Genomic DNA, 56,621 nt, shown 5'->3' on the forward strand with positions numbered 1-56,621 from the left:
GGTGAAGAAAGCTGGGAAATTTTAGACAACCTCCATCACAGGAGCTGAAGTAAGTCCTTTGGGTCCTGACCGCAGGTTTTACACATTTGGCTTTATGAGCCTATGTAAGTATTTTATGGGCCAGTCGGACAAAAAAAGCCCACTGGAAAAGTGCCATGTGGATATTGAGATGTTTGATGTTTGAGCTGGCTTTGAACATTTCTAACACAGTGGCACTGAGCCGGTGCCAGCTGATTAGCTCATGAACAATACCACCATTGAACAGCTAGCAACCTCCTGTTTTGATATGAGACCCTGTTGCAAAGGGGACAAACTGGGAAAACTATAAAACCTATTAAAATTGCTTAGGGGATTTCTAACATAAAATATGCTGTTAAAAAAAGAGGTGAGACTAATTATAAATGTCATTTTATCAGGATTTTCAGCAGAAGTGTGAACAGACATGCAGCCAAAAAAAGGTTAAGAAAGGACATTTTGTAAAGTGAGACTTTGGAGCAGCTGTGAACCACAGCTTGGCTGTTTTAAAGCAGAAACCAGGCAAAAACAAGAGGTTTTTACACATTTTTTGGATCACGACATTTTCAGAACCACATGGGAACTAACACACACACTCCACATCCCAGCATCCATCATTGTCAGATGTTCCTTGAGGACATATTTATGACTTTAACAGTCAGTATTGAAATATAATATATAGTTACATTTAAGAAAGCCTGCACACCCAACAGATCACCTCCATTTGTGACAGAGACTCACTGAGGTCTTTGCCTAAACAAACCATGAACAAGTCTCTGCTGCCACCAACTGGTCATTTTTTTACCTATAAAATATAAGATTTATAGTGAAATTTATAGCTTGTTGATGTTAAATGACCTTATTAAAAATATTTTTGCTATAAACAGTAGTTCTATTTGGGGGGATTTGCTATGTTATGCTTGATTTGTCTACCTGTCACCTGTAAACCACTCCTGATGCTCGCACACTGCCTCCTTACACAAGGCCTCCTCGAGGTCATTACTTCTTATACCTTTCGATCTGGTTGTTGTGTTTTAAGTCCAGCATGTGTTGATTTTTCTACAGCATATTGCCTCATTCAGCTCCATTTAAATCAGTGCTGTGATTTGTTTTTTTCAAGTCACTTTTTGCTAGTTTTAAAGTAATATTTGTGAAAGTTGTCTTTTTTTGTTGCTACATAATTTCCTCAATGTGTAATGTTAAATGTTAATTATAAATCTAAATATTAAACAGAAATCTTACATCTAAATGTCAATGTGTGCTTGGTAATACTAAATAGAATAACGCTGCACCATCTCCTGCGTGGGATGCTGCAGGCTCTCTTGGCATTGCTTGCTTGCTAAAAGTTAAACACTGGTGTTTAAAGAATATTGTTCTGTCTACAGTGTGTTGAAATGAACCCTGACATTTGAGAGGTTGACTGTCCTGTAAATTTTTTAAATCACTTTGAGGAGATGAAAATTAGTTGTGTTGTTAACAGTATTGTTATTATATATTATATAAAAGCTCAGCTAGCTCATTTTAAGTGTAATTAGTAGAAGAATAAGTTTCAAATGACAACGTATATGTGCCCAGCATATGTAATAACATTCAGTATCTAACTGTAAATTTAAAAAAGGGGGGAAAAATCCATCTAAATAAGACATACAAGTAAGTTTAAAGACATATTCTATTGTTAATCAAATGTTAAGAGTGAAATTACAAGAGATTCACACATTGAAGGCAATTTTAATATTGTATTTCTAGTTACATTCATAATCTTCTGATTATCTGCATTTTATTAAGGTTATGTCAGAAGTTTTTTTTTCTATCAACTGCAAGATAGCTTTTACATGAATTACTGGACGTGTTTGCACCTTGGCTTGGTGGGTATTTTTTTTTAAATGTGTTTTGATATTATTGATAAATAAACTCAAGAATGTAACAAGCCCTAAATAGTTATTAGTTATGTGATGTTTAACCCCTCACTGCTTGAAGTGGACCGCGCAGAGCCATGCGCAAACCCGGAAAAACATTACCCCACGTGTTGTGGACATGTGGTGGTAGTTGCGTCAAGTTAACAGACAGAAACGATAAGCAACGGAGCGCCGACATGTTATTTCAAAATAAAATATAGTAATAAATAGATATATGATGTAAAATGTTCAAATGACACCGAGAAGTTTAGAACATTGATTTCGCGTCATTGTTATCACTGCGATATTTATATATCGCAGTGATAACAATGGCTTGCCTTGCCGTTCACATAACATGCTATCGTATGTTTACGGAGCAGGTTTTGTAGGTTCAGCGCCGAGGCTTGTATTTTGAAGGTACATAACGGAAGTAGTAGTAGTAGTGAGCTTTCTTGTTGAAAGCATTCTGCTACCGGTTCCGAGTTGCTGGAGTTATTCCGTGCGGACCTGTAGCTCCACAGTTAAACAGGTACTGCTTTCACATATTTCATATTTACTGTGTTGACTGAGTGTTATTTGTAAGATGCTTGGCAAATGTTTTTGGATATTTCTAAGTTTGCTACGTCGTTAGTTTAAAGTTAGCGCTGCTAGCCTCAATTGGTTGATTAGCAGTAGCATGCTAACTTGTAGGTGAACACAAACGTTGTACCTTGTTTTGCTTGATTTTAGCCTTAGTCCCGTACCTGTAGGTCCACTTTACAGGTGGTTTTGGTATTGTTCAGGAAAAACATTCAGGATCATCAAGTCTTACAGATTCTAAATGTTGGTTTGTAACCGAGCACGCGTATTAATTATTGGTTTTCTTTTACGCTGTAACGCAGGTTTTATCAACTTCTACAGGCAGTTTGTTTTATGACATTTCAAAGCTAAATATCACTGTTTTGACAGCATGTTTATAGACAATGTGTTTTTCAGACCCACACTTAAATGTAATCAAGCAGTGAAGCTTTAACATGTATATCATTTTCAGATGGATGAAAATCTGACAAAGGATCATGGACGATTGTTATCAACACAACAGGAGCAGGAAGATGATATAAAGATGGAGGTGGATAATATGATCACAATGCAACTGGAAAATGCTATTGAGAACCCCCAGAATCCAGATACACAATCGAACAGGCACCTAGAAAATGTTATTGTGACCCCACAAAATGCAAGCGCGCAGCTAGTAAATCAAAACGTGACCTCCAATAATGTTGACATACAATCACACACTCACCTAGAAAATGTTATTGTGACTCCGCAAAATGTAGACACACCGTTAAATAAACAGTTAGAACAATTCATTGTGACCCGCCAAAATGCAGAATGTTCATCAAACACGCACCCAGACGACCTCATCATGACCCTGCACAATGCAGACACACCATCACAGGTAGAAAATCACACTGCGGCCGTCGATAATGCAGACATGACATCAAACACATCGCAAGAAAATCTCATCCTGTCAGAGGATCATGGACAGCAGTTGTCAACACAAACGAAGCAGGAAGATGATGTCAAGATGGAGATGGCGGATATGATGACAACGCAGCTGGAAAATCTTATGACCTCCCATCCTGCAGAGACGCCATCAAACACCCAGATGGAAAATCTCATCATGACCCTGAATAATGGAGACACGTCACAAAACACACTGCTAGTGCCATCACAGCTAGAAAATCAAATCATGGCCTCTGCTAATGCAGACCTCTCCTCAAACACGCAGCAAGAAAATGTTATCATGTCAAAAGATCATGGACAGCAGTTCTCAACGCAAAAAATGTGGAAAGATGAGATCAAGATGGAGGTGGATGATACGATGACATTGCAGCTAGACAATTGCTCCGTGACCCCTGATAATGCAAACACACCATCAAACATGCAGCTACAACATCTCATCCTGTCAGAGAATAATGAACAGTTATCAACACAAAATGAGGGGGAAGACACGCCACCATCCATGCCATCGCATCAAGAAGAAACAAGAGACTTACAGACACACTCAACAGCAGGAACTCCTTCTGGGGACATCATGTGCAGGACAAAGGACGAGGAGGACACCGAAGACTCTGACAGGTACATACAAACACAAAACAATCTGGGTCCACCCTTAACTGTTATTGGGTTTGATTTAAAAAAAGTGATGAAGCAGTGTTCGGACTAAATAATTTTAGAAACATACTGGGTTTCCTCCCATGAGATGCTTGCCAGGCCTTTACCACAGCCACCTTTTGCTGCTGCTTGTTTGTGGCTTGTTCTGCCTTCAGTCTTCTCTTCAGTAAGTGAACATCAGCTCTGTTTGAAATCAGGTTAGTGACTTATCCAGTGAAGAATATCCCACTTCTTTGCCCTGAGCAACTCTTAGGTAGCTATGGCTGTATGTTTTGGGCCAATATCTATCTGTTATATTAAGCAGTGCCCTGAAAAATTTGCAGCGTTTGTCTGAATCTGAACAGAGTAAAGATCTAAACACTGCAGAATTCATCCTCATGCTTCTATTAGCAGTCACATCTAGTCTAATCTGGCCTTTCTGCATTAGTCTATGTCTGCCAATAGAGGTCACTGTTCCATTGTATTAAAGGCATACTATATGTGATTGGTGTATGGAAATGCTACATTCCTGAATGGTCAATGCAACACAATTAATTAAAGCAGAAAGTCTTGACTTTGCTCACATCTTTAATGTTTCATTTCAAATTCAGTGTGGTGGTATACAGAGGTCTAATAAACTTAACATTGTTCTAATATTTATCAACCCGACTGTAAACTCTGTGCTAACAGCAATGATAAGACAGATATCAAAATACATGGATTCAGGCTTACCATTCATTTGCAGGCATGTAATGTTAAACAACCTTATGCTTGTGCTGTGTGTTTGTACCTGTGGTGATCTTTGTACTGAAAACAGGAAGAGGTACAAGAAAGAAAGCTGATACTGATTATTCTTTTCCCATCCTTAGTGATAGCTCCACCTCTTCATCCTCTTCTTCCTCCTCTTCTTCTTCATCCTCCTCGTCTCCATCCGCCCCTGTGGTTGAGGAGGATGATGACGACGAAGGTTTCAGCCAACCACGCCCTGTCAGAACAAGAGATGAGCACTTCTTAGAGGTGAGGTGATCATATGCATCAGTGTATTTACAGTAAAAAGACAGAATCTTCAGAACATTCGGTGCTTGAATGCATCATGTTCCATTGGTTAGTTAAAATCCTTATCACAGCCACTTGATTCCAATTCACTTCATTCAGACATTATGTTAAACATCATTTTGTTTTAGGAGCTTCCACCTGTGGAGGACGTGTGTGTGATGTTACCAGAGGAAGCAGAAGTGCAGCCACTGGGGACAGTCTCCAGTATTTTACAGCACCTTGGTGAATATACGGAGGATTTACTGTCTAGTGTCCTCTCGTCTCCGTCAGTGAGGAGCACTGTTTTTGACCACTTATTTTCTTTGTGTATAGTTATTATCCAGTCTCTGAAAGACACACCCCCTCTGAATGACGACAGCATCATCTTCAGATCTGATAGACTGGCTCTGGGCAAGGTGAGGATCTCGCAGGAGCAGAATATCCGTGCTCATTATCTGTGTCCTATTGTTTTCGTAATAGTAATCGTATTCATTTGTGTTTTCAGGTGTTTGAGGTCTTTGGGCCCGTGTCTAGCCCACTGTATGTTCTGCGTTTTAACTCTATCAACCAGATAAACAACAAGGGATTGACAGAGGGAATGACTGTTTACTACGCACCTGCAATCAAGGAGTACACAGGATACATCCTTACACAGCAGCTGAAAGTGTAATACACACTAACACACACTTCCTGGGTAGGAGTTACATTTGATATGATGAACTGAATCTGGTTGTTTCTCCTCTAGTCTAAAGGGTTCTGATGCATCCTGGAAGAATGATGAAGAACCACCAGAAGAGGTATGCACAATGTAAACATGCTAGATGCAGACTGAAGGTTACAGCAGTTAAGATTAAGACGGGACTCCCTGCCCTATTAAAATATCAAGTTGTATAACATGTAAATAAATAAAAAATAAACTTTACAATTTATGCAATATTTATTCACTTATTCAATAACAAATTGGAATATTGTCAGAATATTTGACTGGTTTACAACAGCAATATTTAACAGCAATATGGTATATGTAAATACTTAAATATCTAAACGTAAAATAAGAGCTACAGTGTGTGCTGTCCTATGCTACCACAGTCTGTCTTTACTCTTTCTCCAGGCCTTAGATTACAGTGACGATGAACAAGAGCGGGAAGCAAAGAGGAAAATAAAAAATGGCAAGAAGAAGGACCGTAATAACACAGGTGACTATAGTCCCATATCTATAGCTATTTATATCGTATGTGATGAGTATCATCAGTCAACATTCATTGTTTTTTTCCCTCTATTACTGATAATCCAGATTCCAGGACTGCAGATAATCCTGCCCACATTACCCACAACACCTTGCAGCAGAAGCATGATGCGCGGGGTTTCCCACCAAGACACCCAAGGCCTCCGTTCAGGCACCACGACTCAAGAAACAACCCATTCAGACCTACACATGCAAATGTTCCTCCCATGTACCTCCCTCCTCCTCCTCCTCCCCTTCTTTCTCCTCACTGCCCTTACCCTGCACCTCCTCACCATTTCCCCCCACCCAGCTTCCCACCCTATACCCCTCCTCTTCCTCCTTCTTTCTATAATCCATCTTTCTCCTCTCCCCCCTGGCCTCCTAACACTGTCCCCTATTTCAACTTCCTCCATCCACCTCCACCTCCTCCTCCTCCTCCTCCTCCTCCACCTCAGTGATACACTGTACATAGACACTTACTGCAGTCACTGCTGGTGAGTCGTTATTATTATTTGTTTTTTTAGTTTATTTCCTTTTAAAAAAAAATATGTGTTTTCCGTCTGGAAAGATCTTGCTAATCTGCTTGTTAGCAATGTTTAATAGACTACTATCACAATTATAAAGTAATACATTGATTTATTCTAGCTGGTGGAACCGTGACCAAGCACATGCATTTTTTTCACAGCTACATCTGATCATTAACTGATGTACACAGTGTTTTTTTCCCATGTAATCACAGATGTGCTACGTTTTGAGACTACAGCTTAAAAGTGTCTCGAGAGCGCCCCGCATGAAACGGGAAGTAGACGGTCTCTGCACTGATCCATCCATTCATGTCCTCTCTCTTCATTGAATGTAATAACATTCCTTGTGAAGTTATGTGTTGTTTACAGCTGTGTGTGTGTAAATGTGTCGGGACTGTTCAAATTACTGCTCCCAGCAGCAGCAATAATAAACATTTTTAGGCTATGCACAGGATACTTTATCCTAGTTTCTGATATTAGAAGTTATGGTGTCAAATATCAGTATAGGTTATCAGCATACTCATCACACACAGTGGTTGGCATCAGTGAGAACCATAATAGCTGAAAATCCTATTGAGCTTGTTGTCTGGGACAGCTAGCAGGTTAGCTGTTAATTTCACTAGATTATTTCATTTTGAATATTTTAGGCTGTTATTAAAGTCAATTTATTACATTTATTTGTGTATTTGCCTTAAACAGGTACAGGTCTAATAATTCCAAATATTGACTGACTCCTGTGCTATGATATACAGACAACAATAATAATGGAAATGATCAAAAAGAACCTGGAGTGCAGCAGCTGTTGTGTATATGTACTGCAATGGCTTTGTGACCTGTTGAAAATAAAACTGTTCGGTCGTTGATGTGCGTTTCCAGCTAAGTACCGAGCGTGTTGAGATATCTTTGTACCCTTTGTAAATGTCAACATTTGGTTTCCAGTGGGAAGTAAACACCTTTACGTAAGACTTGAGTCTGTGGTTTTCTTCTGAAACACCATTATGCAAAGCTGCTGCTGTGTTTAATCTTTGGTCAACAGGAAATTCAAACAAGACCAAACGCTGACAAAACAACCTCACCTTGGCCAATAAGGCCAACGTTTTGCTTCAGGTCTGTATTTTTCTTTCTTAATTTAATTGATAACATTTTACTTTGTTCTTATTAAATACTTTTTATATTTGGATTCTGTGTTACTCTTGCTTCCTTCTGTGTGATTTACAGGTTGTATGTTGCTTCTTGGTTATGTTCATCCAACATTAAAGGTCATTAAACCACGACAGGACTAACTTGTCACAGTTTTAATCACATATGAAATGCAGTGTCAGAGTCACAGCCTAAAACATCATTGGCTGCCCTTTGCCTTTCCTAGAAGAGCTCTCCAGCTCCCAGTGCCTCAGGGGGACAGAGTTCATCCTGTCAGATTCCTCCTACCCAGCCCACCGCCTATTTGATCTGCTGCCCTTGGGAAGTTGCTATAGATCAATAATGACACAAATTTACTGACTCAGGAAAAGCTTCTTCATATAGGCCATAAGAACAGGTCCTTGTGACCTGTCAGTCATATTTCAGGTTTCCCTGGCAACTTTGACATACTTACATACACTGCTCAAAAAAGGTTCAAAAAGGGAACGCTTAAACAACACAATGTAACTCCAAGTCAGTCACTCTTCTGTGAAATCAGCCTGTCCAGTTAGGATCAACACTGACTCTGAATCAGTTTCAGCTGCTGTTGTGCAAATGGAACAGACAACAGGTGGAAATGAGAGGCAGTTATCAAGACAGCCCTATAAAGCAGAGGTTCTGCAGGAGCTGACCACAGACCATGTCTCTGCTCTCATCCTTTCTGCCTGATGCTCACTTTTACATTTTGTCAGTGCTCTCACCCCTAGAGGTAGCATTAGGCGGGGTAGGGAGGCATTTCTTTGGAGGGCCACACAGCCCTCCATGTGCTAGCCAGAGGTACCCTGACTGCTATTAGGTACCCGAATGAGATCCTCAGACCCATTGTGAGGCCATATGCTGGTGCAGTGGGCCCTGGGTTCCTTCTGATGATGACAATGCTAGGCCTCATGAAGTGTGTCAGCAGTTCCTGCATGATGAAGGCACTGATGCTATGGACTGGCCTGCCCGTTCCCCAGACCTGAATCCAATCGAGCACATCTGGGACATCATGTCTCGTTCCATCTACCAACGCACAACAGACTGTCCAGGAGTTGACTGATGCTTTAATCCAGGTCCCTCATGACAACATCCACCTCCTCATCAGGAGCATGCCCAGGCGTTGTAGGGAGGTCATACAGGCACGTGGAGGCCACACACACTACTGAGCCTCGTTTTGACTTGTCTTGAGGAACTTCCACTCAAGTTGAATCAGCCTGTAATGTGATCTCGTGCCAGCGCATGAGCTGGGACCAGAGCCGGCAGGACTGTTTGCAGAGAGACGCTGACCTGGTCATCATCATCAACAGGCAGGAACAGGTGCTGTTAATTTCTCCTTTGGGGGACTAATATAATCTATCTTATCAAACACTACTTAATGCTGACCACAGTGTTTATGCTTGAACCTGCTGGTTATGAAGATAATTCTCTATGACAGGCCTTCTTTATCGGGTTCACAGAAGTAGCCTGGGTCGGGATGACTGACAAGGAAAAGGAGGGAACTTGGATCTGGTTGGATGGAACACCAGACAACACAAATTCATGTATACAGTTGAAACCAGACGTTTGCCTGAATAACAGAGAAGAACATATATATATATATATATATATATATGTATATATGTATATGTATATATATATATACATATATATATGTATACATATATATATATATATATATATATATATATATGTATATATATATAGAGAGAGAGAGAGATAGATATAAATATATATAGAGCACCAGTCTCATCTTTGTTTTAATTAACAACACAACAAACACTGTGCCTAAGTGGGTTTCTCTCCCACATTCTAAAGACGTGCTTGTTAGGTCAATTGGTAACTTTAAACTGCCTGTAGGTGTGAATATGAACGGTTGTTTGTCTGTGTGTTGCCCTGCGATTGACTGGTGACCTCTCACCCGTAGTTGGCTAGGATAGGCTCCAGCCCCCTGTGACCCTGCACTGCAGGACGAAGCAGATCATGGATGGATATACACTACCAGGCCAGTTCTACAGCTTTTCTGATCAGAGTTCTGCTGTGCTAACATAATTTCACAGGAGTTTTCTAATCATCAATTAGCCTTTTTTACATGATTAGCTAACACAATGTACCATTAGTATGCCACTCTCTTCGGTCTCTGCTGCACCTGTCCGGGTCTCTGTTCAGTACCACTCTTAGTTCTCCCATCAGTATTCTGCATCTTCTCCAGTGTGACATATCAGACCTTTAAAGAAGCCAAAGATTTTTACTGATGTTAGCAACACTGCTGCTAGCTCAAGTGAGACTCCTCATGTGAGCTCAGAGGCCCCAGCTTGTCTTCAAGTTTTGAAAAGTCAAAATAAGGACTTTCTTTTTTAGAATTCTAAGATTAAAGCAGAAGTCTGATGTTTTTGAAGTTGCTGAAGTTAAGTCAGAATGTACGTTTTAAATTTTTTTTATACATTAAAATCCCAAAATTAAAATCTTAATTAGGACTTTTTTATATCTGAAGATATCTGATTACGGTCTCTTCTAACTTTTCGTTTTCCAAGATTGAAGTGAGAATTTTGCATAAAAATGAAACAAAACATCATAAGCCAACCTTATTTAGCTTCCTGTCTTCTTCTGTAGCAATTCCCTGGTACCTATAACTTTTTCACATCAGAGAGGCAAATGAAGTTATTGCAGAAAATCACCTTCACAGATCATAGATAGATCAGACAGAGCAAAGTTTAAGCTGAGCTCAGACACACACACGCATGGACACAGATGGAATTTCATGCCCAGGGTTTTGCATTTTTTTAGCCTGCGCTGAAATGGAAGCATCATCAGTCATATAAATCAACACCTGTCACTCACTTTGTGGTTTTCCGAGGACACACATAACCCAGCTGATAACCATTTATACAGCAATTTGGAAATTTTATTTAATTGCTCAGCCATTAGCACACATTGATGTGAGTGGGCCCCTTACATAAATCAGAAAAGCTAACTAACCTCCACAGCCACACAAATATTAATAAAACCAAAATATATTGATGTTTCTTCCTTTGTCTGAACGCTCATGACTGAGCACCAGTGTTAGCTAACGTTAGGTAATGCTAAAGAAATGCCAGCCATTAGTACAGCTCTATCTCCTTACATCATTCCAGTCCGTCTTCTCTCCCACTCCCCCTGAATCAGTCTGGTGTAACAGGACACCCTGAGGCCGTGACTTGTGACCCAGTAATTCCTACCATCCTGTAAAAGAGGGCTATCCCTGTATGCTGCCCTGACTCAAAGATACATTTGAACTAAATGCAATATGTTCAGTATCATAAGTAATTTTAGCCTGTGTGGTATGTATAAATCCAAAAAACATATTCATGTTAATCATTTCCGCATCATTTAGGAGCCACATATTTTTCTCGGTATGCATTTCTTGCAGTTAAGGAGGGTAATGAAAATTCCCCTCGCTAGTTCGCAGTGTGATACAAGGATTCATGGTAATGCTGTAAGTGTGTGCGTGTGTGTGTGTGTGAAATGCCAGAGCAGGAGGGAGGGCAAAAGAGAGAGAGCAATGTCACAACACTTCAAACTGTCCTGACTGCACACACAAGAGTGACCCTAACCCTAACACACAAGAATTCACACTTTATTTCCCCTGCAGCTACCCTGTGCTGTGTATGGTGGCGGCTGGACTGATGTTTTGGACTCAGGTCTTCCATCCTTCACCTCAAACTCATCTTTAAGGATCTTTAAGAGATCGTGAGATGCAGAAAACAAAAAGGAGGAAGCAAGCTCAGAGGGCCACTGCTAGCCTCACGAAAGCGGCTCATCGGTAAGTAGCTGGAGGCAACTGGGACAGAAGTTGTAGTACATAAAATTTGCAAAATTTCCCAGCTTGGGATGAATAAAGTATTTTCTATTCTATTCTATTCTAATCTTATTGCAAAACGCTTGAGAGGTGTATCTGGTCCTACTTTTAGCAGTAGCCTACTGTGAGGTACTTCTGAAATGATATTCTTGTGAATTTTATTTGGAAGTTACAAAAATGGCGGAGAAGTCATATGTGAGAATGGTTTTTGTCTGTATTTCCTGCAAATTCATGTTGACCTTCTGACCCAGAGCCACTGCTGCATGCCTTTATGCCTGCGTTGTGCATGACAAGTGACAATATGAATGACAAGTGATGTTTGGAGCTTTAACATGATGAATATGGTCAATTTAAAGTGATATTTAATCATCTTAATATTAATAACACAACATTATTTATAGTCAAATACTATGTTGAGAAACTAATGTGAAAGACTAATGTGAGGAAACTCAAAGCAACTCTGAGGAAGCAACAGACTAAATGTTTGTTGTCTTGGTGATAAGGTGTTCTTGACCTGTGTTATATACCTTGTCATTATCTTTTATTTTTACACGACCTACACCTAATTTTAGAAGGAAATAATACAAAATTCTTGTGTTTTTTTAACAATTTTGTCACAGCTTTAACATTCACTGTATCTGTCACATGGTCTTGTTCACAACCCCACCCGTTTAGCAGACATGGCAGCCCGAGTTGATTCCAATGGATGAAGTGAACATGACTTTAGATTCTTTCATCCCATAATTACCAACCAAAAGTACTGAACCCATGACACATGACATGACACACATCTTCAAACATTCTGACACCAACACCACATTAGCACTTAAATCTCTGGCCCAACACATCCTGGGATCACAGGAATAGGATGTGTGAATCAGCAGAATTGCATACAGAATATTTGCAAAAATATGAATAATCTCCATCCTTTAGGCTGTGATTCATATGCATTTGAGTGTGTGCAGAGAATCAGGTTTGTGTGTTTCCACTGTATCATTTACCCTTGTTTTTGGAGTGGAATCATTTTTCATTTGGTGTGGACAGCTGTAATGCTCAAGGCTTATCCCTGCTTGTCAGCATACTGCACACATGTAAAACAAACACACACACAGAGGCACATGCTTTAATGCTGTTTGTCAGCAGCAATTACACACATTTCTAAGAGGGGATAACAATGATAAGGGGATAACAATGATATATACACTATATTAGCAAAAGTATTCGCTCACCCATCCAAATGATCAGAATCAGGCGTCCTAATCACTTGGCCTGGCCACAGGTGTATAAAATCAAGCTTATCTTAGGCATGCAGACTGTTTTTACAAACATTTGTGAAAGAATGGGCCATTCTCAGTGAATTCCAGCGTGGAACTGTCATAGTAGCCACCTGTGCAACAAATCCAGTCTTGAAAATATCCTTGCTTCTAAATATTCCACAGTCAACTGTCAGCTCTATCATAATAAAATGGAAGAGTTTGGAAACGACAGCAACTCAGTCACGAAGTGGTAGACCACGTAAACTGACGGAGAGGGGTCAGCGGATGCTGAAGTGCACAGTGCAAAGAGGTCGCTGACTTTCTTCAGTCAATTGCTACAGAGCTCCAAACTTCATGTGACCTTCAGATTAGCCCAAGTACAGTACGCAGAGAGCTTCATGGAATGGGTTTCCATGGCCGAGCAGCTGCATCCAAGCCAAACATCACCAAGTGCAATGCAAAGCGTCGGATGCAGTGGTGTAAAGCACGCTGCCACTGGACTCTAGAGCAGTGGAGACGCGTTCTCTGGAGTGATAATTCACACTTTTCCATCTGGCAATCTGATGGACATTTCAGACTGCATTGTGCTGACTGAAATTTGGTGGAGGAGGAATTATGGTGTGGGGTTGTTTTTCAGGAGTTGGGCTTGGCCCCTTTCAGGAACTTTCCATGCTCCCAACCTTGTGGGAACAGTTTGGAGCGGGTCCCTTTCTCTTCCAACATGACTGTGCATCAGTTCACAGTCATGTCAGGTTTTGGAATGTTCTAGTTAAAGTCCAGACCTTAACACAATTAAAATACTGTGGTTGGAAGAGGACTGTGCATAAGAGAATGTCCAAAAACCTCAATGAACTGAAGAAATGTTGTAAAACAAAATTCCTACACAACACAGTGAGAGACTGATAAAGTCATACAGGAAATGATTACTTCATGTTACTGCTGCAAAAGGTGGATCTACAAGATACTGGATCAGGGGGAGTACTTAGCATTGCCCACATGTGTCAGAGGACTGTGTCTTTCAAACAGCATGATCCATTGATATTATGCCACTATCAACGTGATCTGATTGGTCCCACTCTACATGTTGGGTGACATCAGGGTAGGCGTGAAGTACTATAGGCAAGCTCTAAACATGCCAACATGGCTTCTGACATAGGTGTATGTAAATAAACTAAGAGCGAGTGTGGTATTTCTGGTCCTTAAAAGACGAGGGGTCCCATAATCACAGACAGTTTTACAATGAACAGCCGCTCAGAGGCCCGCTCTGCTCAGACGTTCTTATATATTAGTCATGAGATGGTGAATATTGCAGAATATAGCATTTCAATCTGACACAGATGGGGGAGACACACACACACACAGACTGGGGCATGTCCTCTCAGGGTTTCTTGGAAGGTCAAGAAACACTGAACAAGTCACGGAGTGGACGCACAGTGAAACAATCACCTATGATTGTCTGGCTTCCAGTTACACTTAACACATGCAGTTAAAGGTATAATTAGAATCAATTGCTATTTGTAAGCACAACATTCATACTTGGCTCCTTCACATTGGATTACTGAGAAAAAGATTGCAGTGGAGGTTGAGTAAAGAAAATGTGTTCTCACTGTCATGAAATTCAATGGTAGAACTGTGTATCTAAATGATCTTCTGGTACACGTAATTCATGGGCAGCTAGAAACCTATGATGGAATCCATTTGTCACTCAAAGTGGTCCTAATCTTCAAAAGAAAATATTTATTTCTCGCTGCTGCACATAACAGTCGATGCTAGAATTTAAGGCAGGTCAGTAACTGAGGAACCAGATCTAAAGGCTGTGGGGTGAACTGATATTTGCAACATTTTAGCTTTTTACTTGTGAGCCAAATTTAGTCTGGCATTAGGCACTAGGACCACTGTTGTTGCCAAAACTCTATGTTCGATCCAGATTTCATAGGATGGGACAGAGGGTTATTTCCAGCACAGGAGTAATTTGCGTCTAGCTAATAATATAAGGAAGGCTATTAAATCAAGACAAATGGACTCAAGGATTGTTTTTTGAAGACATTTTGCCACTCCCCCAAGTGGCTTCTTCAGTTCTGCTACTATTCTGGTTGGGAATCTGAGTTTTACGTGTTCAGGACCTCTGTGGGTGGATCTTGCAGGAACTTTAAGTTTTAGCATGGCCATCGTAAGCGGAAGTGGTTGGGTACAGGGATATACCCAGCACCTTTGATAAAATCTTGAAAACTTCAATCCAGTAGACATCGAGGGATGGACATGAGCAGAACATGTGAATCAGTGAACAAATTTACCTCATGAGCCCTCCTCTCTGAATTTATTGTTTAGATGACCCAGTGGCCTTGGACCTTCACAGAAGGATTAGTAGTAAAAAGGTCTATAAATCTTGAGGACAGGATTGGGGAGCCTGGGCTGGGCCTTTGGCACAGTTTGACCTTTAGAGGTGAAACGGTCATACAAGTATTTACAGTAGGGTCATGGTTTTGGCATCTGGCACTCGTGTGTTTCAGAAGTTTGTTCTAGTTATGATAGACCCTTAAAATAGTGGCACCAGACTGCATGTCAGCTGTTACTATAAAGTCAATGGAACCTCTACATATAGACACAACAATATAAAATGGAACACATTTAACATATTTAGCACCCCCCAATACTCAAAGTGTGTTGTGTTTGGTCATTCCAAACTTTAATTCAAACAGGCTTATTATAGAGAGAAAACTTAATCCCATTTGTGAACAGCATACTCAGAATATAAACACTCAACCTTTACCTAAATGAATGACAGCTAACCTAAAAATTAGTGATTAGAGGACTTTGGCTCTTTTATGGTTTCTGTGGATCGGCTCACTAAAGAGATGATTGTTTTCATTATCAATTGATTGTCCATGATTCGTACACTAGCAGTTCGAAATGTCCATTTAGTGACTAATAGTTGCAGTGTCAGAGCATATCATGAGAATTTACGTGATCATTTTGCTTGTTGGCTCCCTGTTTTATTGTGATTTAAGGACAAAAAAATGATCCTTATACTTTGGCGGCAGAACACACTGATTTCACACCCAGATAGCAAAATTGGTGTGACCAAAATCTGGCTTACAAAGAAAATAGCACACGCCTGTGGTAGAGGTTTATAGAATTTTATTTGGTATTGTCCTCAAATACAAGAGCATTAATTCTGTGCTTAGCAATAGGCATGAATTTCACATAAATGAGAAGCATTTAGAGATTAGTTAGCACAAGGGGACAATAAGCATACTCTGGCCTGGCATACTTGACATCAATAACTGTGAACTGAAGCATTCACGTGACCTTCAGGTACAAGATATATACTAGACGTAGAGAACAAGGGTACGTATGTCTGAGAAAAATGAACATGTGCTTGCTGATACCAGAGGAGTGTCACAGGATTGACACTCCATTAAGGCTGAATTGCGAGACAATAAATCACCTTTAGATTAAAACAAAAAAGTGCTATTGCTAATATGTTTTGGCTTTTAGGTGTAAGCTTCCTGTAGAATTATCCAGTACATCTGCTCTGGCCATACCTGATTACAGGTCAAGCATTGGTGTAACAAAAATCCTTTCTTGGCACTATGTTGATTCAGGCCTACACTTGATCCAGACCATCTAATAAACCCATCCATGACTCAACACTGAAATGTTATCCAAGTGTGTAACACATATCAAGTTGGGTGGGAACAAGCTGAGTGGAACCGTGAAAGCCAATTTACACCATGTTGTCCATCCTCTACACGATTTCATATGTTGAAGTATTCACAGTGTCTGTGAATCTAACGGCACAGAGTGGTGACCGGTGAGTACACCAAAAAACTTGAGCAGACCAACTGCACGCTGAATGGCTTCAATCGCTGATAGAAACTCAAACTTAGTCCCAACCTGACAAAAGACCCCAACATATCAACACAACAGTAAAAGCTCTGTCTCAGACACACACATGCACACACACTCACCCAGAGCTCAGTGACCAGTTGCTAATAAAGTTCAACCCCTGACATTCAGGTTAAGAGGGGCCAGTTTCACTGCAGAAACAGATGAGCACATTACAGCCATATGATTACATTCTGTCCTTCCCTACTCAGCTTTCTTTCTCACATAACACACATTACATAATGACACAAGATGGTTATTTTGATTCTGTATCATTGCCACCAGCATTTATCACACATGATTGAATGCAGTGTGTTATTGCCTGCAGGGTAAGATGGAACTCTAACTGTTGACCTTAGGATTCTGTTTTATTTCTGGTTTAGCGGTCTTTGTTAGCATGTTGCTAGATGATTAGGTAGTCTTTGAAAGGAAGACATCATCAAAGGTCAATAGTCTCCTCCATTGGCTGTTGTCATTACCAATGCCCAAATCATCCTATGGACAGTGATTTGTCTGAACCTGCGGTGGTTCAGCTGCAAATCTACAGCCTTTAGCCTGACAAGGCAGGTTTGGATAAATGTATTAATTAATTCACAATTTTAGATCCAATGATTAGACAAGTGTGGTTTATTGCAATCTATTTTTTTTAAATAATCCTCAAGTTGATGAACAGGCACACTGGGAAGCGTCACTACCACGTTTGTGAGCTATAACACTATGCAGTGTAGTTTAATAGCTCACAAACATGGCAAACACAACAACAACAACTGAGGCAAATTTAAACGTATGTTAACACCAGGAAGTCTGACTATTTGTCTAAGTGAATAGGGCCTTTCTCTGCTTCAAATCATTGACTGAAGGTTTCAGGTAGGGATGTCCAGATCTGATCACGTGATCGGAAATCGGGCCCGATTTGGTTTCAGACTCAATCGGAATCGGACGTTACCTCCCGATCAGGACTCGGCTATATATTTATTAGGGCTGTCAAAGTTAACGCATTATTTTCATTAATCATTAATTTGACGCATCTGCAGCACAGGATGACTCTCTGTTGTCTAGGGGGTATGATTGTTGCTTTGGGTGCGAGAGGTCCTGGGTTCTATACTCAGATGAGCCATTTCCTCTGTGATTATTTATATGAGATTCTGAGATTAATCGCAAATCATGGTGACATTGTAACATGATTGCTGCTATTAAAACCCTTCTTTGTCTGCCATTTTTTCTGTTGTTTGCTGTAAAAGATGGAGCAGTTGAATATGTTTATGGTATGTGAGGTCGCCTATCTGCAAAGTTGTTTTTAAGTATTTTATCTATTAATGATAATAAACAATATTTGGCTGTTTCAGGTGACCATTTTACAGATAATTACATCTTTGCATCACCTGATTATACTCTCCTACCACAATCCTGCATGGTCCACTCAGATTTATGATCTCTAACAGCAATAACCCAGCAGCTGCCGTCTCAGTGTCACCACAACCAAATCATCTTTGTCACATGCTCATCACATGCACTCCTCCTGCATTGCTTTTTTACTCTGTCCATTTATCCACACACCAGGTACTAGATAGACAGATGTCGCTTTTGTTGGCTCCAAAAAAAAAATCATTAGAGTATAACTTCAAGGGTTCCAGGATGTGTTAAACAGAAAAGTAAAGGGAGTTCAATTTATGACTGACAAATGTTTCTCACACCTCCTTCATCACACTGGTTGAAAGCAGAGATGAATACTGTGGGTAACAGAGTGCTTTAACAGGTGCATGTGACATGTGCGTGCATGAGCGTGTGTATGGGTGCATGCAATAGGAGCCAATAGGGATATTTTGGTCTTTTGTGTCCCTTAATGGCGTAAAAGGTGCATTACATCTTTATTAACAATGATATTTTTTAATGGGCATATTTCAATATATTTTGACTGAAAAGAGCTGAAATAACTAATAAAAATAAATGGGCCCCTCCAACATATTATAAGACTTTATTATTTACAATGACAAATAAATGCTAATATTTGATATTTTGGAGTCATTAATGTGCAGCATGTGCAAACAGGGGAACAGAAATATAAGTATTTATAGCAAGGCTGGGATTAAGAAAGCATAATTAAATCAGAAATGAAAAAGATTTGCAAGGAATAGTAGGAGTGGAAATGTGTAGTGCCCCCCCCCCCCATCTTTAGATACTGTATATTGAGCCTTATTGCTTCTGTCCTACTACTATTTACAAATCAATAGAGGGAGAGAGGGAAAGAGAGGGGGGGGCATCATCAAGCAGTAGAAATAGTAAAATCTGCTCTCCAAACTCTTCAAAGTTTCTTACGAGTCGTAGGATACATGGATTTACAGGTTTCTAATAAATCTGAAGTTGTAGCTATGAGGCTCCAGCCCCCCTTGACCCTGCACTGCGGGACAAGCGGACGGAAGACAGTTGAAGTTGTAATAGTGACTGGAGCATTCCCATCAACCAGGTGGCACCAATGCTAACAAAAGCTGTGCGCCAGCAGTCAGAAATAATAGAAGAAGACGAAGAAGAAAAAGAAGAAGAAGCTTTTCCTGTCTCTGTAGCTGATGGCGGAACACAGCTTTAGCTCGTAACTGCGAGCTGCACAGGGATCAGGACTTCCCAGCAACAACAAAAACCTACGTCAACTAATTGTAAAAGGTATTTAATGAGCGTGTAGTAGACACGGATAGGGTGCGGGTGTCTATTAAGCGTAAAATGTTTTGTCAGCTAGCTAAGTAGAACGCCCAAAATGGCTGGTGTGCGTATGTGTACGTAGGATGGCAATTTATTCAAGATTTGCATTAATTTGTCGGCATTATTCTTGAGTAGTTATGGCAGCTGTCGGTGGTTGTGGATGTTGTAGACTACATGTTTGCACCTGTAGCTGGTCTTTAGGTTGTGTATTTGCACCGTGTCAGGAAAATGAAATCCGTGATGCCAGCTGTGCAGGCCTGAAGCCCAAGACCCGGGCTCTGCTGCAGCCAGCGACTCAACACCCACACAGCAGTAGACGCGTTTGTTGGGGGGTGGGGGGCTGGTGGTAGTTAGACAGATTCTTCACTCTCCTTGAGGCTTCTTTATTCTGCATGTGCATTTGCAAAACTGAGTTGGGCGGGTCATGTGACACCTAAATAACATTTGTGCATTTCAAATCATTTCTGTGCTAGATAAGAGTACAGATGAGATTACATTCAACGTTTCAGATATTTCGCTCTACTTATGACACTGCAAATGAATGTTACAGGTTTAACAAAGTCACTGAAATATGTTTTTTTTTTATAAACAGTAAGAACGAGATTTGCCATTTTGTTGGTGAAATACACTGTGTTGAAGTCTTTCTGGCAATATTACTCCAAACTCAGTTTGGTTTCATAACCTGCTGATGTATGAGAAACTGTGTGGCATTCGTTTTTAAATGCGTCCTGTTGGGTCTTTATCAGCCAACACTTCTACCATAGTGTCATGCATGTTTCTATTACCGAACATGGGTTAGCCTCTCTAGTTAAATGATTAGCAACAAAATCTTTGTCTCTGACTGCATTCTTTTGAATACATAAGTGCATTGATGCCATCAAGTATGGCACTATGTGTACCATGAGTGTAAAATGCTGTGTGGCCTAAGTGGCCTTCATCTTGGCTCGATACCAAGAGTGTAGCAAGCTCAAACATGTTTCAAGTTTATAGTCACAAGTTGGCTGTGATCCAGCCTTCAGCCTGCTTTCCGACCATCGGGAGTTGCCCACCCTCCTTTTGTTGTGTACCTAGATTTGACTGTACACACACCCATTCGTTCCAGTGTGTCACCATGAGGAGGCACTTCTTAGCATCTCATCATAGACAAAGACACACAACAGTGAAGTTGTTGACCATCCTATGTAGTTGCATTTTACACACGAGGCATGGATGTAAAATACAACCTGACTGGTCTGCTGAGACATACAACCAACAACAGTGTCTCATGCATCGTCTTAATCTCCCCCGCCACTCAGATTTGGTACCTGTGACAGATGTCTTTGATACAGGAATTTGTTTTTTTCCATTGAAGACAAAACCTATGTGTTAGTGGCTCTTCATGGGGTTGTTGTCTAATCGATGGTAGTGAAGGGTTTTGTCCAGTGTGAAAGGGAAGTTTCAGTTAAAATGCTAATCTAAACTAGATTATGTTTGCAACCTAAACCTTGTTCCATAATAACAGTATATACCTTCTTTAATGGACTTGTCATTCTTCATTGTGTCTGTAAAAACAAGCCGAAGCTCATGTAAAAGAATGTAGTCATTGCTTACTGGTTTAGTTGCTTTATGCAGATGATAAGTACAAGTAAGATACTTTAAATCTCTTCCAGGACATGGTAAGTGTGACCTAATGCAGAAAATATCAAGGTGCTGCATTATGTGCCTGTGGAGATGCTTTGTTCTACTGTGCATATACTGGCAGAGACTTATGTCATATTCGGACAAATTGCCTTGTAGGCCTGTAAGTGTTGCTTTTTGGAAGCATATTTATTGGGTTTTCATCCTCTATCAAGCCTAGAATGTGTCTATTTTCTTTACTGCTGTTTGGATTTGTCATGCTTTTTATTGATTCACTGTTGTTGCATAATGCTGCTTTGCTTTCCTATCCTGAAAGAAAAGCATGCTGGGCACTTCTGGAAGGAGATCAGTCAAAACTGACTACATTTATGTTTTGACAAACACCACAGAACTGAGCAACTTGTTCAAGTTTGTGGTAAAAGGAAGGCGTCTGAAATGAAAAATTAAATCTTGTTCATTTGTAATATGTCTGCTTTCCACCTCAGCCACGCTGTGCAGAGAGACAGTAATTCACAGCTCGCGCCTTCCCTTTGTTTGGAGCCCGGTGCGACATTGTCCATCGCCAACAACACCAGAGGGAACCATTTCGTATTTGGACCAGTGGCTGGTGTTGCTGCGGTGACAGCTCTCCGACTGGCTCAGATAGAGACTCAGGCGCAGATTGCTCTCCAGCAGCTCGCTACTCTTGCAACTATCACTGTTGGTAACCACTGTTACAGCAGGAGGTTTTCGGCAGCATTACCTCCACTGGCTCTCCTGAGTCTTTCCAATCGACAGCAAGTTTCATCCGTGCAGGCAAACACTAAAACTTTCAGAACCACACAACTGTGTCTGTCTCCAGCCATGTATCACCAGCACTCTCAACAACAGGGGACACAGTCCTTTCCTAATGGTCCCAGGCCTCCTCATCATCAGACACCTTCAAATCAACATCAGAATCACTCTAATATGCCAGTGATGGGTTTCCAGTTTCCACGTCCCACTCAACTCCCTGATGAGCTAGAGTCAGCCCTGGCTATACGGGGTGCTAGGGACATGGACCACCGACAAATTGACCACATGAACCGATCAAACCCGCATCAGAATCAGGGCTCAGGTTCTAGTATCAGTCAACATGGAGGCTATGGTTCTAACCAAGTGCCACTCTCCACGGATACTCAGACTGCGCACCAGCAAGGAGTAGACTGGTCAAGCTACCAACCTCCGCCAAAACTGTTTGCCAGTCCTCCACCAAATTCAAGCCACCAGCCTCAACAACACCAGGGACCCCAGAGCAGCCAAACAAGCTCACGAGTTCCAAGCTGGGGTCCCTCTGCAAGTGACTCCTCATCGGCACAAACTCGGCACCCACATGGAGGTAGTGGGGAGGGTCAGAATTTGTACACACCAGAGAGTGCAGGAAGTATCTTGGCTAGCTTTGGACTTTCAAATGAGGACTTGGAATTGTTGAGTCACTACCCTGATGATCAACTCACCCCGGATACTTTACCGTTCATACTGCGTGACATCCAAATCAACAAGTCGGGTAACCAGAAAAATGTGGCCTCCACTTCTGCATCACCATTTTCTCGCAGTGTCCAAGATAGGCAGCTGCCTCCTTCCCGCTCTTCTCCAGAAGTACCCAGTCTTCTGACTGTTACACAGACAGCAGGTAAAGTCATTGATTATGGTCATGCCAGTCGGGCAAAGGACCAGAGCAGCACCAAGGACACGTTCAACAGAGATTCATCATCTTCAGCTCCAAAAGTGGATAAACTTGAAAGACCTGAACGGCGACAAGTTAGGTTGGAACCAGCAGAACCAAGCAAGCATGGGGACAGGGACTATCGCGGCACCCACAGCGACCACCGCAAGAGCAGTGTGTCACCCGGCAGAGAATTTCCACCATCACATAAATCCCGTAACCTAGACAGGGACTACAGGCGTGATGGATCCCAACAAAGGCCCTCATCTGAAACTAGGAGCGAGGCTTCCTCTAGACGGTCTCTCTCCTCTTCATCTGGCTCAAAACCACACAGCAGCAACAAGAAGTTTCCTACCCCCACCATGGCAAGTGATTTCTCAGCTGTACCTCCAAAGGTGTATCCCCACACCTGCTCCTTGTGCAACATAGAGTGTGATCAGGAAAAGGTGAGTGTTAACTTGCCCTTGTACCAATGAACTTTGGGTCACCAGGCAGTTGTCAAGATATGATTACTATAACTCCTCATGATGGCTGTATTGCACAGGTATTATTTCCCGTTAACAAAAACATATCAGATCAGTGAGCATTGAAAGAATTGAATGTTTACTTGTTTTACAAAACAATGATTTAAAATATTTTTTTCCCATGCTATAATAACTAGACTTTATGGACCAGGATTTGGGTCACTGCAGGAAGATCAGTCTTTTTTCCCAGTCCTTTCTGTCATTATTCTTATAAATCTTACTTGAATCACACAATTTTGACAGTTTTGTCTTCTCAGTATTGACTGTTCTCATATATAGCGACTGTTTTCCATAGAATCATGATAATGATTAACGTCAGAAATCTGACCTTTTTTTTTTAATCAAAATCATGACTTTATTTCAAGAATTCAGACTTAGTTCTCAAATTCCGAATTTGAGAAGTGAGTCTGGGGGGGAAAAAAAAGATCAGAACCACAAAAATATTTTCTCAGTGGCCCATTTCCTTTTCTCTAACACCATCTCCCATAACCATCTTGACTAAAAGCAATAAGCAATACTATTATTTCAGACATATTCTAAACGGGTGTCTGCATATGAAAGGCCATATGAGGAAAGGTGTCCAGTCATGTTTGAGCAAATATTGACTGCATGCAGATAAATAGTTTGTGTGGAAAGCAGATGCAGACTTTGACACAAACAAGAACATCTTGTTAGTGGAGCAGTTGCCTTCAGAGCTGTTGTAGACATTTTGTCTTAAATCCAAACATCATTCTCGCACATTAGTTAAACGGTGTCACGACCATGGTTTCCTACAGTATAAGCCCCAATATTTAAAACCCCTTTCACCATAAAGTCCTCTGAAGAACTTTCTGAAGAACCCCTCTCTACCCTGGCAGCTCAGAGGCGCAACAAAAGGCTCCACCCTTTCACACTGAACAGCAAGTGGTATTAAAGGTACAAATTTATACAAAAGCCAGTGCATTCCTGATAGCAGACATTCTCATGTCACAGCAGAAAAGTCCTTGACACATTTCCATACACTACAAGTCATCATCTGTTTAGCTTGTGCTTTTCTGCAGTGGCATGTCAGAATGTCTGCTGTGACGTGGTGACAGCATAACACCATGAGTGTAGGCTTGAAAGTCTTTATGGCCATTTTGTTTCCTGATTGACTTGGTTGGTTTACTGATTTTACTTATCATAAAAGAAAAAAAGGCTGTAGTACTGAAACCTAAATTTTCTAGTTGACTTTGATTATTTTTCCAACTGCATCGTATAATTAACGTACATATATAAAATTTGTGAATCAACCTAAATTATTCTGACACTATGGGTGTAGTAAGGGATACTTTAATTGCACCATGGGGACAAATAAAGTTTTTACATTTGAATTTAAAAGACAACTGTCTGGTGAAGGAAAAATGTGTTTAATGGCTCTCAATCAGAATGCTCCATTTTGGGTTGGGTTTTTTAAATTTTATATCACTACACTCACGTACTAAAGGATAAACTACTTTTTTGATATGCATGCAAATGACTATAAGATAGTAGTAGGTACTGACTGAGAGGTGCTTAGGGTGATTGGGCTGAATAAAATGGAGCAACCCTGAATCTGTCGCTTATGACAACATTGTTAAATAACTGTCTTAACTTTGTATAAGATGCACGATGGTGAAATTCAACAGAAAACAATGAATGCAGTATTCTGCCTTAATACGGTAAACTTGGTAGTAAGTTTGTGTTTTATATGGCATTTAAATGCCTGAAAATAAAGAATACTTTCATTTTGTTATCATTTCCCTGTCACCTGCATTTATAATAATAGTCAGGGCAGAAGTAAAAAGAACAGGGCACCCATCCTTGATTTTTACAGTTCTGCAATTGAAAGATTGCTGTTGAATATCCTATATTAGGTAATCCATGCTCAGGCTTTCTCATGTTTTCCACTGATACCATTGACAATACACAGCAATAACTCAAAATGGTTTGTACTCTGCTTCACATTGTTTGGAATAGTTGTGTGCAACAGACTGTAACATATGAAGAGACCACATATTTGGACAAATGGACTAAAAAGCATTTTAGCAGAATTTGATATTGACCATAGTTTTTTTAAAAGGATTTAGCTGTTCAATTTTTGCTTCTTAATCACTTAAAATTTGTCAAATATGTTTGTTTTTGTTTCGTTTTAACCAAATTATACTTACCGTATACAGGAATTCCTTGTAGCATAGGAGACTGATTTGTCTTCTTCAGTGTTTTGTGAGTTTTTTTTAATTGTTTGTTTACTGCCATTGGTGAATGTGATAATCACATGGACATAATAATACCTAGTATAGAAGATGTCTACAATGGACAAGTGATGTGCTATCGAAAATCTAAACTCTGTATTGTATTTCTGCCTAATTTCTACATGAATAAACAAAGAAATTGGCCTTAACATTGAGTTCAAGGCTTTCACGCCATGTTAAATACTAAATACTGTTTTGGTACAGTACGTCTGTGACTGTAGATAAATGAGTTATCTGATATTGGTCTTTTTGGAAAGGGTTCATTTTGATTCTTTGTGTCTGATGGTGTAATTCTCTTGTCTTTTTTCAGGACTGGATTGACCACATTAACACTGTCAAACACACAGCTGCTTGCAGAGAGCTGCGCAACAAGTAAGACTCAATAATGCACTGCTGGAGCTGTGCGCCTACAATTTGTCATTAGTGTTTTAACACTTACCCAAGTTTTGTATTTTATATTTTACATTGAAACCAAATGCACCAAGGTCAGTTAGACTTTTTTTTACTTGTTTCCAATTGTCTGTCTTTAGCTGCACCTGATGCAATGTATCTTTGAACATTTACATTTGTTTTGCACCTAAATTAATTGTTGTTTTAGATATTTACTTTATCAGACTACAGTACGTTATTAACTTTGATGCACCAATTAAGTGATTTGCAGAAATTGTTTTGATGAAACACTGATGCAAGAATGGCAGTCGTTAGTGGACGTTAGAATTATTGCTTCATAAAGAACTACATTGTGGCATTAATACAAAGTAGATGGGCTCCCTTTAGAAGCTCTGGTTACTATTATTGCACAAGTTATAGAGTGTTATTTAGTATCTTGTTGGATACTGCCGTGTAAGACCTTTGGTGTGATCATTATCATCATTAACAGAGCAAACATTTAGATAAAGACAGATACATATATATTTCTGGTACTTCCCGTCGTTTTCTGATGTTACTTCCTGTGTTCCACCCTCTCTTTTACATTGGTTGTTGGAAACATGTGTTTGCAGTTGTCAGTGATCAGTTCACACTGCTCTCTATCCAGAGTTGGCTCAAAAAATGTAAAAATGCAACTGAGGTCTGCTCCCCTCGCACACTTTTTGTGTCAACTACACATGCTGACTGTCACCAGCTAGTGCAGACTTTGCCAACTGGGAGTCGGGGGTTAAAGCTGGCAAAAATCTTGTAGTGTGTCCTCAGCTTTAGTCATGTGACTTTATGTGAAATCAGGTAATTCTGTACTTGCAGATTTCAGGACAAGGTAACCGGAAGTGCTAAAATGCTAAGAAGTTAGCATTCATTTTAAATCCTCTTTTTTAAATTTTGGGATATCCGGGTAAACGTCCTATTCCGGGTGTCTTGCACAGCTCTCGGTGGTTGTTGCAGAAATTGACTGACGGCTCCTTTTGTGTTTCTCTGAAGGTATCCTGACTGGAAACCAAATGCACCAAGGTCAGTTAGACTTTTTTTTTTTTTTTTTACTTGTTTCCAATTGTCTGTCTTTAGATGCAGCTGATGCAATGTATCTTTGAACATTTACATTTGTTTTGCACCTAAATTAATTGTTGTTTTAGATATTTACTTTACCAGACTACAGTACGTTATTAACTTTGATGCACACAACATAATAGCCTGTACGTTACAGCCCTGCTCATAGATTTAGGTACTATATGTGTAAATGGTTAAACAGGTCAGTTTATTGCATAATGCCATAAAATGTAAGTCACATTAAAAAAAAACACATTTGGCCTATCTTTACATAGATCACTCTTTATTTGAAGCCATCACTAGGTTGTTTCCGTAGGAAAAAAAATGATGATGTACTAGAACATGATACTGCAATGATTTAAAATGTAGCGAGTTCAAAGGGTTAACCTCATCAGATAACCTTCTCTACCAACCCAAAACAGGAATCAAAGACAGAAACACCCATAGACCTTTAGTATCTATACAAATGATCCTTTAAAGAGGGTGTGTGTTTAATCTGAACCTGACCTCATTTCAGGCAGATCAACAAGCGCCTCAGCTTCATAACAAACTAAATTAGTTTAGGATTGGATTACAGCAAAACTCCACAGTCAGCATGAGTGTTCTCATAGCACACAGCAACATGAAAAGCAGTGGCTGAACACAGTAATACAAGTTAAGCACATTGGGGCACTAAAACATTGTACTAATAGTCACATGTGTTGTCTTCCTGCAGTCGCAGCGGACAATATGGCAGCCAGACTTCCAGAGGTCACTCTCCATCCCATTCCCTGTCTCGATCCCGCTCTCGTTCTCCTCCTCCACATGGCAAACACAGGATGGACCCCCATCCCTACCGGCCACAAAAGAGGCCTTACTCTCCCAATCGACACCCACCACACCCCCACTACACAGGTGAGCTTATTATCCTAAGGCCCCAGGTGTGTGCTCTTACCTATGAACAGAGGTGCTTGAAGGTTCGTGAATCCTTTTTTTTCTTCTCACAAAGCCACAAACGGACAAAGGAGGAGACAGAATACTATAGCTTGTTGTTTATTCAAGACAATGTTCCAATACTACATATCTGTGAGTGGCAAAGATATGTGTTAGTATATGTGTACCTTCAATGCAGCCATAACAGCAACTAAAACCATTTCCTGTGACAGCTTGGAGAAATTTCAGCCCATTCTTTAGTGCATTCAGAAGGTTGAAGGAAGGTGTCTGGACTTGTTTTTTCTTGAAGGCGTTTCATCAGTTGTGTTTGGTGGGGAAAGATGGTTTATATGTGGTAGAGAACCTTAGTGGGTGGGCACAAGAAAGGCCACCTCCACAGAACAAGACTTGGTTGTTCACCTTCACCTCAAAGAGAAAGGACACTCCTTTTGAGGACAACAATGAAGCGGTGGACTCACTTACCACATACAATGCAGCATCCATCCTTTCACAGGGAGTTTTACTCCAAGTCACATGTTCACAGCAAGAACAATGGTCTGTCAACCTGTCCCACCACCACAGCCCCCTGCAGTCTCATAGTCTTTAGCCAGTCATTAGACACACCAGACACAGTCAGTCAGACCAACACAGGTAAGTATGGAGACATTTAGAGCTATTGTTTGGGAGTTCCACCCACTGAGGTCCTCCACCACATATAAACCATGTTTCCCCACCAAACAGACAGAACTGATGAAGCTGCTTGGAGGAGCACCGAAACATCTTCAAGAAAACTCTACAAGTCAAGATGCCTCGCTTCAACCTTCTGAATGAATATGACCTGGATGACTGAGAACCTTCAACACATTCTTCAGTACAGAAACACTTGAGATGTTGGTGCCTTCCGTCTGGCTGAATGACCTACGATTTGTTTTTGTTTTATTCAGCGGTAGATTTTAGAATTGTCCCATAAATGACTGCAAGCACTCCTGCTCCAGATGCAGCAAAACAAACCCAAACCGTGATTCTGCCACCACCATCTTCAAAGACAGGACAGATTCTTATACTGGGATGCAGTGTCATTCTTGCTCCGGTCATAATGCTTCTCATTTGAACAAAAGAATTCTATTTTAGTCTCATCTGTCCGCAAAATATTTTTCCAGCAGCCTTCTGGTTTGTCCTGTCAAGCAACACTGTAGGAAATGTATATATTGCATACTGCTTGGTATTTACAAATTGTTGTTTGGCCACTTCCCAACTCCACCTTCTTTCTGTTTGCTACACCACTAGAACCCAGGCATCGGTTTGAACATCACCACCCTGGCTCACACAGTTTTTCATACAAACATCGGACCTCCTCATCCTCCAGAGAGCACTGGCCTGAGAGAGGGGGGAGGCAATCGTCAGGTCTGTGTTTGCTGATGTTTTTGCTTAAGGAGACCTGATCCAGGCTCATATAGAATGTTTTGGCATTTCTTATTCTATGTGTGTGTCCACAGGGGGTTGCACTCGCAGCGGTGTCAAGAGGCCACATGAAAACGTAACGAAGACCTCAGTCAACACAAAAAAAAATCCCCCAGCTTCCACAGCAGGTCACGCCACAAAACGTGGACTGCCAGCACCGTCTGCAAAAAACGTTAAGAGCGGGGCGAAGCCTGGAACCAAGACTACTAAGACAGTACCTGTGTGTTTCTCACTTAAGCTGCCCACTTTTAGCACACATTACATAAAGTTTACCAGAAAAAATGTAAAATAATTTCTTGAGCCAATGTGTTTTTTGTTTTTTTGTTAAACCCCAGATTGTTAAACCTCCACCTGCTAAGAAGAAGAAGAAAGCAGCAACCCCAGCCTCCCAGAACTCATCTGCTGCAAACCGTCTGGTTTATCTGACCGGCATCCCAAAAGATGCCTCAGAACAGGAAGTTACTGACCTGGCTGGGTCCTTTGGCAAAATTAACAACGTGATCCTCATGCCATGCTCTGAAGAAGAGAGTGAGAAGGACCAAGGGCAAAAGGTGAACTTTACATACAGAGCATTACATGTTTCGACATACAACCTCCATCCTGTGCAAAATCACCAGGTTTTGCTTTCTACATTGTTTTGCAGGCGTCTATATGCATGATGAAGGCTGAAGATGCTCGGGCTCTGGCTATTTCTACAAACCTCTTCATCAGAGAGCAGCAAATCACAGCCTCAGTAGTTAAGGTATAGGAATTTGCAATTTATTGCACATGATGGCAATAATGTTTTTATGTTGTTAGCCGACCGTATAAAGATGAGAAACAGTGTATCACACGTGTTAAGTCATTCTCATATTCCTTTATTATAGAAACCTGATCCAAGCCAGTCTTCTGATGCTAACAAGAGGTTTGTTACAGTCCTAATCTTTTCTTTTTTAAAATGCTAACTGCGAACTTGCTCTGACTTCACTTATGGTTTTACAGCAAACCTGCTCCAGGAAAAGGTGCATCAGTGGCCGACTCAGGTAGGAAATCACAGCTGAAGGAACTGCAGCACTTAGCAGCACAGTATATATATGTATATGTATATATGTATGTATATATATGTATGTATATATAAAACCAGTGCTTTATAGCATAGAGTAGACCTTACGTGAGGGGGTCGGACTTTAACTGGCTGACAACATTTTAATCTTCTCAGCTGCTTTATCGGCTGCAGGAGGTGACACAGCGCAGAAGACTTCTGATGAGGTACCTGATATGTGCACTGATGTGCGCTGAATTAATTTGCCGTGCTTGTCTTATTACATGATTGTAACATGTAAATATCTCCCACAGAAGGGCACAGTGTTATTAACAGGACTTCCTGAAACCGGCTGGACAGAGAATGACATCATCAGTGTTGTACAGCCGTTTGGGACACACTCTGACCTTGTCCTGGCAGCACAGATCGGAAAGGTGAGCATACATTCTTTATGAGCTGAAGCTAATAGATGGGAGATACCTGAGAACAACTGGACAGCCGAAAGTAGCTGATACTGGGTTCTAGAGTGTGACTAATTTGATCAACACACACATACACAAATGTGTGTTAACTGACAAACCCCCACTTAGTATTGTTATTATCCTGCTATAGCAGAGCATGGTCTGCCAGTATGATATTTGCTTACAGTATACCAGCTAAACTGTCTTTCCTTTTCAAACAGACGAAATGAAAAGGTTCTGACAGCTGAAACTCAGCTTTAGTAAGAGAGGAGAATCTGAGGCAGAGAGAAAGATCAGAGAAGAGAATACTGTACGTTAGAATCACAAATATTAGATAAAGGTGTATATCATTTATCATTTTTTTAATAAGTGATGAGTGACAGCCAGAAAATACAGAGAGAGAGAGAGAGAGAGAGAGAGAGAGAGATAAAGCAAATGGTGAAATGGAGAATGCTATATTACCCTCATTATGGATTTCTGACATGCAGACTTGTTGACTAGTTTGCCCATAATTTGTACTATGAGAATATTACAAATATGTTTTGGACCTCAGTATTTCTAAAACTTTGGTTACACCCCTGCTAGGCCCATCATATAAACAGAGTGGATGTAGCAGCAGATGATGAGAGGTGTTTTGTGCTTGATCTGCTCTTAGCCCCAGAATAGACTCAGTATGTATCTTTATCCGTGCAGGGTTGCTTTTGGGAAAGCTTCTGAAAGGCACCACGGCACATGGTGACAAGAGTGACCATGATCAAGCGGCCACAAAAAAGCCTTTGTTACTGTCCTCAAATATTTAACCCATGTCATTTCCATGTTAGGTGCTTGTGTCTTTCCCAAACATGGAGGTGGCTCAAGAGATGGTTAAAGTCCACTCCGTTACTCCTGCTATGATCGCAGACTGTCAAATAAAAGTGGCCCTGCTTAAACAGCACATCAGTCTCAGCACTCCGGTACGGCTCTCACACATTCATCTTTACATCAGTGTGTTTTTTTTTCTGTTATAAACTTTAACTGATGACTTGACAGTAAACACTCTTCACACAGGTGGCTCTGTATAATCTTCTGATGTGCACAGAGGATCCATTAGTAAGTATCTCCAGTGTAATTCTCTGATTTTTTTTTTTATGTATTTATACATATTACATATTGTTCACTTGTAAACTTTTTAAAGGCTTTTTATGCATTAGAAAAGCATAAAATAAGATTTTCAGAGTGACTGAGTGACTATTAATAGAAAGAAAATGTAACAAACTTCAGTTGTTGCAGATTGAGAAAAATCAGTCTAGCCAAATGGATTACATAAGACTGAATGGGGTCATAGTGTACATTGTGTCTGAATTCTCTCAGTGACTCTTGAGTTACTTGCACAGGCAATAGTATAATCTAAGGATACACATTTACATTACAAGCCGCCTCCTTTTTATTTGGTTTTATTTAACTTGGATCAGTTTGGCCGCTTTCGATGATTCACATTCTGTGACATGGCCAGGAATCAGATATATGTCGTGATGATTTAGGACCAGATCCTGAAGTGATTAACATCGCATTTAACAATAGAAACAAATGATTAGATTTGTCTGTCCATAAAGAAATGTAAAAACAGATTTGAGTGGCTTTAGCTTGGTCAGAATAACCCTTCTAATGAATAAGAGCAGGGCAAAGTTCATGCTTTAACAAATAAATAATTAATGCATTAATAAACAAACCGAACACAGATGTATTTTTATACATTTACAAACATCAACAATCTAGTGTCGGTGTTCCTTTGCATCTTCGTAGGCGAGTCAGACTCCTGTCAGCTGGAACACCCTGCTGGTCATCAGGAATGTTCCAGATACGCCTTCCGGTCCCTCTGAGGTCCAGAAGCTGGTGCGACGCTTTGGCACAGTCATCAAGACTCTAGTGGTCAACACCATGGTAAAAGCTGCAAAGACGCTAACGCTGTTCTGTGTTTCATTTGCACTACTAATGTGTAGTTTCGTCTTCTTTCTCAGATCATTTGTGAAATGGCCACGGCAGCAATGGCCATGTCCGTGCACAAACGATTCCAGATATTTCCATGCATCATCCACAACAACCCTCTGTACTTTTCCCGCAAGCCTGACCCCAAAGTCAGCCCACAACCTAAGACCAACGCTGCATGTCAGGATTCATCAGAGGTCGGTAGCTTTAAAACGCAGCTCTATCAAATATAAATACCTGAATGTATGTGTATGATGTGACACCGCTGTCTGTGCTTTTGTAGAAGACACCTGCAAATGCCAAAGGAAGCCAGACTGTGGCAGCTGCAGACACAAAGGAGGCGGCACAGGAAGAGAGTTCTGACTCTCCAATGAATGGGGTGAAAAAAGATGGTGATAAAGAGGAAGAGATGAAGACAGTTGTAGATGACATCCCCGTTTCTGACTCTTCAGCCGCACTAGATGCCAAAGTAGAAGATGTGTTGACAGATGCGAAGGAAGCATCAGAAACGGTCATGGAGACAGCAGAAAAGAACGTCTGTGAAAATGACAAAACTTCCACTAGTGAAGAAGCAAAACCAGCAGGGGAGAAATCTGTGCCAGAGCTCCCCAAGGTGAAACATCCTGCAAATGTTCTTTTTGACTTCTGTGAATGTTAGCATCATCTTTTCCTTTTTCCCAACTAGGTGACTCAAGTGATGGTAAATGCACTGCTGGTGGAGTGCAGAACAAAAACTGCCAGCCAACCCAGCAGCACAGCAACTACCCCCACTGTGGAACAGGACCAAGCACCAATGCAGAAAAAACAAGGTGAAAAGGCAGCGGATGCCTCTAAAGAGCCAGCAAAGAACCAAACAGATGAGGAGGCCAAGAAGCAAGAGAGGGATAGAAAGGAGAGGGAGGTGAGAGAGGCAAGGGAGAGGAAGGAGAGGGAAAGAAAGGTCTGGGAGAAGGAGGAGAGGTACAGGAAGGAGAAGATGGAAAAAGCCAGGAGGGAGAGAGAGAGGAGGGAGGAGGAGAGGAGGCAGTGGGAGAGGAAGGAAAGGGAGAGGAGGCAGAGTAAAAGAGGTTACAGCGATAGTTTGAAATCAAAGTCCGAAGGATACAAGCAGAGGGACGGACGGCACAACACAGAGACCAAGGCGGTGAGAAGGCACTGCCAAAGAAAATGGAAAATCCAGGAAATTAGGCCGCTCCTCTCATTGTTTGTTTTTTTGTCTCTTCAAATCAGGCTGAGCCAGAGGAGGAGCCTGATGAGTTCCCCTTCAACTTAAGTGACTTTGTGACTCTAGATGAAGTAGGTGATGTGACTGACCTTCCTGACTCTCCTCCTCCCACCGTTCCAATGGAAAGCTCAGAGGGAGTAGAGGATGCTCCCACATCTATCCAGCAGGATGCTCCAGGGGTCAATTCAAACGCAGCCCCACACTCGGCACAAGAGAAGGTAAATAACATGTTTGTTGCTTCACTGTTAAAAAATGTGAACACTCAGAGGCCCAGTGTAATTTTCTACTTCACAGGTGTGAACACACCATTAACCCTTGGAGCCCTAAAACATACACATACACATTTAAAGTCACAGAAGTTCAAGTTTGTACAAAGAAAGTGACAGGTTGACCCAATGGTTACACTGAAGTTTTCTCCCTGAATGCACCATGTGTGATGTGTGGTAATGTCGGAAATTAAAAATCATAAACCTAAATTATTTCCCCGATTGCAGTGTATATGATCTAGGTTGCATTAAACCTAACATCAGGATATTTAATCAAAATAAAGCATCATTGTTAAAAATAAACAAACAATTCAAACTCTACACTGCCCAGTGTTACGGTGTACTGACTGACCCCTCCTTATGTTGGTAGGATACACCCATGGAGGCCACTGCCACACCAGATACATCAGAGACAACTGAACATGAGAACGCACCAATAGCTGAACAACCCGAAGTTAAGGTTGCACCTGAGACAGGTAAACCCTCTTACTAACGAGGCAGTGTTTTTCTAGAAGACATATTTTTGCATGCAACCATTTGTCCTTGTTCCTTAGACCCAGCTTTGAAAGTCCCTCCTGACTCCAAGCCTGAGGATGAACCTCTTTCCATGTCCCATTCTGATGAGTCCTCGACTGCCGCTGCCGAAAGTGGAGCTACTGTAGTGTGCGAGGGGAGTGTTAAGGAGGACGCTCATCTTAATCACAGTCAGGCTGAGGAAGAGGAGGTGCTGTCGATTAAAGAGGAGGAAAAAGAGGTGGTGCAGGATGAAAGGAAAACGGAGATGGCAGCAGACACAGGTGACGGCTACTTAATTTGTTGTTTTGCACAGCTAGTGAAGATCAAACAACCAGAATTAGGCCTTTCTGCACATTTTGAGGACAGTTCTGTCTCTCACAGGTACACAGGAGAGCCTGGAAGACAGCATCAACTCCAATGACACAAAATCAAACATGGAAACCACAAAAACAGACCTGCCTCCCTTTGACCCCAAAAAGCCAGTCGGTAAGACATATCCCTTTACATTCTATTGACACGTTCTTAGTATAACTCAAGAATGATATATTGTAGAAACCTGATTAACTAACATGTATCCACAGGGATGGAGTTTTTGGTCCCTAAGACGGGTTTCTTCTGTAAGCCGTGTAGTCGATTCTTTAGCGGAGCCAAAGAGGCGGAGATCAACCACTGCAAAACCCTTAAACACTATGAGAACCTGCAGGTACACACACACTCTACACTAAGTTATTACTGTTAATTTCCCATCTGTATGCCTGTCAGTCATAACCAGCAGGGTTATGTTGACTGAACGTTCTCCCAGACCTCTGTGGTTCTGATATGATGCTGGTATTTGATATTTATGATATTTAGAGCTCTCTGATTCAGCCGTCTAATCCATTTTTTTGTTACTTTTATAGAAATACCTGCAGAACACCAAAACAGTGAGTGCCAAACCTGACTCCAGCTGAACCGCATTGTGTCCTCATTTATTACCAAGGGTCCAGATTCTAAATAGTGAGGACTAGTGTTATGTCCTTTCTCAGTTCAAATATGTATCAATATTGTTGTGTGTTGAGATATTTTGTGGAAACTGCTGACTGTAAAAATGGCTGCCAGAAAGAACTGTACTCCATCAATAAAATGTTTTTATTCAATTGTCTAACCTTGTTACCACTAGTCATTTTTTTCTGGTGATATAGAAGAAAACCCCCTCACTTCTACAGTTAGGTGCTCCAGAGCCAAGTTTAGTTGTCTTGATAGTCTAAGCTAAAAGCAGGCCTAATAAACTGCATGCCAGGATGGGACTGCTGTTAGCAGTCCCATCCTGGGACACCAATGGTGGAGAGACGGTGGGGTTGTTTTAGTTGCCTCTTACAATGTGCTAAATGTTGTGAAAGGGAAGAGAAAATTAGAAACTGGATGCTTTGGACACTTTTTTCTGTCCTGGAAAATAATCATAATAAATCACCCCCACCTAATGGTTTAGTTAGCTGCTAGCTAAATGCAAATTTTATGATGTGATTTTGCTGTGTTGTCTTTAGAGGTACACCTTTAGTCTATTAGTCAAATACATGCAAAGGATCTGAGATGGGATTACTCCTGCTGGTATTACTGGAACTGCCAGCACACAAGAGAGACAACTGTGGACAACACCTGGATCCACAAAAGGTCTGAATCGCAAGTTCTAAAAATGTAGCTAGAAATTATGTTGCAGGGGTAAATGATGGTGTAATACAGCTCTTATAAACGCTTCATGGCAGGACATAATTACATGGTGTTAAATATGTGTTTTATGTGCTTTTTCAGGAGGGGAAAAAAAAAATCATGTCCAACCATTCCTCGTTTTACATTACCACCGCAACATACATTTACATTTTCACTGGCTCAATTGATGCCATGGTCTCCATTCCAGTCAACTCCTGGGTTCTGTGGCTGATCATCTCTGGCAAGCGCCGTCTCATTGAAACTGAGCTTTTAACTTTCAACCTATTAACCACAGAAATGATGTGCTCTGTGCTCTTTTTGTTTTCTGTGGTCAGACAATTTTACCGTTTTTCTGCCTTTGACTATTTTGCGAGCTTTTATGCTGTCGTGGCTGTGGGGGGAAGAGTCCTGTTCCAGTGCCACATCTGTGTGGATCGCTACCTGGCAGTGGTCCATCCTCTGGTCTTCATCAGGTAAGTGACACTGATGTAAAACAGGCAAAATTTCGACACTAATCTCTGATTTTCAATGAATAAAAAGTCTCTTAGATATGAGGTCCGAGTTTAAATTGAGTGCTGCTAAACTCTTGTCTTCAGAAAAGATGATTTAAACTGTTTTGTTAAACTGTTTGAATCGCCTGGACACCTGGATGAATGGGAGCATCCACAGACAATTCTGAGAGGAAGAAAAGTCAGAATTCTTAGCTTAAAGTGCTTAGAATAATGAGGTTTTCTCATGTGTTTCTGCATGAGAAAACCTCAGAATTCTTTAAAAATGTATTTGATTTGGAGGCCACTGTCAGAATGAAGACAAAAACAAATCGGAATTCAAAGAAAAAGTCGGCATGCTGAGAAAAAAAATCACTTTACTGACTTTAGGCTGGTCTTTGTCTTTCTGTTTCATTCCTTATTTGTTCTTTAGTGAATGCACATATTTTGTGTTATATTGTATTATATTGGAAAGTGTTAAAAATCTGCCTTCTACATGTGAACCAACCATGCTTTCTTTTTCAGATACAAACATGTAAAGTTTCGGGGTGCTTGCCTTGCTGTTCTTTGGTTGACTGTTACTTGTAAGCTAAATAAACATGCTGCACTGTGCTGTTTGTCTAACCTGGAGAGTCCATATACACTTATTTTTCTTTCTGTGGATTTGTAGGTGTAGGAATGGTAAATGTCTTCTTTCCATACCATTCCACTGTGATTTCCACTTGTTCGTTCTCTCTGCTGGCCCCTGCCCTCAGCATCGAACTCTACTGCAGTCTGTCCATACTCAAGATCCTTAGAAAGCCTGGTCCAGGACACCGAGACACTCAGGAGAAGCAAGAGGGGAACCAGCAGAAGAAGAGAGCAGCAAAGATCATTTGCATTATATTAGCCATGCTAATTTTAAATGGTTACCCATTCATTGTAGTACCAACACTGCCCCACGTGTCTCAAGGCGATTTGTTTAAGTATGCACTAACAATATCCACTTTTGGAAGATCAGTGCAGGGTTTTTTATTCCTTAGCAGGTCTGCGAAGCTGCCATGTAAACTCTAATGCTATAGGCTACAGCATTGATAGCTACAGCCTGTAACTGTCAACGTGTCTCAGTATTCTGACAAAATGTAAGAGAAATGTGGATCAGCATCTTGAGCTTCGCAAGTCAGAATTTAAATATAAAAATGAGAATTCTGAACATAAGGGCACTTTCTCAGAACTCTGAAAAACTCTGAAAAAATGTCAGAATCCTGAGATTAAAGTCATAATTCTCGATCATAAATCTGAGAATAAAGTTAGAGTCAAAGTCTGAGATTCTGAGTTCAATCTCAGACTCTTCAAACAGTTTTCTAGTACCCTGAACTTCCTAATGTGTTTCTATGGACATCCGATTTACTATCACACACATTAAGTTTGCATTGTAGCCGCTGACAGTACATTGTTTAGCTGTGTCAAGGACACAGGTTCTGGAAATCTCAGATTTACATTAAGCAGTTTGGACGACTTGAAGCCCACTAGAAGAGACGTTTGCTTCAGACATTGTCATGTTGGTAGAGAAAATGATGCAGTTTTGCGGCACGCTGCGTTAGGTGATTCCTTACATTCTATGTTCCATACAAACTGAAGCCTCCTCACAGCAAATACTGCTTGTCTTAACATACTTAACATACATTCTGGTTTGGAGGTGTCTTGATCTACAACCTGTCAGTCCATTCCTGTGCAGGACTCCAGTGACTCCAGTCTTCTCTGACTCTTCAGGTCCAGACTTGGTTAAATCCTTAGTGTCTCTGCAGGTGTTCTCGGCTCTTCAGATTCATCTCTCACTAGTTTTCTTTCCAGAACCTTCCACATGTTTCTCTTCCTGTCTCTGCCAGTCTGGTTCTGTTTGACTCTCTTTGATAAAACCTCTCTCACTTTTTCTCAAGTCTAAACTTATTTCTATATTTTTGACGTTGTTGTTAAGTTGTTATATGTGTGTGTACTGCAGAATACCAGTGCTCACTTTTAACTGCAAATCAAGTGCTTACAGGGTCACAGAGTTACAGCATAGACTACAGTGTCACTGCATAACAGTTCTCAACCATATTGACCCTGGTAGTCAGCAGTTTTTTGGTTTGTGTGAAAAGCTCAACTTACTAAACTAATCAATGTTTTCTAAAGAGTCATGTGTTATCATTTCTTTGCTCTGAATTATTAAATTAAATAGAACATTGGAAGTGTTTGCAAGCACAAAGACGCATAAATGATGTACAGTGTTATGCAAAAGTTTGGGCACCCTTTAGGGAAAACACTTCATCAGTTTGTCACTTGCTGAGCTTTTGAAACAGCAACTTTATTTAAACATGTTATTCCTCATGGAAACAGAAACATACAGTAGTGTAATAATTCTTATTGGTCCAACACAAACATTTTAGGTGCATTCAAACAAAAATAGGCATGTGGATACATTTGGGCACCCTTGTAATCACATTCAATTCATGACCTGTAGGATAGATGACAGGTTGAAGCACAAACTGCTTTTATTGGCTTGTTAGATCTTCAGTTACAAAGACAGGTGGAATCATGAAAAAGGCTGTTTAGCATAGGTAACTGCTGGCCTCTGCTGGTAACAACCCGCCACTGACCTAAAAACTAAGATAGTTCATTATTATGAATTAGGAGAAGGGTACAAAGAAATGATCTGGGCGGTCTCGACTATCTGCCTCCACTGTCAGAAATGTAGTGCAGCAATGGAAGGCCAACAAACAAATACAGGAGAGGCACATGTGGAGGTTGTTATGGTTAGAATGGTCACAGAGCAGCCACAGACCACCTCCAGAGAAGTACAAGAACATCTGGCTGCTGATGGTGTAGTTGTTTATCGTTCCACAATCCAGCATACTCTACACCAGGAAAAGCTCATTGGAAGAGTGATGCACAAAAAGCCCTTCCTGAGTGTTCATTCAGAGTCGCACAAGACACGCAAAAGCACATCTGGACAAGAAAGAAGCATTTTGGGAAAGAAATACTGTGGTCAGATGAGACTAAGAGAGTTATTTGGTCACAACCAGAGGAGGTATGCATGGTGGAAAACACACACTGAACTCCATGAGAAGAAGTTAACGCCACCATGCCATTTGGTGAAGGGTCCATCATGTTCTGGGGCTGTGTGGCTAGCACAGGTACTGGAGACCGTGGTAAAGTTGAGGGCCACATGAATTCCTCTCAGGAGCAGCAGATTCTTGACAAGACTGTTCAAGAGTCAGTCTCAAAGTTGAAGCTATGCCGGGGTTGTATTTTTCAGCAAGACAATGGTCCTAAGCACTGTTCAAAATCCACCAAGGAATTCATGCAGAAGCACAAGTGCCGTGTTCTAGAATGGCCATCCCAGTCCCCTGATCTTGAAAGACCATCATTGAAAATGTATGGGTTGATCTAAAGCAGGCAAGAAGCCAAGAACCCTGACTGAACTGGAGGTGTTTTGTATGGACCAAATACCACCTGCCAGACTTCAGGGAATGTCTGTGGCTATAGGAGGCATCTACAGGCTGCTGAGACCACTAGAAAGGATGGATGGATGGACGGATGCTATGTGCTGATGGTGTTAAACATTACAGAAGAAACCAGAACAGGAAAAGCAGCTTAAACCTTTATGTGTTAAGCTATGCAGTCCACTCTTGTCAATCCGTTTGATGTCATTCCCTGTTAGTGCTATGAAAAAAGACTGATTAATATTCATAGTTTGTATTTGCATTTGGCATTATATGCTGATTTAAAAGAACAGGGACAGGTTTCAGTGTGTTCAGGGAGAGAGAGAGCAGCACATACTTGTACAGCTGCACCTGTCTAACTGGTTAGGGTGGATACACTTGGTGGGCGGAGTGGAGGTGAGCAGGAAGGCATCAACAGCCGCATGAAGAAAGGAAGGCAGAGAGGAATGCAACAGCTAACATGCAGACAGATGTTTATTCACAGGAGAAGAAAATACTTCCAAAGCAGCAGCTCAGTCACCACTGTGAAGACTTTGGGCATACCCATAAACGGCTGAAGTGACCGAAACACAGTCTCTGCTTTGACACAGTTTCAATCCTCAGAAAAAGGTAAGGCTTTTTACTTTATGGAAGGGATGATCATACTGGGGTCCTTTCTCACACAGGAGTGGCTGGTTTAATATCAGCGTATGGTTAGGATGTGACAAACAACAAGTACACATAGGTAAATGCTACACACACACAGGTGTTCCGGCTGACCACAGTGTTGGTTTCAGTCCCTTAGTATAGTTTCTGTTAAAATAATAACAGGCAATGTACTGGGAAACAGAGATAATACACCAGGCACTGTGATAAATGTGGAATGCAGGTAACAAAACTCATGACTGATGTTCTGATATGTAACTATGGTGATGTGGAGCTGTGTAATTCCTAATTACACCAACACACAGGGCTGCTTGACTACTAAATACAAATGAAGATTTTAAATGTTTTTGTTTGGAGATCTTAAGTATTCTCACATTTTTTAGGTCATGTTATTTATTTATTTATTTGGGATCTTTTTCTCTTATGGCAATCCTTTCTCTTATTTTCTAATTAAAATTAAGTAAACTACTTGGTTAGATTTAAAACTACACTGCCTACTGCCTACACTGCCTAAAAAAATTATCATATTTTTTGGGACCATGATGGAAGATGATGTGTCATACTCCCTCCACCTTGGAATGTGAATGTTCAGGCAGTCAGCTGATGTCATAACAAGCTGAACCCAGACCTGACCAACTGAAGCTTCCTGCTTCTATTAGCTGGAACTAGGCATGATGGGAGCATCACTTCATTTCAATGCACCCATCAATCCTAAGATTGAAAGTTAGACTTCTAAAAAAAAGTCCAGACGCCTTGCTTCAATCATCTCTACGAATACTGACAATAAACTCAAAATTCTGAGAAGAAAGTCCGAATCATATGTCACAGGTCATATTGATTCAGAAGGTTGAAGCAAGGCATCTAGACTTGTAGAATTTTCTTGACTGATAAAGCTGCTTGTAGGAGCAGCGGAAAGTTGTCAAGAAAACTCTACAACTCCAGATGCCTTGCTTCAACCTGAATGAAAATGACCTGGATGAGTGAGAATCTTCAACACTAGTGACTGCTGTATTTACCTTCAGATTATTCCATGTTTAGTGCTGTAGTTATTGTCCACTACTGTGTAATGCATTCATAATCAAAGTATGATCTCAGCAAAGATGTGACAAAATGAGATGCAAGTGTTTGTTACCAGAAATATAACATGGCATTGATGACGTCATGGTCAACAGACTGAGTCTAAATGTTCCAGCCAAGCCGGAATTACTTGATCTTGTGAAACAGCCCGTTTGTATTGTTTCAGTGTCGTGTGGGTGTGTTTAAACACTCAGACAGCTATTACAACACAAAAACTGATAATCCCATTCCCACAAAGACGTGTATTTTGTATCTTAATGTGCTTTCAATGACCTATCATTTTATTATTGTGTTCTTTTCTTGTACAGTTTCTCGTTGGCTGTCAATGGCGCTGCCTGCCTCCTTTTTGTCTGAAGACCAGTTCACATGCTCTATCTGCCTAGATGTGTTCAACAACCCAGTGTCAACGCCATGTGGCCACAGCTTCTGTCAGTCTTGCATCTCCGTCTACTGGGCCGGGACCACCAACTCTTACCAGTGCCCCCTCTGTAACGAGACCTTCCGCAAGAGGCCAGAGCTCCACATCAACAGAACCCTAAAGGAGATCACTGAGCATTTTAAACAGGTAGCGGAGAGCAGAAGAGAGCATTCCATTTCACCTCATCCTCATCAACACCACCCTCCAGCCCTGTTCCCACCAGCAAGGCCAGGGGACATGCCAGAAAGTGTCTTTGCTGAGATGATGACACGTTTTCAGACGTTGTCCCATCAAAACCAGAACAGCAAGCCCCACAACCCACCTCCACCATACTCACCACCCCGCAGGTACAGATCTATTTTCTCTGGACTTCTACAACCACTTCTTCAAAAATACATTGCTTTCAGTTGTTACTACATCAAGTCAAGTCCAAACTCTTTATTTGTACAGATGATCTTAGCTTTTCCACTTAAAATACAGTAAATCCAGCTTCTACAGTTGATATAAGACTTGATTTCAAAATAAAATTGTCATTGATTCATTAAGTCATGTTATTGATGAATTAATAAACACTATAAATTGCATAATAAAAAATAGACTCTTTGATGTAGATTTTCAAAATAAAAGGCCTTTGAATATAATAAATGACAAAAAAAAAATAGTTTGGAATTGCAGTAAAACCGCCTGCTTGCACAGACTAATACTACTATAGTACTGTAAAGTGTATAGTACTGCACCGCCACCACAATCTCATTCAAATGAGAATTCCAAAATACTTTTCCTGGAGTTACAATAAAACTTTACACAGACAAGCATGAATTCAGATTGGTAGTGAGCTACCCCACAGTGTAAGGGGTATGCTTTTTTAGGCTAGTGTGACCTTTAAGCTTGACTTTTTTATGGAACTATCAACTTATGGTTTGACTGTGGGTCTATTGTGTATTGTGGAACATTTCAAATAAGTGTTTATTTACAGAATGTACTTTACTTACTTGAGGATTTGTGTTGTTTTTGCAGGTACACTCTGAGCGGTCCCAGTGACTCCTCCCCCGATCTGCCTCAGTGTCCTGTCCACTGGAAGGGTCTGGAGTTCTTTTGCCGCACTGACAATACCTGTGTGTGCAGAGTGTGTGTGGACACAGCAGAGCACAGGGGACACAACGTCACCCCTGCCAAGAGAGAGTGGAACATCAAAAAGGTGTGTGTGCATGCATAACATCATGGTTCTGTTGCCCACAGTTACCCCAGGCACTTTGTCAACACTTTTAACACATGTGGATTTTCTCTCCTCTTCATAGTCCCAGATAGGCATTGCAGAGGTGGAGCTGAAGGATCTCATCTGTGTGAGAGAGAAAAAGGTGGAGGAGATTAACACCTCCATCCGAGAGATACAGGTGAGTTTTCAGTGTTTACATTAAGGGTTAGCTCTCTAACAGGCTGGGAAGCTCTGGCATCACACATGGTGCATTCAAGGAACACTGGAATATTTTTAGTTCTACATTTTTTCTATTTCTCTTATGAGGTCTTTCTTACTGTGTGCAAAAATGTGTGTTATTATATGTTGTGATCAACAGTGTCAATAACACCAGGACAGATGTTTTGCCTGCATCAATATTAAGGCTTATGTCATTTACAACTTTAAGTAGGGGCTTTACAACTGCTTTTTTCAGAGACATTGGGAAGATGCTATTCTCTAAGGATGAATGTATAATCTAGAGCACATCAGCTGAGATACAAGGTGTAGAACAGTTTTTAAAAAGCTGGTTGGCAGAGAATCGAATTCAGATGAGGAAGAACTGAGTTTATGTACAGTTGTGTTTCAATGTTGACATTAAGGTGAGTTCATCTCTCTTTGAGAACATTTGTTCCCGCTGTTGAGCACTCTGCAGCTGTAGATAGTATTCTTAGAATATTTATTTTTTTCTACTTTAATGACCCACAGTCATTCAAAAAAAGACTCAACTGTGGCAACATTTATGAAACTTCCGAAAGGTGTTACTAAACACACACCTGTTGTTTTTTCTCAGGCTGCTGCTGACAGAGAGACCACTGCTGCCGTTTGTGCTTTTTCTCAGCTGATGTCCACTGTGGAGCGCTGCCAAGCCGAAGTCTTGGAGGTAAAAACAAAACCCTAGTAACAACCAAAACACTATGAAATCAAAGTAGACATGTCTACTGATCACAGAAAGGATGGTTTTGAAGTCTACATTCTTACACTGTTAGGCAATAGAAATGAGTCTTCGAGCAGCAACACACAGAGCTCAGAGCTGGCTGCGAGAGCTGGAGGAGGAGATAACTCAGCTAAAGCAGAGGAGCACAACACTGAGCCAGCTGGCCACTTCTGAGGACTACGTGATTTTTCTGAAGGTATGCTTAGAATGTAGTGTCAAACACCAGGGTGACATTTCAGATGTCTGAATTACAAAATTCATACTTCTCTACTGTAAGGGAGAGGGCGATGATTCTTAGGTCAGGGCTGCAGAAGGATACAGAATCTTGTAAGTCTTATGCAAAAACATATCGTATCATACACACTAAGAATACTTCAGATAAGGGGAAATACAGAATCCCAAAGTTATTGTTGAGCATGACAGTGGATCAGTGCCGGAACCGGTGTTACCCCTATCTTACCAATGTTTTTTCAGTACCTGTGGGTCAGTTCAGGTCTGTCATGTGGCATGTGGGATGCCACATGACAGACCTGAACTAACCCACGGTGCCATCGGTGCTGTTTTCTTTACATAGGCTGCTGCTTGGACAAGTAATGCTGTGGTATCTCATATCACTGTTATGCTGATGATATCCTTTTGTACTGTTTTGAATGACTGTCTAGAAAGTGCTGGATGAATGAAAAAAAATCAGGAAAATTGAAAGCCCTCAAAATAGCCTCTGACAATGTGCAAACCAGCACCAGGCAGCACATGGGACCAACCACCTGTGTCAAGCATATTTTGCAAATGTCTGCCCTTTAGCAATTGTTTTCTACTTTTTACTTGTCCTCTCCCTGCAGACATTCCCTGCCCTGACCACGCCTCCACAGGCTAAGGACTGGTCTGGTGTATCCGTATCCTCCCATCTGACCTCAGGGGTGATTCTCAGGACTGTCAGTCAGATGATGGAGCACATTCAGGAAGACATACAGAAACTGCCAGAAGTCTGTAAGTCCTGATTCAGACCTTTGTGACTGTGGTGAAGGTAATCAAATCCTAAATACTGCATGTTTAAGTCTAAAAGCAGCCATAGGATCATATTGTAAAGTGTACAAGACCATAACAATAGTTCCTATATTTGCAGGCCAGCAATCATTGTCAGACCAGTGGATTACCAGGCCCAACACAAGTAAGATATTTATGAGCTGATGTTCAGATTTTTTTTCTTGCCTTTAATTAACATCAAACAAGAAGTTAAAACATGAATATATTCTCTTTTCTGTGTAGAGGTGCGGAGGGTCCAGGAATATGCAGGTAAATGTTTTAAAACCTGTTTCTTCCCTCATAGTGTATCATGTTGATAGTTCCATTGGTTCCAAAAATCTTTACCTTCTCTCCATCTGTCAGCCGACATCACTCTGGATCCCAGCACGGCCCACCCACGTCTTATCATCTCAGGAGACGGGAAGCTGGTGTACTGTGGGGAACGCCACCAGACGTTGCCAGACAACCCTGAGCGCTTTGACCGGGTGGTGTGTGTGCTAGCCCACCAGGGATTCAACTCAGGACGTCATTACTGGGAGGTAGGTGGGACACTATCTAGGTGGGACATCTATTGTTATACACTCTGTGGACAAAAGTATGTGGACACCCAGCCACTATATGTGTCTGCTGGGCTTCACGATGTCCTGATGAGGGGGAATGGTTTGTGTTCCAAAACACCAAACTGGAAAGATCATTTCTTTGAGCTTTAGTTGTTGACATGGAAAGCTGACAAATACATAATCACACAGACTTGAAGTTTAAAACTTGAATTGCAGGGCTCTAGACTAACTTTTTGCACTGGTTGCACCGGTGCGCCTGACCTTTTTTTCTTGGGTGCACCGGCACAAAAGTTAGGTGCACCGCATCACACATCACACAGCAGTTTGTTTTTTAATTGCTGTCCATATATTTTATGGATCAGGCCTTAACTTGACACCTATCCTAATGCAGAAGTTCTTTTCATCTTCTCTCATCATCTGCAGCTACATCTACTGTTTACCTGACGGCCTCGCAGGGCTGTAGCCAAAGTTTTAGAAATACTGAGGTCCAAAAATTGATGTCTAGGAAATATGAACAGGCTTAATAATCACATATCATCCTAAACTGACTTTGGACCTTGTTTAATGAACACAGGTAAATACAAATAAATAAATACATGTACCGATAGTACTCATTCAAATTATGGACAAACAAGCCAACAGGTCTGCCTGTCAGAAATCCATAATGAAGATTCAAAGTTCATACAGCACTCTTCAGTTCCCTGTTTGCTTTCTCTCTGTATTTTCTGGCTGTTGCTCCTCACTTATCTATCTGGCAATGGGAATTAAAAATGATTAAAATCATATACACCTTTTTATTTATTTATTTAATAGTTGTGATTGAGATATATATTTTGTTTTCTTCAACACATTTCTAATGCAGCTACAGTATCTCTTCTCTCATCTTCCTCACCTCTTCCTCTCTTCCTCTCTGTCTCCTCTCTGTCTAAAGCTGAGCTGCAGCTGACGGACTTTTCATTCTGTCTGTTACAGTTTCAGCTGTATGCAGACATCATACTGGCAGACAATGCTCTACTATAGCAGGATAATAACAATACTGTTTAAATGGGCGTTCGTCATGTAACCATGTACTATAACTCCTTAAACCAGCTGACTGCTGTCAGTCAGTGACTCAGCCTTCATGGACGAACCTCACAGGTCATATAACACTGTCCGTCAGACCTGCTGTTCTGTTATAATGCTACGAGCACGTCACGCCCCCTCCCTGAACATGACCGGCTCGTTATCATCCGTCATTCAGGTCAACAGCAAATTAGCAAAACCCGCATAGTAGCAACAAATCCTGCTCCTTCACTTAAACTGCGGTTTCTGCAGCGAAACGTCTTTAATACCTGTCTGTCTGTGTGTGTGCGCGCTGCAGTGAGAGGGTCGTATGAGTTCTGCACACACGTTTGTTTTAAAAAGTCCGGGCCGAAACGAACTTTGTTCATATCTCTCTGTTCTCGTGGAGTATGGAACAAGCTTTATCACACAGCATCAGCTCTGCGCAGCATATGTCCGCGTTCTTCTCTGAATGTTCGGTCTCTGCTGACCGCAGCAGACACGTTTTCAAAGACACACACACGGAGGTCCCGCCCTTCACCGTCTCTGATTGGTTTAGACCATAATATGGGCCCGATGTGTGTCTGTTGCTGGAGACTTTTGAGAGTTGCGGAGAACGTATCTCCCTCTTACAGCTGGTCGTACCAGTGCGACCTCTGATATTTTTTGGTTGCACCTTTGAGAAATTAGGTCGCATGTGCGCCCAAAATGGTCGCACTCTAGAGCCCTGAATTGATTCATTAATAATGCACGATCAGATCTTCAGCTGCAGATCTTAGTAGGCTGCAACATTAAGAGTCATCGCCTACAACTGAAATCGACCACTAGTAGTATGTGCGATAAATAGCTGCAGAATTCCATCTGGGTATTGATAAATAAATCCTCTGACTTTGGTCTAAAGAGATGCAGTTATCTTTACTGCATGCCCTTTTCCAGGTGGAGGTTGGAGGAAAGACTGACTGGGACCTGGGAGTGGTGAGCCACTCTGTCAGCCGAAAGGGCAAAATCACTGTAAGCCCCGCCCACGGTTACTGGTTCCTCAGCCTGCGGGACAGCACCGACTACGCCTTCCGAACAGAACCCTCCACCAGCCTCACAGTCAACGTCAGACCGTCCCGAGTTGGAATCTATGTGGACTACGATAAAGGACTGGTGTCCTTTTACAATGTGGAGGCTCGGTTGCTGATCTACACATTCACATATAGTTTTACTGACACCATCCATCCATTCTTCAGCCCCTGTACAAATAAATCAGGAAGGAACGCGGCTCCGCTAGCCATCTGCCCTGTGAATGAATGAGGCAACAAACACACTCAAAGTTCTCCTATAGCAGTACATGAACTTGGATGTTTGTAGTCTATTAGACTGAAGCAGTAGTAGCCGATCTGGTTTAAGTATTCAGATGCAGCATCCCTCATAGAGCAGAGGAACCAGCTCAAACACAGGGTAGTTTGTTTTCTATGAACCTTAGGCCTAAAAAGACACATTTTTACAATATTTCGATCTCTCAGTTTAATCTTGAAGTGGATCATCACAGTTTTGCAAAACCTGTTTGACAGTCCATGACCACAGACTGAATAAGGAAACCCTGCATGTGTACCAAGCACACACACAAAAAAAACTATTTAACTTAAGTTTTTCCAAAGTGAGTCAACAAAACCGCGTAGGTGTCTTCCTGTCTACTGAGGGCATGCTAGATGCTACAGTGAATCTTTAGACCACCTCGTGGTACAAAGTGGTTTTACGCAAAGGTGTTAGACTATTGTTAACGGATTAGCATCCTAACTTCAACAGATGTAAACCCTGATGGCATCCTTATATACTTCCTTATATACTGTTAATAAGGTCAGCTTAAGGTCAAGTTTACACCTTTAAAACCAGGGTTTTATCTAATAACCTCTTAATGTTAAATTACTTAGCCTTACACCGTGACACGAGAAAATAAAATATGAGCTTTGAAAAAAAAGGACTGAAATATCCCTTTTAAAATAGCTGCCTGTCACCGACTGATGGACCGCGAGGCAGTGACTGGTCACTACACTCCTCTCCCTCCTTTCTTGAGCTTACTCTACTCTTGCTTGGCCTAAAGGTAATTTATTTCTAGCACTAAACCTAATTTCTTTTTAGGATACGCCTGGGTAATGCTAATGTTAGTCTGAACAGCCTTAGGCCCACCCATTCACTGTGAAAATTCTCTCTCTGTAATAGGTCTGCATTTACAGCCAGTTCTGTTTAGGTACAAATCTAATTGCACCAATCGCAACTGTTGATCTAAAATGGGGCGACCTTTGTGTGATAACCTGCTGTTTGCCTTGTTCAAAAGCATTTGCTGAATTGCTAAAAACACCTTGGATTTTCAGGTTCTTTTAATAAAACCGACGTCATTCATTCTCTGTGAAGCTGGAGAACATCTGTGTGGGTGGTGTGTGGTTTTAAAAGTCTCCTTTAGGGGAGGCATAGGTTTTTTTTTTCGAGATCTGTGGAACTCTTGCCTTTTCAGCATTACCAATCCAGTTTACTTTATTTAACCAGGTTTGTCCCATTGAGATCAACAATCTCTTTTACAAGAGAGACCTGGCCAAGAGGGCAGCCTTAGTTACATTAAAACAAACAATAACAGATAAAATTAACAAGACATGCTCACATAAAACAGTTGCACACAGACACATGTACTCTGCAGAGATTTCACCAAAGCCTTAAACTCGTTCAATGTAACAAGTGTTTGCAGTCGAAGTTGGGATTGTAATTTATTCCAGGCATTGGGTGCTGAGAGCCTAAACGCCTTCTTGCCCAGTTCAGTTCGAACTTTAGGGACTAATAATTGCAGAACATCCATTGAACGGAGATTATGACTTCCATGTTTCCTTGTTAAAAGACAAGAAAGATAGGGAGGGGTGATGCCCAGAATAGTTTTGTGAATGAATACATACCAATGGCAGAGTCGTCAGCATATAAAGACGTCTAGTTAACTTTAGAGTAGAGTACACGATGGTGGTGTGGTGGTTTAACATGAAACACAAAGAGTTCAATATCTGATGCATGACTATGACTGTGCATGACTAAAACAAACAAGTGAAATAAACAAACCACAGAAAGCACGATATGTCTGCTTTAATTTTTTGGTCAGGATTGGAGATTTGGTTACACTTCATGACATATCAATCATCATGCAAGTACAGGGGAGAGACCCTTAATATCATTCTCAGTTACAGAATATATGTAAAACACCTTATTAGCTGATGTACCCTGTGAATATATACATAAATAACAAAATAAGTACAGCCCATTAGCTGGCTTTTTGAACATACAAGTGCATCCATGTAATAACAAGCATTGAATTTACTTCATAATTATTATTATAATGATTGTCAGTACTGGAAAAGTAAAAACCAATGGCATTACCTGCACCAGAAACACGATTTCAGAAGATAACTTGTCCAACGCTTATTATGATGTTGAAAACAGTAGTAAACATTAACAGTATCATGCTGTTTGACCCATTGAACATACATTACAATGCGTGTGTCGCATGTTACACAGTAAACATACATACAGCATACCGTGTGGTTGTATGGGATATGTTCCCTTTTTCCTAATGGCCTGTGAGAAGTACAGTCATGTGCACCTGCTAAGTGGATGAACAGTCATCACCACAACCTGACCCAAATCGGCTCTTTGAGGGCGATACCAAGTTTTACGTTAGGGTATGTAAAATTAAAAACACAATGGCTGTCAGGGACAGTTTTAGTGATGTTGTCAATGTTGATACTTAAACTAGTTAGCAACTTAGTGTCAATAAATCTGCACTATACAATATATTGTAGACACCCTGACATTTAAAGCACTTTAAAACTTTATATTTTTAATAAATTAAACTGGGAAATGAAGGAAAATGTGAGTGGAGCTTTAATTTGATGGGCTTGACAGAAGTGTGGCATTCATTTATTTTATTTATTTATTTATCTTTATAAGGCGGGCTACACAGAAGAGGACTTTATCAATTTTGGGACCAATTTTCTCCAACCAATGATCAGTAGGGTGTGGCCCACCTGATTATTTGTCCTAATTGTTTTAGAATAGAATAGAATAGAATAGAATAGAGTTTATTTGTCACATGTACAAGTACAAACATACTAGTACACATCGAAATTACGTTAGGAGTACGCCTCCAAGCCGCAGCCATCATTAAGTATGTACTCGATATAATTACTTACATTATTCAGTATTTGAGCCTCTAGCATCAGGAATATTGACCATATATGATATGTATGATTTCCTGATTTGAAAAAAAACTCTGGAGAGAAACCAGCCTAAGATAATTTAAAGGTGCACTCCGTACATTTTTAGTGAATGAGAACCTACATTAACAGATGTAAATGTGTCACCCTGCACAAACAATGATCACATAGTTGATGCTATATTTGACATATGTATGGGTAGGCTGCTGTAAAACTGTGTGCGTACTGATGATTGTGACTTAATTTCCAAGGCAGTGCCATAGTGTGTGCTGCAGTGTGTTTAATGGCTAGTGTTCAGTGCTGGTTTAACTTGCCTCTCAAACAGTCGAGGCTTCATGGCTGTCTAATGTGGAAAACAGCCTGGCTGCAGGCTGGTAGTATTTTTGGCTGTTGATCTATCGAGCCATTATTATCTCAGCATAAGTCATTGACTTTCATTACAGTATTTATTGTATATTCCACTGGAGCATCACAGACCTATTATTGTTATTATTGATAATATGATTATTCTGCTAATCATTAAGCTGGGTAAACATGTTGGTGTACGCCATTCTAAATCTTGGCCCAATACTACTACAGACATATATACTGCAGATACTGTCTGGAGTTTCGTATCATATCCTCTTACGGTCGCTGCTGTGTTTTGTGTGGGTATTATGAGCACCCAGGCACCTCACCCCCTCCAGCAGCATGGGAGTCCCATGATGTGGATCTGCACAGAGGATGAGAAAGAAAGATGCATGTTATGGATCCAATGTCTTACAAAGTTTCCTACAGTATTAGCATAGTGTGTGTATGTGTGTGCACCTACCGATGACCTTGGCCTGGACTCTGACCTTCAGACCGCGGTCTTTTTTCCCCTTGCCTATCAGGTTGATCTCCTCGTGCAGCACCCCTTCCTGGTGAGTTTTGTACTCACATGTTACCTTTACTTCTCCTATAAAAGTAAAGGGTTAAATCATTTGTTTATGTGCGATTACATAATACAGTTTTTTTTGTCTCTTACCAAAAAAAGTCCAAAGATTGATTTGATGTATCGGTCACCATATATATAAAGCATCTACAGCAGGAACATGCTGCGTTACCACTTCTGCTAATTCTTTTTAAAAATGTTCTTTATTTTTTTAATGTAAGATGAATATGTATTGCAGGGTTTATTTTCATATTGCTCTCTTAGTCATTTTAAAGTGTATGAATATTGGATTATAAAGCTGCAGCAAATCTTTTTGCACAGTTTTACATTTTCTGGCTCCAGTAAATTGTTCAGCACTGATCAGTGCAGTAATCTGACGACAAGACTTGTATGTGTTACAAAAAAAGGGCAAAATAAGATGAGTCTGAAAGCCCAGAGGTGTTCTCATATATCCCTGTGTGTGTGTCCTCTGAGCTGACTGCAGAGTCCAGCTCATTTGGAATACTAACAAATATTAACCAATAACAACACAACAAACACCTAACCAGTGAGGAGTACACTTGACGATGTTCATGCTGTGACATACCCTCCTGACTGGAGCTGATGCAATGAACCCGAAGGCTGGAGGACCTTCGAATCGGGGAGGAGCAGGCGGGAAGACAGGAGAGCTCTTTGGCCGGTGTGGAGACATCTGGGACAATGAAGACAATCTCATAATTGTGGTGGCTCTTCAGGAAGCCAGCCTTGAAACAAAGAAGAAAAATAGTATTAGCTTGTTTGTGTCACACAATCATACAGGGACCATGACACAAAGACATACATGTAACACACACCTTGACCAAGTAGCTGCCGTCCTTCTCTTGGACAGCAATGAGAGTTGCGAGGTTTGACTGGTCATCTCTTCGTGTTGGAGAGCGGGGGGGCTCGTCGTCGTCAGGAAATCGCACACCACCTGCTTTGGAGGTGGAGCCTGGTAAACAGGTACAGGAGAATGGCAGCTTAATGACTGAACTGTGAGGCAGAGACAGTGGTCTGAGGACATTTTCAATAGGACATCAGGAATAAACCATAATAATAACTGTACATGAAGTGTGCAATACAATCAAGTTATTGGAGGCCATTCAAGACATAATTCACTTGTTCTCACATATACGTACATCATACTCTTCCACACATACGATCATACGATCTCTCTTATATTTAAAAGTTGATATGAAACATATGAGATAATGGTAAATGTGTAAGATTATAATGTGTGCAAATGAAATGTAAGAGCAAGTATGAACTATGTCTCAGCCTCCCATATCAAACCACTTTTATTTTGAAGGTGACAGCAGCATTTTCATATTTTGTGGGCAAATAGACACCATGGCATCACCCTTTGGTTTTTGAAGATTAGAGTCTCCTCTACTCTCCTTAGTCTGGCTCATACTGGTAATATCATCTCATAATCTGTGTTCTCTGTCTTCCTCGTAGTTTTGTTCCTCGCTCTCTCTCTCTTTGCAGGTCTCCAGACCTGCATACTGACCTGCAGTCCGGCCCCTGATCTCTCCTGTGCTCATTGACTTCATCAGCCCCTGCTGCTCATCTTTGTTTTGATTAATATCAAATTACTATTACTACTTATGGACTGACGATATATATAGATATCTATTATAATATAATCACTGTTTCATCTTGCTGTCATGTTGACTGGTTCCTCCTTAAGTAGACGGGTCCTGCTCAAGGTTTCTTCCTCTTAAAGGGAGTTTTTCCTTGCCACAGTGCTCTTAGGGGGTTCGGGTTCTGGGTTTCTGTGAAGCACTTTGAGACAATTTCTGATTGTAAAATGCACTATATAAATAAAACTGACTTGAATTGAATTATACTTTACTCCATTACATTTTGCAGCTATAATCTGTACTTATCTGTACTATATCAGAACTAATAGTTCTAATCACAATAATGTGTGTCTGTGAAATAAAGAGTGTGGAAACTACGACTACGATCTTACGAACTGTTCCGGCAACCTGTCCAGAGAGGAAACTAACGAGGAGTAAATCTGGACAATAAGTATATATTTTGCTGGTTATTTGTACTTTTAGTTAAAGGTAGGGTAGGAGATTTTGAAAACAGCCAGATTTGGAAAGTAAACACACGCCCCTTTCTCTCGGAGCTCACCCCGAAGCCACGCCTCCAACCACATGGACGCGCATCACCTGAAGACGAGCTGCGGTCTGTGACTTCGGCCATCATGCACGTACCTCTCTGGTGCGCGCAGAGCAGGAAGAGAGTGACAACCAGCCAATACTCTGTGCAGGGTCCACCCGGAGGATTGGCTGATGTTTTTAGTGTTTTATAGCTTCCACAGATGATTCATATTCTTCGTTTTAAAGAGAAACTGCCGAACTAATTGGTTGCTATCGGATTGTAAAGAGAAGTTACACTAATTTAACAAAAAGTGCATCAGAATGAAATCTCCTACCCTACCTTTAAATACCAAGTTTCAGTACCTCCTCCACCACTGGCTATTACTAATTACAGTATTTGACCTACCCCAACTTGACCCAGCAGCGCTCCTGATGATTCAACCAGCCTGTAACTGTATGAAAAACGGATTGCTACATACACACTCACAAACACAATCACCCTCACACGTACCTTTTCTTCCTGTTGCCATAGTAAAACGGTTAGGATTTGGGTTATGTCAGACAATTCCTGAGTGATGTCATCACTGACCTGAATATAGGAGGGACAGGGAGACAGACAACACAATGTGTGTAGGGATTGGCTCTGAAAGCATCAGCTCTGACTTATTAATGTTGCCTATCCCAATGCTGATCTGACATCTGACTCATTTGTTCAAGGTGGGAGAATAAAGAGAAAAAAATGAGACTAGTACAACTACAGTGCCTGTACGGAATGTGGCTGTGAGGATATGTGACATTAGCTGTAACCAGATGTAGAAAAAGAGCAGGAGCAGCACATCACAATAAGCAGGAAGTCTTTCACAGATTAGACAGTCTCATTAAACAACTGTTAAATCTGTTAAACTGTTAAACAGCAACCTGTAAAGGACTCGCCTGCAGTCCTGAGAGGACAGGCCTCTGCAGACTGGGTCCTTTCAAGGATGCAGCCCTCAGTCTGGGACACATTTAATACCAGACAACTACTACACTTCAGTAGTTACCCTGGAATTGGAAAGAGCAACTGGCAAAGTTGAAGTTAGCTGGATCAGAAAACAGACTTTTCCCCATCTCAGGGTGATACAGTGTGAACTCAGGTTGAGAACGTTCCCTGAAAAGCTACTGTGTACAGCATCTAGTGGGTTGCAGTGGTTTAGTGGTAGAGTGGGTCATCCAAAACCCGGAAGATTGGTAGTTTGAACCTCGCTCCAAGTAATTGTTGTGTGTCCAAGGCACTTTATCCACATTGCCACTCACTGGAGTGTGAATGTGTATGAATAAATCTGTGGTGGTCAGAGAGGGTGTAAGAGCACATTGGCAGCCACGTCTCTGTCAGCCTCCCCCTGGGGAGCTGTGGCTACATCTGTAGTTTACCACAGCCACTGTGTGAATGAATAATGCATTTCAATTTAAAGCGCTTTGAGTGCCCAGCAAAAAAGCAAGACCAATGCATTATTACTATTAATATCTACAACACAATGTGCCATGTGGATGATAAAGCTGGAATCTGTAACTATGTGTTATTAGCTGTTACCTGATGGGAAACATAGCGACATAGCAAGTGGCATTTTGATACTTAGTTCACTCAGGTAGGTAATAGAGTAGTTGCTGTTCAAATGGCAGCTCGCTCTGAGTTCATCTCTTCTGTAAACATGTATGAGACATTGGACTGAAGCCAAGCTGCACCT

At 41.0% G+C, this 56,621-nt stretch overlaps 4 protein-coding genes across 6 annotated transcripts in view; 3 read left to right on the forward strand and 1 right to left on the reverse strand.

Annotated features, from left to right (window-relative positions):
* Window positions 1–2,360: 2,360 nt before the first annotated feature.
* On the forward strand, window positions 2,361–7,735 carry naf1 (nuclear assembly factor 1 homolog (S. cerevisiae)). The gene is made up of 9 exons (XM_028410620.1): window positions 2,361–2,439; window positions 2,941–4,031; window positions 4,916–5,063; window positions 5,231–5,324; window positions 5,415–5,497; window positions 5,587–5,747; window positions 5,827–5,878; window positions 6,193–6,277; window positions 6,376–7,735. The coding sequence occupies exons 2-9, from the start codon at window positions 2,941–2,943 to the stop codon at window positions 6,762–6,764; spliced, it is 2,103 nt and encodes a 700-aa protein (XP_028266421.1). The 5' UTR covers window positions 2,361–2,439; the 3' UTR covers window positions 6,765–7,735.
* Window positions 7,736–11,601: 3,866 nt separating this feature from the next.
* On the forward strand, window positions 11,602–36,188 carry LOC114438579 (zinc finger protein 638-like). The gene is made up of 25 exons (XM_028410048.1): window positions 11,602–11,787; window positions 21,764–23,408; window positions 26,049–26,110; window positions 27,152–27,181; window positions 27,933–28,111; window positions 29,417–29,533; window positions 29,626–29,810; window positions 29,926–30,141; window positions 30,234–30,332; window positions 30,457–30,494; window positions 30,572–30,612; window positions 30,789–30,838; window positions 30,926–31,045; window positions 31,894–32,025; window positions 32,120–32,161; window positions 32,855–32,992; window positions 33,070–33,234; window positions 33,321–33,650; window positions 33,723–34,181; window positions 34,268–34,480; window positions 34,899–35,004; window positions 35,083–35,325; window positions 35,426–35,530; window positions 35,626–35,747; window positions 35,944–36,188. The coding sequence occupies exons 1-25, from the start codon at window positions 11,720–11,722 to the stop codon at window positions 35,992–35,994; spliced, it is 4,956 nt and encodes a 1,651-aa protein (XP_028265849.1). The 5' UTR covers window positions 11,602–11,719; the 3' UTR covers window positions 35,995–36,188.
* A 4,932-nt stretch (window positions 36,189–41,120) lies between these two features.
* LOC114439126 (E3 ubiquitin-protein ligase TRIM39-like) lies at window positions 41,121–50,290 on the forward strand. The gene is made up of 11 exons (XM_028410914.1): window positions 41,121–41,291; window positions 42,713–43,169; window positions 43,840–44,020; window positions 44,121–44,216; window positions 44,850–44,939; window positions 45,046–45,189; window positions 45,833–45,980; window positions 46,117–46,161; window positions 46,260–46,286; window positions 46,380–46,555; window positions 48,554–50,290. The coding sequence occupies exons 2-11, from the start codon at window positions 42,730–42,732 to the stop codon at window positions 48,914–48,916; spliced, it is 1,710 nt and encodes a 569-aa protein (XP_028266715.1). The 5' UTR covers window positions 41,121–41,291; window positions 42,713–42,729; the 3' UTR covers window positions 48,917–50,290.
* A 518-nt stretch (window positions 50,291–50,808) lies between these two features.
* The window catches only part of LOC114440091 (UPF0687 protein C20orf27 homolog), a 7,385-nt gene continuing 1,572 nt past the window's right edge, over window positions 50,809–56,621 (reverse strand). Inside the window, exons 3-7 of one of the 3 annotated variants that reach the window (XM_028412393.1) lie at window positions 55,409–55,486; window positions 53,602–53,720; window positions 53,355–53,511; window positions 52,667–52,792; window positions 50,809–52,567 (exon numbers count right to left, since the gene is read on the reverse strand). In XM_028412393.1, coding sequence (XP_028268194.1) covers window positions 52,470–52,567; window positions 52,667–52,792; window positions 53,355–53,511; window positions 53,602–53,720; window positions 55,409–55,427 — 519 coding nt within the window. In that variant the 5' untranslated portion in view covers window positions 55,428–55,486 and the 3' untranslated portion in view covers window positions 50,809–52,469. Of the gene's footprint in view, window positions 52,568–52,666; window positions 52,793–53,354; window positions 53,512–53,601; window positions 53,739–55,408; window positions 55,487–56,621 lie in introns of all 3 variants that reach the window. The other 2 variants (XM_028412385.1, XM_028412377.1) reach the window with 2 other exon arrangements.

Source organism: Parambassis ranga, chromosome 1, assembly GCF_900634625.1.
Source record: "Parambassis ranga chromosome 1, fParRan2.1, whole genome shotgun sequence".
Lineage (NCBI taxonomy): Eukaryota > Metazoa > Chordata > Actinopteri > Ambassidae > Parambassis > Parambassis ranga.

Excerpts from the sequence above, each read along its gene's own strand:
- LOC114439126 (XM_028410914.1), top strand. The coding sequence starts at position 42,730 with ATGGCGCTGCCTGCCTCCTTTTTGTCTGAAGACCAGTTCACATGCTCT. Across the intron at positions 44,021-44,120 it reads GAGAGTGGAACATCAAAAAG|TCCCAGATAGGCATTGCAGA; the intron begins GTGTGTGTGCAT and ends TCCTCTTCATAG. Across the intron at positions 46,556-48,553 it reads CAGGACGTCATTACTGGGAG|GTGGAGGTTGGAGGAAAGAC; the intron begins GTAGGTGGGACA and ends GCCCTTTTCCAG.
- naf1 (XM_028410620.1), top strand. The coding sequence starts at position 2,941 with ATGGATGAAAATCTGACAAAGGATCATGGACGATTGTTATCAACACAA. Across the intron at positions 5,748-5,826 it reads CTTACACAGCAGCTGAAAGT|TCTAAAGGGTTCTGATGCAT; the intron begins GTAATACACACT and ends TTTCTCCTCTAG. Across the intron at positions 5,879-6,192 it reads ATGAAGAACCACCAGAAGAG|GCCTTAGATTACAGTGACGA; the intron begins GTATGCACAATG and ends CTCTTTCTCCAG.
- LOC114438579 (XM_028410048.1), top strand. The coding sequence starts at position 11,720 with ATGCAGAAAACAAAAAGGAGGAAGCAAGCTCAGAGGGCCACTGCTAGC. Across the intron at positions 32,026-32,119 it reads ACATCAGTCTCAGCACTCCG|GTGGCTCTGTATAATCTTCT; the intron begins GTACGGCTCTCA and ends CTCTTCACACAG. Across the intron at positions 35,531-35,625 it reads TGACCCCAAAAAGCCAGTCG|GGATGGAGTTTTTGGTCCCT; the intron begins GTAAGACATATC and ends ATGTATCCACAG.